The sequence below is a fragment of the Urocitellus parryii genome, chromosome 14 (genome assembly GCF_045843805.1).
Source record: "Urocitellus parryii isolate mUroPar1 chromosome 14, mUroPar1.hap1, whole genome shotgun sequence".
Taxonomy (NCBI): Eukaryota; Metazoa; Chordata; class Mammalia; order Rodentia; family Sciuridae; genus Urocitellus; species Urocitellus parryii.
Window position 1 is genome coordinate 21,662,439 of NC_135544.1, and position 72,089 is coordinate 21,734,527.

Here is a 72,089-nt window from a genome sequence, read left to right on the forward strand (position 1 = left end):
AATTTCACTTTCACATTAATTGCTTCCTTGTACACCTGTTGATTATTTAGCCTTCATTTATTTTAGGTGGGAGTCAAATATACAACCATTTGAGCTGTTTTGATCTTACAGTTGCTGGTTTGTCCATACCTTGGTTTTCATTCCCTCTTATCTTCCCTTCATTATTTTTCCCCCACTAACAATCAAATTTTCTTGTCCCCAAGTCCTCTATTTTACTGTTTTCTTTTATTCTATTTTCTTTACAGCCAACATCTGCTACCTTCCAACTGCCTCTCCTTTGATTACTTTTTAAAAATATTTCCAACTTTCTCTCACCTTTCTACCCTATTTTCTTCTTGCTTAAGAAGCTGTAATCTCATTAAATAATAGAATTATATAGCTTATGTAATTTATACTCCACTCATATATTGTTGTGACAATTAATACAATGGATGACATAGTAGGCATCGGATGTTGAATGTACAATCTAGTCCACAGTTTTGAATTGCTGGTACTGATGTTAAATTCTGAAGTTACCTGCCTCAGTCTGGCTGGGCACAAATCACGAGCCACTGAAGCAGGAACAAACGTTATTTCTGAACTCCACCAGCACACTCCACACAGGCTCCCCGGGAACTCTCCCTAACGCCATGTGGCTCCTCCAGGAACCACCAACCGGAAATCCCTCCTCTGGCACTTCCCCAACCAATGCGAACTCTTCAGGAATCCCTGCTAGAGCTCAACTGGAACTCAACGGGAACTCCGAGAGAACTCAAAAGTCATCATCTTAATGGCTAGCTGGCCTCACCTCTCAACCACTACTTCTGGCAAAAATGCCATGCATCATTCCGACTCGGCTGTGACCCTCAACAGTTACCATTCTTATATAGATGTAAATTAGTGTTATAGATGTCAATGTAGACACTGGACATTAATCTCAAAACTAAATATCTATGGCTGATATTAATGATAATTTTGCCTCCCCCACCTCCAAGAGGGACTGGAAAGTGGTTGGGAAACCTCAAGTTCATAAAGTGGATCTCTATCCAGCTGCCTCAAGAAACACTCACAACTCAGCCAAGCAACAGTGAATCTCACCCCACACATGATCCAGTGCCATTGAGCCTAAATATTATTTTTATTCATAGAATTGGGGATACAAAAATACCAAACAAAAATCAGGACCCAAGGAAAAACAACCAGAGGGAAATTTCAGGTCCCCCCACCTCAACATATACTTAGGAAAAATATTCCATGCAAATGGAGTTCATAAACAGCCCAGACTAGCTATTTACATATCTGAGAAAGTTGATTTTAAGTAAAAATTAATCATCAGAGATAAAAGAGGACATTGCATTCTGGTAATGGGGATAATCGAACAAGAAGATATAATTATAGTAAAAATATATGCCCCAAATGTCAGTGCACCAAATTACATTTAAAAATTACTCCTGCCAATAATAATACGAGGTGACTTGAACACACCCCTGTCACCCATAGACAGGCCATCAAAAAAACCTATACAGACACAAAATCAATAAAATATATATCTAAACTAAATAATACTATAAACAAATGTACCTAATAGACATCTACAGAACATTTGACCCCCAAATAGTTGAATTTACTTTCTTTTCAGCTGCTATGAAACCTGTTCCAGGATAGACTATATTTTAGGCAACAATGTAAGTCTTAGCAAACAAAATAAATTGAGAAAGTCTCATGCATTCTATCAAACCATAATGAAATGAAACTAGAAATCAATAGCAAGAAAATTAATAGAAGCCACATAAACAAATTGAGATTAAACAATACTCTTTTTAAATGAAGAATGGATCAAAGAAGAAATGTGAGAAGAGATCAAAAAAAATCTTAGAAACAAATGATAACAAAGATACAGCATATCAAAAATCTCTGGGACAGTATGAAAGTATTAGGAGGAGAATTTATTACTTTGAGTGTCCACATCAAAAGAAAATAGAGAGATTCCAAATAAATAAGCTTACGTTCCACCTCAAGTTCTTAGACAAAGAAGAATTAACTCCAAAATCAATAGAAGACAGGAAAATAATAATAAAGATCAGAGTCAAAACTTATAAAATTGAGTATAAAACAACAATGCACAGGATCAATGCAACAAAGAGTTGGTTCTTCAAAAGGATAAATAAGGTTGATGAATACCTATTTAAACTAACCAAAAGAAAGAGAGAGAAGATCCAAATAAACATAACTAGAGATGAAAAGGAGATATCACCACAGACACTTCTGAAATACAGAGGATCATTAGAAACCATTTCAAAAATTTATACTCTAATAAACTGCAAAATCTGGAAGATACTGACAAATTTCTAGACACATGAACTGCCCAAATTGAACCAGGAAGGTGTAGAAAACCTATACAGACCAAAATCATGTAATAAAACTGAAACAACAAGTAAAATACTACTAACAAAGAATAGCACAGAATCAGATGAATTCTGAGCTGAGTTCTACCAGAACTTTAAATGAGAACTAACACTAAAGAATCTTTCTCAAATTATTCCATGAAATTGAAAAGCAAGGAACACTCCAAAGTACATTATATGAAGTTATTATAACCTTGATACCAAAACCAGACAAAACACAACTAGGAAAGAAAACTACAGACCAATCTCCCTGATTGGGATTAATGATTCAAAAATTATTAATAAAATATTAGTAGATCATAAACAAACACATATTAAAAATATAATATACCACAAACAAGTAGCCTTCATACCAGGTATACAAAGGTGGTTCAACATATCCAAATCCATAAATGTAATTCACTACATCAGTAGAATTAAGAACAAGAACCATATGATCATCTCAATAGATGCAGAAAAGGCCTTTAATAAAACAAAGCAATGATTCAAGTAAAAAAAAAAAACAATGGAGAAACTAGGTATAGAAGAAACTTATCTTGACATTATAGAGGTCATATGCAATGAATCCAAAGCCAAAATCATACTAAATGAAGAAAAATTGAAAGCTTTTTCTCTAAAATCAGGAACAAGATAAGGATATCCACTCTCACCACTTTCTTTCGATATAGTTCTCAAAACTCTAGCCAAAGTGATTAGACAAAAAGGAAATTAAAGGGATACAAATAGGAAAAGTCAAACTGTCACTGTTTATTGATGATATGATATTACATCTGGAAGACCCCAAAAAATTCTACCAGAAGATGCCTATAGCTGACAAATTAATTTAGCAAACTATCAGGATACAAGGTCAATACTCATACATCTATAGCTTTTCTATATTTCAACAACAACTCAGCCAAGAAAGAAATAAGGAAATCCATCCCTTCCCCAATATCTTCAATCAATCAAAAAATACATGGGAATTAATCTAACCAAGGAAATAAAAGATCTCTACAATGAACACTATAAAACACTAAAGAAAGAATTTGAAGAAGACCTAGAAGATGGAAAGTCCTCCCATGTTATTGGATAGACAGAATTAATATTATCCAAATGGCCATAGTATGAAAAACAGATTTCATGCAATCCCTACCCAAATACCAATGACATTCTTCAAAGAAGTGAAAAAAAAAAACAGTCCTTAAATTCACCTGGAAGAATAAAAGACCCAGAATAGTCAAAGCAATTTTGAGTAAGAAGAGTGAAGCAGGAGACATCACAATACCCAATCTCAAATTATACTATAGGGCTGTAATAGCAAAAACAGCATGGGATTGACATCAAAGTAGATATGAAAACCAATGGAATAGAACAGAAGAAAAGAAGAAACAGAAACAAATCTACGTACTGATAGTATATGTCATATGTCACTTGACAAAGGTACTCAAAATATATGTTAGACAAATGACAATCTTTTTAACAAATGGTGTTGGGAAAATTGGATATTTTTATGTAGAAAAATAAAACTACATCCCTATCTTTTACCCTGCAAAACAATCAAATTGAAATTTATCAAAGACTTAGGAATTAGACCAGAAACCTGCTGGAATAAACCAGGGTCAACACTCCATCATATAGCTTAAAGGCAAAAATTTCCTTAACAAGACTCCTAAAGCTTGAGAAATAAAATCAAGAATCCAATAAGTGGGGTGTCATTAAATTAAAATACTTCTGCACAGTAAAGAAAATAAATCAGTGAAGACAGAGACTACAGAATGAAAGAAAAATTTTCCCAGCTACTCCTTTATCAGGTGATTAATACCTAGAATATATAAAGAACACAAAATCAGCTGGACATGGTAGCATATGCCTGTAATACCAGCATCTTGGGAGTCTGCAGCAGGAGGACTGCAAATTCAGCCAGCCTCAGAAATTTAGCAAGGCCCTAAGCAACACAGGAAGACTCTTTTTCAAAATAAAAAATGAAATAAAAATATAAAGGGCTGGGGATATGACTCAGTGGTTAAGCATGCCAGGAATCCCTGGTTTAAAAAAAAAAACACTCAAAAAACAAATAACCCAATCAATAAATGGGCAAAAGCACTAAACAGACATTGCCCAAAAGAAGAAATACCAATGGTAAATAAATAAATAAATAAATAAATAAATAAATAAATAAATAAATAAATAAAATTGTCCAACATCTCTAGCAATCACGGAAATACAAATAAAAAATACTCTAAATTTCATCTCACTCCAGTCAGATTGACAGTGCACAAGAATACAAAAAATAAGTGCTGGCAAGAATGTAGGGGAAAAACTACAGTCATACCTTATTGGTAGAAGTGCAAATTATTACAATCACTTTGGAAAGCAGTATGGAGATTCCTCAAGGGGGGAAAAAAAAAGACAGGAATAGAACCACCATATGACCCAGCTATCTCACTCCTTAGTATGGGGTGGGGGAGGACTAAAATCAGCATATTTTAGTGATACAGTCATTACAACAACTGTATTAACAGCAGCACAATTCACACTAGCTAAACCGTGGAATCAATCAGATGCTCATCAATAGATACATGGATTTTTTTTAAATGTGGTATAGCTACACAATAGTGTTTTTTAACCAGCCACAAATAAGAATGAAACATGGAATTTTCCAGCAAATGGATGGAAATGAATGAAAACATGAAGTAAAATAATAAAAATCAGAAAATCAAGGGTCAAGTGTTTTCTCTCATCTGTGTAAGCTAGAGCCAAATAAGGGAAAGATGGTGGTAGGATAGGGGATTGTATACCATAAAAATATGGGCAAGATCATTGGAGTAGAGAGGAACGGAGGATTGAAGGGAAAGGGAAAGAAATATGGAATGAACCTAACAGAATCATGTTATATACATATATGAAAATGCCATAAGGAATTTTACCTTTATGTGTATGTAGAAAATACCAATCAAAACTGAATAAATAAAGGAATAAAACATAAAGGAATCAACATATCTAGCAATCAGGAAAATACAAAGGAAGATCAGTAGAGAAGGGAGAAAAGAGTGAAGGAGGAAGACAGGAAAAGGGAGGGAAAATGGGAGTTGAAATAATTTCCTTGCATGTATAATTTCTTCAAAAGGAATCAAAATACTATGTCTTAATTTTTTTTTTTTTTGACTGGGCTGGGTGGTGGTGCACACTGGTATTCCCAGTGGCTCAGGAGGCTGAGGCGGATGACCATGAATTCAAAGCCAGACACAGCAAAAAGTAAGGCACTAAGCAATTCAGTGAGACTCTGTCTCTAAATAAAATACAAAATAGGGCTGGGAATGTGGCTCAGTGGTTGAGTGCCCCTGAGTTCAATCCCTGGTACACCCACCACAAAGAAAAATTTTTGATTGGCTTTGGTGTCCATAAAACATAGGCTCTAAATTAATTTCAGAATTTGCTAAAATATACCAATTAACAACATTTCGTAGATTTAATAATGGGGTTAAATTTATAGTTATACTATAATATATAAATTTTAACAGTGTTCTTCCATAACCTTGGGAAAGGAACTAAATATAAATTAGAGAATAATAGGTATATTTCACTTTAACTATAGCCTTGCTAAATTTCCCATAGTCTTAGTACACATTTTCTTAAAATATTCTGTATTAGGCATAAATGCTCTAACATAAGATAAAATAAATTAAAATTAAATTAAGTTTTTGGCATTTACAAATTAACTTGATAATGGAATCCCATGGACCTCACAAAAAATAGTTAATGTGGCTCAGAGTCAACTAAATGAGGACTTTCAAAGATTAAAACTCAATATATAAATCCTAAAAATAAAAGTGAATTTATCCCCATTTCTTCTCCAATTTTGCCTGTTTTAAAATCTGAAATAAATAAAGGATACCTAATTATGGATTACTAGGATCTTAATGTTATGGTTCCATCCATCAATATCCTTATACCCCAAATTAATTATTATTATGACTAAAGTTTCTATTCATCACAAACCGGTAAATATTTTGCTCTCATGGGTTGCCTAACATATCATTTCTGGTGATTATTTCAATCTCACAGTTTTACAGACAAGATCAAAACTACACCTACCTTCCTCTAGGAGCACAGTTATGACATGTATTGATAACATCCTCCTCCAAGGAGATTCATTTGACATATTTATTAATGACACATGTCACTGCAACATCTTTAGTCCTTTTGGGGTTCCAGTGGCAACATATGACTCATTTTCAAATTTTACTTGAAACTTAAAATTAACAGCTGCTTTTGTCAGTGCCTTCAGAAAAACTATTGTAAAGGCTTCTCTTCTTTGCTTTCTCGAGTCTCTGGACCACTTTGAATGACCATTGGTTATCTCAGGGCTTCTGATGCATGGAATTTTCTCTGGGTCTCCTGCTATCCACCATTAAAATAACAAATTACTGAATACCTGCTGGGTTCTTCTGTAAATAGAGGTTCTCACAGATTCTGAGCCTGTACCCCTCAATAATCATCCGTCCATCATGCTTTGTGCTTTGGAAATAGAATACCACGACCTCAACATGACTAAGCTACGGAGGGTACTATGATTTACATGGAAACTTAATGGTATTAAGAGGTGGGATGTTTTAGGGAATGATTAAATAATGCAGAATCCACTCTTAAAAATAGAATTAACACTCTTATAAGAGAGGCTTCAGAGAGCAGCCTGGCCTTTACATCCATTCCACAATGTGGGGACCCAGTGTTGTTTCCCAATAGAGGATGCAGCAAAAAGGCATCATCTTTGAGGCACAGAGTGAGCCCTTCCCAGACACTGAATCTGTCAACAGCTTAATCTTGGACTTCTCAGCTTCCAAAGCTGTGAGAAATAAATTTCTATTATTTATAAATGACCTTGTCCAAGATATTGTGTTACAGCAACAGAAGTAGACTAGGATATAAGACCTCCCTAAATCAGCATGGAAGCAAATCTGGGCCCTCTGGAATGTTTCATCTGCAAAAGAGAATGGCTTCCCCTGTTCAGTACAAGATACCAGGATGCTGAATGAGGTCACCCTTGCCATAGGTACCTTGACTATCTAAAAATCTTCTTGCAATTAAGTGAATAGCACTGGAGTAAATGACTTTATGAATGGAGCTGCTAACCACTATATGTAAGGAATTCAGTAGAATGTTGCTTCTGCCCATTCCTTAGCCCAAATAGACCCTAATAATTAATGGAACCCATGAAACAACATACTTGGCCAGATTTCAGGCAGTTTTCTTAACACTGGATGTCCTGGACAACAAGAGATACCATCTTCACGTTTATTTCAACTATTAAGCTATTGTTCAAAAGTTATGCCCATTGGGGAAAAATAAATAAAAATAAAAAGCTAGAACAAAAACCAAATGCATAGTAACAAACTCTGGGAATTTCTTGCCTCAAAGGTACCCAAATTAGTAAATCAAAATCACACATGTGTCTAAATATACTGAGACTGCAATAGCATTATCAGAGTACTTCCTACTCCCTTCAGATTTGTGATATTACTAATTGTAACCCATGACCCAAATCTTACTTCTTAGAAGACACAATGCCAAGCTCTTGGTAAAAGGATTCAATAGCATTTTCAGTTCCCAAATATGCTTTTCAATTAAAAGATACATTCCTGTCTTCAAACAACTACTTTTCAAAGTTCAGGCCAAAAGTAAACCCCTGCAAATCTCTGTCTTGTGTCTATGTCATAAATCCATACCTATTACTTGATCATCTCAGATTCTTTAATAAATTATTTGACTCTCAATTTTATCCTTTTCACTCAAGTGACTTTTCTGTTTACTTACTTCCCCCTGAAACCTAGATTTAATAGCCCATCTCTCAACTGGCAAAATTTATACTTACATTTTTTTCTAGTACCACTTTGATGCTTACATCAGAAAAATCAAAAGAGGTAAGAACTTCATAAGAATATAACAAATCTTCAGATTAGTGGAACCACACATTAATAAACATTACTATAAACTACAGGGCTTGGGGTGCAGTTCAGTGGTAGAGAGCTTGCCTTGCATGCACAAGGTCTTGGGTTCCATCCTCACCACATATATATTTTATTTATATCAACTAGACCTAACCTTTTTCATAGTATATATTTTTTGTTTCTTTGAACATCTGACATACTGCTTATGTTATCATTCACAGTATATGTACGACCTTTTATTTCACACAGAAAAAGTGTCTTTCAATAAAAGGAGAATTTTTGACCTTATTGATACCCAGAATAAAAATCAACCTGCACTGCCAGATCTGAGAATCTCAACAAACCCCTATCAAAAGAAATCTGAAGATAACTACCGCAAGGTACATCATAATCAAACTACTGGAAACTAAGAAATTTCAAAAACATCCAGAAGAAAAGAGAAGTGATGTACAGAGACATAAAGCTAATGATGATCAAAGACTTCTCATTGGAAACAATGCCAGCAAGGAAACAGTAGAGCAACATCTTTAAAGTCCTGAAAGAAAAAAAAAAAAAAAAATATATATATATATATATATATATATATATATATATATATATATATATATAGTCAACCTAGAATTTTCAGCCTAGTCAAATCAAAATACATTCCTAAAATAAAGTTGTAAGAAAGATATTTTCAGACATACAAAAACTGAAAGGATTCACCACCTGCAGACAGTACTATAAGAAAGGTTCAAGGAAGACCTTCAGGCACAAGAGAAATGCTACCAGGGAGAATATGAATCTAGAAAAGGGAATCAAGAGCACTAGGCACAATCCTATTGAAATGGTGGTGGTAGTTTTTTGGTTTTTATTTTGTTTCATTTTGTTTTTTGTACCAGGGATTGAACTCAAGGGCACTTAAACACTGAGCCACATTTCCAGCATTTTTTTTTTTTTTTGGTATTTTATTTAGAGATAAGTTCTCACTGAATTGCTTAGGACCTTGCTAAGATTCTGAGGCTGACTTTGAACTCATAATCTTCTGCCTCAGCCTCCCGAGTCACTGGGGATGTGCATTTAAACAAAACAAAACAAAGCTAAAACACACCAGAAAAACAAAATAAAAATTATATTATTTGAAAAAGGACACATTTCTGAAAATTGGAAGACTGTGGAATTAGGCTAATGGTAAAAACCAACAGTGATTCACAGCCTTCTACCCAATATGGTAAATGAAAGAACTTCTCAGGAACACTCCAGTTTATTCTAGATCACAGGGAACTAAGGTTGAAGCAGCAATGGACCAAGTTAGATGGTAAATTGATTATAAGTTTATGAGCTTCTATGATTAATCAGAGATGTTGGATCCAGCATTTATCCTAGAGCTACACTGCTGATTAGAGAAATGTCATGGTAACCTCAGGGATTATACTGATATGCAAAGAGGGGTCATGTAAAATTTTTTTTTCTCTAAGTATATCATCTGCAAGGTAATTACAAAAGGTATGCTCCTCCTTTCTCCAGAAAAAAATATTTCCCAGACAGCACATTCCTGTACTCCCTGACCACCCCCCACCTAATTCTGACATAACTTACTATTACCATGAATTTCAATGACAAAACACAAGAAAACAGGACTAAGAATGTGGCTCAGTGGGAGAATACTTGCCTGTCAAGTTCAAGGCCTTAATCTTTGCTGTCTAAGAGTCTTTGATGTTTTAAAATGATCATTTCTTTTCCTTCTGCTTTAACTCTCACTGTAGTCAATAAAACCTCTTATAGTAACAAGCAAAAAAGCAATAGGAAGATTCTGGTAAAAAGACAGTAGCAAAAAACTGTCATTTTCTACCTTTCTCCTTGTAAATCTTTCAGGCTATCATGATAATAATAATAAACTATTATTATACATAATAGTAGTAATCCTTATAATAACAATAATGCTTTTTAAAAACCTGGATCTGTACCATTCCTTGCTCCTTCTGTGATGTTCAAAGAAGAAATGGATCATCTTTCAGGAGCAGCTACATCCCTTCTGTGGAAAGTTCCTGCCCCTACCCTGTATAAATATTGACTTTATTCTCCAGAGATTTTTTCTTCAATCCATTCAAACATCTTCAAATTTCTCATTTATTAAAAAAGTAATTGACCCAAATTCATGTCACTTATGGCTAGTTACCTTATTTTTCTTTGTACAACAAAATCTCCAAAAAGAGAGTTTAAATTTGCAAACTTTATTTTTCTAATCTCTCTTAAATACTCTCTGATCTAGGTTTTTTTCCCAACTATCACAATCAAACTATTATGGAGGACATCCAAGACAACATCTCTGTTACCAAATCTTCTGGTCATTTTTTCCGCTTGAACTCTGAGCATTTAATGAAATGTTGAGTATCCCTTCCTTCAGGAGACTCTCTCTGCATTTAAGTACCTGACACCTCAAACTCCTAGTTCTCTTTTCTCCTTGTTCCACGTAATTTCAAATTACAGAGTAGCAATATCCTTTTTTAGTAATTCGCTAAAAAACTTGATTCTTTGGATAGTCTCATCAAAATGAAATTGTTACAAACTCCAGGTAGAAAGTGGGAAATATTTTTAACAGACTGATAAATCATCAGTATAGAAAGTCAATGAAGGGTGACTTGCTCTTCTGTGAAGTGATATTTTGTTAATTGGGTTTAGATGAGTTTAATAGATTATTGTTTAGAAAAAAGCTATTGGTGAACACTGCTTCCATTTTCTCTAACTATCCTTAACTGTTGACTTTCCTTGGGGTCCCAGGCTGCCCTGAGCTCTCCTCTCTCCTCTGCTTCCCTCTTGAAGAGGTGCTTTGGGGCCAAATCTGGCTTCATACAGCTTTACTTAATTAGCAAATTGATTAAAATTTTCTGTGTCCAACATTAAATTCATTTCTATCCCTTTTATCTAATTTTATCTAACAAACACATTTACTTTTGGACATAAAAGGTCTCTCATGTTTTTCCACCTCTTTATCTGTGTTTATTTCATGAAATTTTCTCATCATCACCAATGGTGTTTAGAAATGGATAGTCTTGTTAGGCTGCTGTCCCCCCAGGTCCATTCTGTTTTTTTTAATAGAATTATAGTTTAGCTGAACACAGAGCCACTCTGCAGGAGACTGTACATTCCAGCCTCCCCTGCAACCAATGTAGCCATATGACCAATCTAGTACCAATAGAAGAAAAGGAGAAATTATGTTTAAAAGTTCTTCTGCCTCATTTTTCACAAAGAAAATTTTTATTTATTTATTTTACATACATGACAATAGTGGAATGTATTATGCTCATTATTACTCATTTATAGCACAAGTTTTCCTAACTGTATATAAAGTATGTTCACACCAAATTATGCCATTATATATGTACTCTTTTTTTGCATGACAATTCTTAATACACATGTATACCACAATTTTTCATATCTCTGTTTGTAATAAGGTATGTTGACACCAACTTCAAATCTTCTTACATATATTTTGTATAATGATAACCATCATATTCCCCCATCCTTGCTATTCCCCTTCCCCCTCCCTACAAAGAAATTTTTTTATTAATTTTTTTGCAGAAGTTTTTAGAACCACTTTAAAAAAATGAAAAGTAGTCCATCTTTTTTTCCTTTGCAGAATTATTTATCTTTTTTAAAATTTATTTATTTATTTATTTGTTATAATTTGTTATACATGACAGCAGATTGCTATAATCTGCTTCATCTCCTTTTTTCCCATAGACTAGAATGTAGACAAGGAGCTAAGTCAGTGTTAAATGGGCCAATGAGGACAATACCCTGGACACAAATAAGGAAGAAGAAGAACATCGATCACGAAATTACTTTCTGGGATCACAGCTATTTTCTTGCCTTAGCCATTACCAAATACCAGATGATTACATATCAGATAAATGCAATTTTATCTCCTTGAGCCATTGTACTTTGAAATTTTTTTGTAACGCATGCTTAGCCTACAACTTAACCAATACAATAGCTAAAGAGGAAAGGCTTATGCTTTTCCAATGAGCAAAGTATACTAAAAAGAAATTTCAAATGCAATTTCAAAAAATAGGAAAAAATGAATGAATATTTCTATGTCTCGAGTACTTGGATTTTTGAGCAAATCTGTACAAATTCATTAAAAGTTAAAAGACTAATGCAGGCTTTCATATCTGGGCCCAGGAACATGGTATTTTCTCTATTGGAAAACAGATCCAGTCTTCTATTCTGCCAGTTCTTCAAGTTTTATCAAAAAATGACATATCTTACACAGCATTTTTGCTAAATTCTTTGCTATGTCCAAATTTGAGGGCTCTTGTTATATTTTGTCATGTTTATTGATCTCACTGTCTTATAATTTTCTATTTAGTTGTCTATACTCACTAATTGATTATGTTGATAAGGACACTGTCATATGTGATATTATATATCCAAAGTCTAGTTTAATCTGTGGTAGGCTCTCAAATAATATATGTTAAATTATAATGATATAGCTTAGTTAATTATACTGTCAAGAACTGAATAAGTTCCAAATAAGAATTATACAAGAATGCATCATAGTCCAAAAACCTGTGCTCATGCCCACCTCCCAACATTACTTCTCCTCCCCCAAGATAACAATGTCTTGAATTCTGAGTCCACAGATTATCTTTGATTGTTTGTGAATGTTAGTAAATGGAATCATTCATTATGAAAATATAAATGAAAGAAGGAAGGAAGGAAAGATGGAAGGAAGACAGAAAGAAAGAAAGACAACAGGCAGCTAAATGTTGCAAAAATATGAATAATCACAGCTAGGAATTTACTTAGATGAAAATAATTAACTTACTTTTTAAAAGATAAGAGTATTAACAAATCTTAAAAATTAAGTCTTGCTAATGTTCTTTTATAAAACCATTTTAGTTAAATGAGTTTCCCCCAAAAGATCATTTGATGCCACTTTAATATCAGATGTTCATAAATGTAATAACTCATAATCTATATTCGCCTTATATGTAGCATATGTTAGCTTTTCATTGCTGTAACAAAATACCTGAGAAACAATTTAAAAGAGGGAAGTTTTCATTGGATCATGGTCTCAAACGTTTCAGCCTATAATTGCAAGATCCATTGCTCTAGGCCTAAGTCAAGGCAGACAATCATGGTGGAAAGGTGTGACACAGGAAGGCAGCTCAGAGCATGACAGCCAGGAAGCAGAGACAGCTTTAGGCAACTAAATAGAATTCCCAATGGTACACCCCAATTAACTGACTTCCTCCAGTCACACTCACCATTAATCCATTCAAATTATTAATCAATCAAATAGATTAATTCACCAATTAGTCCACAGCTCGAATAATCTAGTCATATGACTTCTGAACATTCCTGCATTGTCTCACACAGGAGTCTTTAGGTATGTTAAAGGAAAGCTGCATACTCCATGATCTACTAGAAACAGAGAAGTGGGGGAAGGGGGCGGAAGGCAATATATAACCTCAAGTGCACACCCCAAAGGAAACACCCCAAAGGACACACCCCCTTCAGGGAGGTCCCACCTTTTACATTTTCTGTCACCTCCCAGTAATCCATTCAGATATGAATCTTTCAACGAATAAATCCATTAATGAGGTCAAAGCCCTCATAATTTATACACTTCTCCAATAAAACCTCTGAACATTGTTGCACTGGGGACAAGCCTCCGTATGGTGCATACAGCCCTTTACTCTTAAGATAGTTACTCACCATTCCAATATCCTAAAGGATCATAATCAACATTATTTAAATGCTACTATCTTTCCCTCAATATAAAGATATCAATTTTCCTTCAAGTAATATGCAATTGTATTAAAGAAAAGCAGAGCATTTCTGAAAGTCTTTCATCTGCCTTTAGCAGACTCATTAAGTCAGCAAGCAATATTCCATCAGTTTTTATATATCTCAAAAATGGATTTTTACCCCTATTCTGAACTCCAATATCTAATTCCTCATGGTATTTGACTTAAAATATGTGAAGAGATTTGCAAATACTTACATATTTTATAAACAACTGATTGGAGAGATATATTTTATATTTTCCATTTTCTTCCTACCTTATCTTCTGGTCATTTTTCTTTAAGTTATTTGTCAATGGAAGAAAAATTCTCCCTTATTGAAAGTAGCTATTTTCATAAAAAATAATTTCTAGAACTTGTTCTCTGAACCTAATGACTTGTTCTGTCTTGGGACAATCTTCAACTTTTAAAATGTAATGAGAACGATAATTCTGAAATTTGAAAATTAATATACTAATACTTGCAAGGTGATAGAATTTAACCCCAGTGTTGATAAACTTAATTTTAGAGTAATGAGCAAGAAACCAACTTCATCCAACAGAATAAGTCTTGAAACACCAAACAGATTCAATATTACATTAAAGATTTCAGAAATGTGACACTGTGTCACAGGAAAGAAGGTATATTGAGACATCATTAAATAATTCCTTGACTTTTAATAAACCCCACCCCACATAACATTTGAAAATATATGAGGCATGTAACTCACTTTTAAAAATTTTTATAGAGAAAAGTTATAGACTTTCACTTGTGATTCTACAATATGAGAAAATAGAAATCGTCTAGCTGCCATTATCTACTTAAGAGCAATCAAATTGTTCCCTAGCCTTCTCTTCTCCAGACCAAATCACCCCAATTTCCTACTACTTTTTTCATTAGTTGAATTTTAATCACCTTTTTGGAACTCAACTGCAAAGCTATAAAATGTAGCCTCTGAGAAAATTAGAATGGAAAGATAAGAAGTTAATCTAAACGGTATGTGGATGAAATCCAAACCTTAGCAAGCTTTTCATGGTCCTTATTCACTGTAAAATTCAAGACATAATAAAAAAGGTCACCACATCATATTTAAATTCAATATTACCATTTTACTCTACATACATCTTAAGTTAGTTTTCTTAACTGTGATTAATTCACTGTAGTTTTTGCTCCCCATTTTGATTGCAAGGTGTTATATATTTGTGCATTGTTAGGTATGCTGAGAATTGTATTTGTTTAGTATCTTTTCCCACCTAAATTGCTCCATGTTTATTCAAATTTCCCATCTGACCACTCACCATTTGCCATGATTAGTTAAGTTAGATCGTGCTTTAAACTACATTTGTACGAGCTTATTCTGTCCTCTGTATTCTACTTACCTGTTGGTTCACTCATCTTTCCAAAAATGATCAATTTTAACCACATACACTAATGGATCAAAGACAGAAGCCATCTCCCAGATCAAGTCTGAACAAACAACCCAAGAAACCATAGTAAGAGCTAATAAAGTTGGGAAGCAATGTAAGATGAACCTATCAGATGTCAAGTCTTGTTGTAAAGTCAGGATCTTTGCTGCCTACCTTTTGGGGATTTGACTCATTAATATAGTTTTCTTTTAAAATTCAATAGGATATAAAGTATATAACTTCAAATGTGGCTATGTTTAAAAGCAGAAATTTTATCGTCTAATAGTTCTATGAATTCTCCTGATATCTGGGTATATATTCAAAAGGAAATGAAAATGCTGAATTAGGGGCCACTAGCATCACAGTGACGACCAAGTATAAGTGCCATCCACTGATGCTCCAGTGGTCCACAAATGTATGGGCTGCTTGGATGAGCAACAAAAGTGGTATCATGCATGCCCTAGTTCAAGGCTGCTTTACAACTTACGAGCAACATTCCTAATCAGAACTTCCACACTGGATTCAGTTATGCCTCAGAATTCACCTCAATGTAAAGATGGAGTGAGCCAACACTAATCAGTGAGTGGAATCAACTTGCTTCCCTGAAGAAGGATGCATAAATTCAAACATCAAGCACCCAGAAATACTTCAAGATAAAGACAGAACAAAAAATAAATAAATATTTATTGAATGAATATTATCTGAAAAACACAAAATAATCTTATAAACAGAAAACAGGTTTTTTTTTCCAGAGCAAGGATTTTTTTTATGAAGGATTCTTGACCATGTATCTAAAATGTCATAAATGAACTTCAGGAGAGCCATTAACATCCCAAATTTCATGTTTCTTTTTTTTTGTATGAAAGGACATATGTGTATTATACTAGGAAGGAACCTATGGTTTTTCCCATGTCCTGAAAATCTTCTGCTCTGGACACACAATTCAAGGGCATGAGTTAGGATAAATGTTCCACAGTAGGAATGTAACCATCTTAGGAACTATGTGTATAAAACTACCAATTTTCAATGTAATATAAACTATTAAAGAAACATAACTAAGCATTAACTATAATTATAATCTATAGACCTTTTCAGAAATTCTATTCAGTCCATATGGATAAGGAGTCCTTAGATAACTTGACATTTGCCACAGTGAAATACACAGTGGGTGAGGTGCTATCTCTTTCTGGGTTGATTTTCTCCTCTTAGTGACTAAACACAGTGACAGGAGCATAGTATAGTTCATTTTCAAGTTGGTGAAATTTTAATGTAACAGGGATAAAGAAGGAATGACTCCTTTAGTTCAAGGTTAAAAGTGAGGACATAGCCAAATTTTGAATTGAATTTCTTAAAAACCTGAAAAAGTGCAATATTTTAAACATGAGTAAAAATGCAAATATGACTAGTGGTCAACTAAAAAACCAAAACTGGATTAACCTATGATAAAGCCCTGTGATACATGCATAAATATTTTAATGTTGAGTAGAAAAACTAATGTTAAAAAGTCAATTCCACATTCCCTTTCTGAAGAAAATATAAATTATATTATTTATTTAAAGAAAATCTTAAAGGTAAAATAACTAGAAAGCAAAATATGTAACACCAAAATTTCAATAGTGATTTGGGATTATTTCATTTATACCACTTTGAAATTCTGGGTATTTCTACTTCTGTAATTTTTACTGTGTTATCCTTCAACAGGTCTCTCTGCTTGTATACTTGCCTTCTAGAATTGCTCCTCAAGACAGCAGCCTGAAAAATTCCTTCAAGATATAACTCAGAACTAGTCATGGCATTGCTCAACTCAGAACTAGTCATGACTCACAAGGCCTTCAGGTTGACTATAAGCCTCAACTGCATTTCTTACTCTTGTGCCCCTCTCCACACACACACATACACGTGCATGCACATATAGGCTGCTGTAGACATATTGAGCTGCTTGCCCTTCTTTTGGAACATGTCCAGAACATTCTAACTCAGAGTCTTTGATCTACTATCTTCCTCTACCTGGCACACTCTACCCTGAGTAGATACGTTAATGCCCTGTCCTCCTTCAATTCTTTGCTCCAATCTCATCTACTCAATGAGACTTACTCTGATCTCACTACTCAGTACCACCTGTCTCTCCAACCAACCACAAATTTCTACCCACATTGTTGGTCGCTCTTATCCTGTCAACTTTTTCTTATATTCAAAGCACTTGTCATCTTCTAATGTACCCAGTAATTCATCTATTGTGTGTATGACCTTCTTCTCACCCTTAAATATAAAAGTTCCACAAGATCTTAGTCTGTTCCATTCATTATCATATCCTAAACTTCTAGTAGATTTCAGGCCCACAATAAGTGTTCAATAAATATTTGTTGAATGAGACAAACTTTCCTTAAAACATTAAGGCATGAAAGGGTAAATAACAAAAGAGAGAAAAGACTCAGTCCTTCTATTCTACTGGATTCTGGGAAATAGGGAGAAAAAGAAGGTAAAAATCTGTAGTGGCTTTCAATAAGACAGGGGTTATAACTGAGTTGCAATAAGGAAAAGACAGGAAAGGATGAGATTAAAGGGGATTTGCATCCTTTGTAAAATGACCTAATTACAACTGACTCTCTCGACAGTGTCATCCTTCTAAACAATATATGCATGCCTGTCCTCATTCCCTCTGCCTCTGTGACTTAGGTCTTGACTTTTTGTTCCAATTGTCAATGTTAGAGAGCCATAATAAATTACAGTAGCATGCCTACATTGTGATAACCTTATTAACTTATTAATGTGGATATGGATAAAGAAAATTCTGTCTTCCATTGACCTTAATATTCCTTTTCATTAATAGCATACATACCAGATAATCTATAAGTCTTAAACTTCACAGAAGCAGATTCTCAGAGTTCGAATAAATGTTAGAGAACATCTAATCCAATTCCCAGTCTGATATTAAATCCCTTCAATTCACTATCTCTGGAAGCAGCATATTATATTTTCAGATGTTTCAACTCTCTTACATGTTGTGACCATCTATCAAGCCACTTTGGTGGCTTCACACGCAGCCCCTAGTTCTGCCCTTGAGGCTTTATAGCGAGAAGTCTCTTCTGTTTTTCCGGAAGAACAGTTCTTCTCATACTTAAGACAGGTCTCATTTGGACTTTGTCTCCTACTTTTTAGTCGAAGGTTTTAAAGAATATTTGCTATAATTCAGAGCTTTCTCAACTTTGTGAAAAACCTCATCTACAAGCTTTAAAATGTCAAAGTCCTTTCTAAAGTCAGTATACAGTACTTGTCACTACATCCCAAGTATTGCTGATTCATGTACAACTGAGCCTGCAAGACTATCACTCTTATTCTCAATATTTTTCTTCTTTTAATCTATACAACAATTACATTGGCAGGTATGACAACTGCAACATTTAGTCAAGTTACTTTTCAGCAAAAATTTTAGAAATTGTAACCACAAAAATAATTCAGATTATGGGTTCAGACTATAGCTTAGTGGCAGAGCACTTGCAGAGCATGTGAGGCACTGGGTTCAATCTGTAGCACCACATTAAAAATAAAAAATAAACAAGTAAAATAAAGGCATGCTGTCCATCTATAGCTACAAAAAATTTTAAAAATAGTAATTCAAAGCACTATCATATATCATATTAAACTCCATAGCAATACTGTGATTTTAAAAGGATGCAATAGTAATAAAACTAATAAACTAAGAGTTTATTAGTTTATTTAGGATTAGAGGGAGGGATGACTTTTACATATCTTAACATAAAGAGAAATACAAAACCAGTAACTGCCTAGTTTAGGAGCTGCCATATTGGTAAGTAAAGGAAAATCAGGGATTTGTATCAATGGAATCTTAGGGTCCTGGACTACATTGACTTCAAAACATTATGGAATCATTGACATAAACACATGCAAGAGGTCTTTGGATGCATTACATTATAGTCATCAGCAAGGACTCAGCCAGTGTCCTGGACAAAATTCAGGGTCTTTCTACACTGCCCAGCATGTTGAAAAGGTAAAGATTGAAATGATGATTATTTAATGTATATACAGTTAAAAGGCTCTGGGTATCTCCAGCTCTAGAGCTCACACCCAGGAGACATACCTAGTCAAAGCTAATAGAAATCAAAATATAATTTCTAATAACTTAAACATAGAAAACTGTATATTTGGTATTTTATTTATACGAGAAAATTGACCCAGTTTAGTGGTAACCCTGTAATTTTAATTTCAAATGTATAATTAAAAAATTAATTTAGACTTATGATTTTGTGAAGAAATATTATAAGCTTATATCTAGAATTAGTTTAATTAAAGTAATTTTCATTCCACTCTGTTTAAATTTTCATTGGTTAGCTTTACAACAATTACTTAATTACTCGGAAAAGCATCAGTCAAATAATTAAGAAATAATATTATAAATCCAGTTATAAACGAAGACTCAATATTATTCCAAAGTCACTAAAGTGATCATTAAAAATTGGACAACTTATAATAATAAATATTTTAAGAAAACATAAATATAAAATATTTTAATAGTAAAAGCTCAATGGAAAATTGAGTTACTGAAACTTTATTTTTTTTTTTAAAGAGAGAGTTAGAGAGGAGGGAGAGGGAGAGAGAGAGAGAGAGAGAGAGAGAGAGAGAGAGAGAGAGAGAGAGAGAGAGAATTTTTAATATTTATTTTTTAGTTCTCGGCGGACACAACATCTTTGTTGGTATGTGGTGCTGAGGATCGAACCCGGGCTGCACGCATGCCAGGTGAGCGTGCTACCGCTTAAGCCACATCCCCAGCCCTGAAACTTTATTTTATTAAATTGGATATTATTTTCAAATGCTAGAATAAATTTTTGAATAGTCTCATGGGCAGAAAAATTCTACTTTAAAAGTAGACCAAATCAACAGTTCTAAGTATTTGTTGAGTGTCCAATATATTCCAGGCAATATGTACTTATTCATTCCATTTATGTGTGTATTCAAAATAGTTGGAAGCCCTTTGTAGGCAATTTAGTTGCTCTCCACAAATAAATGGGATAAAGCCTTTTTCCCATCTCTTAGACATTCACAATTAATGATTTGTACCCAAATGTAAGTGTATGCCTATTGCATCTCCTATAAATAGAATCCAATTTAACTTTAACACACATACACACACTCATACACACACGCTGAGATGCAGTCAGTTTTATGGATGAGTTTTAACAAAACTTCAATGAACATTTAATGACTCTTCTATGCACATTATTCCAGAAAGCAGAATAAAGGTGATTCTTTCCCAATCCCTTTTATGAGACTAAGGTTGTGATGCAGCCCTGAGCAAGTAAGAATGTTAACTCTGCACATTGCCAGACTAAATAGAATTAAGATTCTGTGAAAAAGAAGGGTAATGGAAACCAGGTAGCAAGCAACTATGTTTTTTTTTTAAAGCTTTTTGTTGTTGTTGTCGTCGTTTTTAAAGCAGATGGAGGAGTGACAAGGGAATGTTTTCAAAGTTATTTAAAGTGTGTTAATTTTTAATTGCTATGAGATGTCCAAGAGTCATGTCAAATGGTAATTGGATATATGAGTCTGAAGTTGAGGGTAAAGTCTGCTGGGACTCTTTGATGTGTCCATGGTTTGTAAAGCCTTGGGAATGGATGAAATCACCTGAAGAATAGTTGAAGATAAGAAAACCCATGGTGGGAAAATGGAAGCTGGAGCAAGCCAATATTTAGAAGTCCGAAGAGAGAAGAGCTAGCAACAAGTCTGAGAAGAAGCATCTAGTGGGACTGGGAAGCCCCAGGTGGGAAGATCCCATAAATAGTGACAAAAGTGTTTTAGGATGAAGGGAATGATCAGATGCCATCAAGAAAATCAGGTCAAAAGAGGACTCAACACATCCTTCTGTGTGGTAGCATGGAAGTCATTGGTAAAATTTAACCCAGTGGGTTCAAGGAAAAAGCTATTGACAAGACAAGATATGGAGATAAATAATATTGATAAATTTTCAAGAGGTTTTCCTAGAAAGAGAAGTTAAGAAATGAGATGGTAGCTGTAGTAGGGATATAATTAAAAGAAGTGACATTTTTCTGAGATTAAAAATATCTCATAATTTTCATGTGTTAGTAGAAATTATCCCTAAGAAAAGAAATTGATGGTGTGAGAGAAAAACTAATTGTAGGAACAAAGGCCTTTAATCGCAAGGCATGAAATCCAATGTTCAAGTGAACACAGGCCATAATGAGGCAAAGACAATTAATCCATTTTGATGGCTAGGGGCACAATACTTGGTTATAACTACTACTAGGGTAGATATTCGTGGCAAAGAAAAAGAGGTTCTCTTCTGATTGTTTCTAAAGAGAAATAAGAAAAATATTTGGAAAGGAGTAGGGGAGGGGAATTGGAAATACAATACAATTAATCAGACATAATTTTCCTATCCTTTATTTTTAGGGTGGGTGTACTGGGGATTGAACTCAGGGGCACTTGATCTCTGAGCCACATCCCCAGCCCTACTTTGTATTTATTTAGAGACAGGGTCTCACAGAGTCGCTTAGTGCCTCTCTCTTGCTGAGGCTGGCTTTGAACTCATGATCCTCCTGCCTCCACTTCAGAGCTGGTGGGATTATAGGCATGTACCTATCTTTGTATATGAATACACAACCAGGATAACTCCATATCCTGTACATCCACAAGAATTGGATCCTAATTAGAATAAGTTATATTCTATGTATGTATAATATGCCAAAATACACTCTACTTTCATGTATATCTTAAATGAACAAATAATGATAATAATTAAGAGATTTGTTTGGAAATGAGAGAGGAAAAGTGCGAAATGGTTGATTTAACAAAGCAGGAGACTAAATTAACTCAGTCATGCTGCCAAGGCAATTCTGAGTGCCCTTTGAGGTTTGCAGCCACACATTAAAAATCAGCCCAGTCTACATAGTTGTGTGTTCTCCAAACACATTCTACACCTACAGAGCATGTGGTTTTTCATCATACCAAGTTTAGGATTAATATGTTGGAGGGGAAGAATAGAATTTCAGTTACATTTAAAATAGTAATGCATGTCTATGTAATTTAAAATGGAAATGTATGTGTTACATTACAGTGGTGTAAAGCTATTTGGCAAACAGTGTGTATAGTTTGAACCACTGTTTCTGTTTGTAAATGGATAGGTGAGAGAGAGAGAGAGAGAGAGAGAGAGAGAGAGAGAGAGAGAGAATATATATATAAAGAGAGAATAAAAGTATATATATATAAATAGAGAGAATAAAAGTAAAAGAATATATACCAAGTAATTACTAATTATTTTCTTTTTTTTTTCCTTTGTTCATTTTAGAATGCCTCTTTACAGCTGGTCTCATAGTTTGCTATATGACTACCTAATGTGTTAGAAGGAAGTATTCTCCGTTCTAATTTCTCAGCTCAATGCTGAGCTGAGAAATGGACTGAGCTGAGAAATGGACTCCGATAAGGCTGAATTGTCCTAGATCACAACTCTGATTATGGCTAAAATATTATATATTGCAATAAATTTATTTTGCATACTGAAATCACATGGTACATTGAGAAAGTTCTAAAATGCATCAGGTGCTCCTAACCTTGGTGAAGTGTTGCATCACCTCATCACAGAAGTCCACGTATAGTCATGTACCCACTTAATGAATTGAAGATGTGTATACTAAAGACTGAAATCAAGTAGAAAGTGATGCTTCTGGAAGATTTGATTTGGTTCTTATTGACTCATTCAGAGTTACTATCTGTAAATCTGTATTCCCTAATGAGTTCTATTTTAATACAGGAACATTGTACCTTTTTCAATCCTAGATAATTATGCTTATTTCTTAGCTATGTGCCCTCACTAATACAATCTAATTTTGTATATGTTAGATGGAATAAAACTTGATTGAATTACAATAATATTGTCTATGTATAGTTTTCCAGTTGACCAATATCAATTACTGTGCATTAATATAGTGTTCATGCATAGATGATATAAACATATAATTTCTATTTCTCCATTCCACAAACACATAGCTTCACCACAGCTCCTTTCTCTCATGACCTTAATTTTATAAGCAGAAAAGAAACAAAACCAATTCCACTTTAAAAAATAAAAACATGAACATTATTGTTGTTTTTAATTCACTCTGAGTTGTCAGCTTTCTAAGTGCTTCACTGATTATCCAAATTCTAACATTTGAAATCCTGATCAAAGACTGTCCCATCCATCAACCCCTCCCTGGTAAATACCATCTCTACTGATCTTTGGATATTTAACTTCCTACTACATTATCATCATCATCATCATCATGAATATCATCATCACCTAATCAAAGTTAACATGCAAAATATTACCCCAAAGTACTTTACTTCTGGTTGTATAGTAACAAATAATAATAACAACAATAATAATGTAAAAGATCTATAATGCTAGCATTTGTGGTGTTTTTTTAATCTTTCTGTATTTGCTCTTGATTTCAAGCAAAATTTAAGTTTGTATATGAGAAATATTTAATATTGCATTTATTCCTATAAACAGATTTTTGACAAGGCATTATTTCACTACTATTTTACTAAATCTAACATGGACTCTCTGTCGAAGTCAACTCATGCAGTAATCTTATTTTTGTAGAAATTAATGATTAATTTATACATATATTCTATAAATAGAATTATGTATTGTGTAATATAATGTATTATGGTATGAAAATCGATGTATATAATAGTTTTGCATATACATGTACTTAATTGTATATATCAAGAGAAATATAGAGATTGTATAAAATAGAGATCCTAGAATCAAACTTGACTAAAGGTGTAATTATTTTCATTTTATTTCTTGACAGTTATACTGGAAACTTAGCAATAAATTCATAAAACTGATGGTCTAAATTTAGTCTGCTGTGAATAAAGCAAGTCTAGGATTTACTTCATCTTTTATTTTCTGAGCAATGCCTTATATGTTCATATGCACTTGGTTAACTTCAAATGACATTGCTCAGGCAATTAAGGCAATTGCGTTGCCCTAGTATTATTAAAATGAATTTCTCTACACCAGAAAAAGGAGTTACCCAGCTCCTTGTTAACTCCCCTTTACAAGTTTGCATAATTTTTGCTGGGTTCACAAAGGTCCTGACAGGATGGCTAATTGGATCCTACCAAACAGTAAAATACAGGGACAATTTCTTAAATTGCAGAATTTAGAATTGGAAAGGTTTAGAAAGGTCATCTGGTTTAACCTCCCACACAATGATAAATCATTCCTTCAGCATTCAAACATTTAAACAGGATTTCATTTTTTAATTCATAAAGAATGTTTAATTCCTCAAATTTTCCCTTGCATATATAGAGCTAGAAAAAATAAGCAACTGGAGGCATATACAAAACAGCTCTTTTATATCTTCCATAGTGTTATTTTTTCAAAGATTTCTTGGGGTTATTTCTTCAAAGATTCACAAATCCATTGAAGATAAAATGTTAAAAGGGCTACTCTCTTTATTTTTTTCTTATTTAGGCAAAAAATATTTATTTTAAAAACAAAAAGTATGGTGTTTAACTTCTTTCATTTTTGTCTTAGATTATAAAGGTTGTCATTGTAAAATCCCATAGCTTGGGTAGTTTAAACAATAAAAACTCATTTCTTATTAATTGACTACATTAATCCCTTCTAAGGGCATTCACCCAACATCCTAATGACCTACATATAAGAATGAAAACTTCAAAACTTTTAGGATAAAACATAAAGGGAAATCTTCATGACATTGGATTGAGCAATGATTTCTTGGATATAACACTAAAAGCATAGGCAAGATAAAAATATATAATGAAACTCATCAAAATTAAATACTTCATGCATCAAATGACACTATCAAGAGAGTAAAAAGACAAATCATGGGATGAGTTTTTAAATTAGATATCTGATATGGGTTCCTTATATACTCAGAACTAATTACCTCATTCTCCAAATATTGGCCTTAGAGAAGTGGTCATAAATATTTATAAGCTATGGTTCCAAAATATAAATTATTGCAACAATCAGCTCCATTGTTAATGCTACATATTCCATATCCACCTTACACTTGGTTACCAATAGTTTACTATTTGATCATATCCTGGGGTATCATGCCCTCTGACTTTATTCCAAAATATCACAGTTATATTGAATAGCTTGAAAATGGACTTTAGGATGATATTATAAAGGATTTTTCCCCCTTGGACACAGCAGAAATTCTTTAGGTAAATTTACTATGAGTTAAGCCCAAGATTTCATTATTTGTGAGTCAGAACCTTCATAATAGTCTGTAGTTAATCTTGATCAAATATTAGAGTTATATATAGGAGAACTACATATGAATCTTATGAATGAAATAGGTTGCTTACTAATAATTATGTCAAGACAACTGGCATAAACCAGACCTGTTTTGGGCAAAACAAAAGGTGTCACACAGTCATTTATCACATCTGAAACAGGTCCTTTTTCTTTGAAGAGCAATATCTCTTTGAGTTAAGTTATAGAGTTTTCTAGCATACTTGTCTTCTTAGAAAAATGATAAGAACAAATGAAAATTTTAATATAGAAATCGGCTTACCTTTATTTTATATTATATTACTTAAATGCAAATATTTTACTGACCAGCATAATAGATGCAGATGTGCTTGTAAAACTTTACTAAGAAAATATTTACTGAGGAGTTCTAAGGGCAGAATTTGCAATTAAAATCATAGAGCTAATACATTATTACTTACTAGAAAGGCTTGCAAATGAGTGGAAATTTACTGTATGCCATTAATGTTTTAGCATATAGGAGCAAATCCTGCAAGTTAAGCAAGAGAGAGGCCGGCCAAATGGACTATGAGGGCATTTTGGTAACACATATTTTTGAGGACAGGTTGTTTTTTTAAAAATAATTGTTTTCAATGAAGGACTGTTTTTAAAAATTACATAGTAGTTGGGCCATTTGCTAGGTAATTACTCCAGAAAAAAAATGAAATTTTGAAATTACACATGTGCATTTACTTGGTCACTGCACAAGCACTATGAGAGTGGGGAGTTAATAGAACGATATAAACAAGCAAAGGGAGAAAGAACTCACAACACTCTGTGTCCATATAATCCTCCACAGGCGTGGGACTGGAATTCTGGAGCAGGACTGAGGTGGATATTGAAAAGGGATACTTCTTTAACACCTCCTGGAACTTCCTCCCATGTGCAGAGAAATCTTTGAGTGTCATTCTTGACCTCTCTTTCCGGGTTGTGCTCACCACAGCCATGCCAGGACAACCTCCGTAACTCAGGGATCACTGCTAGATAAGTAACACTGAGGACTAGTGAATTATGTAACTCTGGAATTGAGAGTTTGGAAGTCTCTGGTTCCACACCAAATTCAAATCTCCCACAAAACTAAACCAGTAATTGTGTTTCTAATATCCTTCGTACTTTTTAAATTTATCAAGTGGTTCAAAATAAATGCAATAACCAGGACTATTCATTGAAAGTTTCCAAGACCCCAATTCTTGAGTGAGGACAATTTCTTATTCTACAGCTAAGATTGGTGATAGCAAGTGGGAAGGGAAGCAGGGCTAGAGAGGAACTGGTCTCGTTTAGATTTTTCTCTCTCTCCAAATGTACATGGATATTATCCTTCTAATCAAAATTCTTCCTATTTCTGCCAACATCTTAGGCTTTGGGGTTTAGGGGATAAGGGAAATGAATTATTGAAAGAATGAAAAGAATAAGAATCAAGTACATATACCAATGTTACATTGAAGCAGGAGAAAGAGTTGGGACAGAGAAATAGGAAACTTAGGGCCCTCCAAAGTCAGGTTTTCTGTGTAAGCAGGGCAGAAGCACCACAGATACAATCAGATCTCATCCAGCTTAGCAGAAAAACTAACTGATAGTGAGACATCTGTTGTCTAGTGCCCAGATGCCCTCCAAAAAAGGCACGGTAACCTGATTGGACCAAAGGGTGTGTCAAGAAGTCAAGGACATGGGGTGCCTTAGCCAGGATTGGGTCAGTGGCTAATTTCCTTGAAGATTCATATAAACCTCTAGACATCAAACATTGTTATGGTTTGGGTGTGGTGTCCCCTGGAAGCTCATATGTGAGATAATACAAGAAGGTTGGAGGAGAAATGATTGGGTTAGGAGAGTCTTAAATTAATCAGTGAATTGATCCCTTATGGAATTACCTGAGCGGTGACTGGAGGCAAGTGGGGCATGGCTGGAGGATGTGGTTAATTGGGGGCATGGGTAGGGGTATATATTTTGTATATGGAGAGTGGAGTCTCTTTCTCTGCTTCTTGATTACCATGTGAACTGCTTCCCTCAGCCACACTCTTCTGCTATGATATTCAGCCATACCTCAAGCCCGGTAGAATGAAGCTGGCCTTCTGTGAACTAAGACCTCTGACTCCATGATCCCTCAAATAATTTTTTTCTTCCTTATAGTTGTTCTGGTCATATCCTTTAGTCACAGCAGTGAAAAAGCTGAGTAAAACAGACATCCATTGGCAACTTTCTCTTGGGACCCCTTTCCCCTTTGAGAGTTCTGCTTTCCTTCTATTACTCTAATAAATCCTGTAACTTTGCTCTCCCTTTGTGTCTATGGATTTCATTCTTTGAATTTCCAAGACAAAGAACCCACCAAATCTCTCATTTTATACTATCATATCGTGTCTAAAATTTTGAATTGTTATAACAAACTAGCAACTAGTTGTCCTTATCTCAAGTTTATAAACAAAGACTGTTTCCTTTATCTATTGTTGTATAATAAACCATCCCAAACATTGGGATTTTTTAAACAGTAATGATTTACTACTTCTTACCATTATGAGTATTGTCTGGACTCAGACCAGTGGTTCTCCTGCTCCATTTGGTGAGGACTGGACTCATTCATATGCTTGCACCCTACCCAGCTTCATTTATATGTCTAGTTCTTCCAAAAGGAAGCTGCTAGTAATGGGGTAGGGTGGATCTACCTCTCCCTGGACAATTGAACTTCTTAAATGGAAACTTAGAGCTCCCAGAGAATGAAAAGGTACAGTAATCAAACCTTTAAGACCTAATCTCCAAATTAGTGTTGCATATACTCTGCCATATTTTATTAATTACAGCAAGTCACAAAGCTGGCTCAGATTTAAAGGGAAGAGAAACGGGCTCAGCCTCTAGATAGAATTAGCAGCATGTCTGCATAAAGGTAGGAGATATTGTTGACAATATCTTCCCTTTTGGAAGACAATCTCTAACAAAGAAATTAAAGGTCAGAGAAGATAAACAATTTGTCCAAAGTCACTCTGCTAGAAAGTGACAAATCTAATGTTAAACTAGCCTGTCTCCATGATCCTAAAGCAGCCTGTGATCTATACCACTGTTTTTCAGGCCATACTTCAACTTACATCCCCTCAGGGTCCTGCCATAGCAATTCTACCATTAGCTGTATATTCTTCACGTAGAGTTTCCTTTGGAGAAAAAAATTCAGAGACTAAACAAATTTGAAAAACAGCACCCAAATTTATTTTCCTGTTTGAAGAAATGAAGGCATTATCTATATTCTCAACTACTTGTCATTCGAGATTGGACTGTAGAATACTGGTCATGAAAGGAAGAGGCAGAAGATTTCTCCCTCAAAACCTAAAAAAATTTTGTCATTATCTCTTTAGTTAAAATGCAAACATCCCTCAATGTTTTGCCAGGTAAGACCTTAAACAACATTTCAGATAACTTTTTCGGCAAATATTATCACCTAAAAAGTTCACTCTTGTACCACAGTATAAAATAATTTCCTATGGAATTAAAAAGAAATTTCTATACCAGTTTCCTTTAGCACTTTATATGCTTCCAGATTATTTTTATCTTCTATCAGTTGGTGGGTGTCTAAAAAAATTAGTCATGAAAATTACATGGTCCATAAAGAACAGAAAGTGATTGGGCTGAAAAAAAAGAACAATAATTTATATGAATATATGATTGCTTGAATAACTCCCTACCTTATATAATCCATGCTATTGTTCTAGTTTCCATATGGTGATACTCAAGACATGACTGTAATTACCTCAAATATTATTTTTAGGGGAATAGATAAGAATATCTAAAAACACTGTGTATGAATTTGTTTTTATTACTAACCCAAGTTAAATGCACATGGACAAGATGCTTTTAGAGAAAAATTCTCATCTTATTTATTTATTTTCATTATAAAGGTAGTAAAAGGAGATCAACAAATGAGGTGTTTCCTCTGTTTTTAAGATTTGAAGAATATGCATCATTATAGATCTTACAGAAAAAGAAACATTTTTGAAATTTTGTGTAGGTGGCATGTCTTGGAGAAAAGATTTTACTGTGGATAATGAAATTAGATATTAGAATAGTAAACCTAGGAAAGATATCGAAATCATCAAGTTTATCTCTACTTAAAGTTGGGGTAGCTAATACCCAAAGACATTCTTTTCTGAGTTAGAAGTAATTCTGGACAAAAGCCTGGGTCATCTCTCCTTCACTCCTGCTGTTCCATGCATTGGTTTCTCTCCTCTTGCATTTCTCTTGTCACTTAAGAAACTTCAACTTGAATATCACAGGAGAAAGGAAGCTGAAACACAATATAAGATAATTTGGGTGTGTGGGGAGGCATACTTATCATAAATCAAACTTTAATAACTGACTTAACATATCTCAGCCTCAGCTTAAGTGGGGTACTATGTCATTTACAAGCTGTCATGTTTTAGAATTTTCTTCTGTTCTCTAAGAAATGATAGAACACCATAATTTTACCCCTAAGCCTGTCAACGCATCCAAATTTTGATTTGAAGACTTTAAAATAACAAATGAATTGAATTGTGAGTAGGTTTGAAATAATTTCCTTTTATTTGATTGCATTACAGTGTGCCTAGCAACCTATATGTAAGACATTAATAAAGTAAATTCCACTCAGACTAATGACTTAAATTTATTGTTAAATTTATATTATTCTCATTAGCTTAGAAGATATTATATTTTCTTATTTATTACTGAAATACAAACAACAGGATTATATCCAACAAAGTTCATATGACCTATCTATAAGTATATAGATAAATTATATATTAACCTATTCAAAGCTTTGAGAAAATGTCTTTTCCTTCTGTAACAGTCTGCCTTAAGCAATCAGGATGTAGAAATAAATAAATACCTAATAGTTTGAAAATAAGTGTTGCTTTTTTATTGAGTCTAAGAAGAAAAAATAACTTCCCTATGAATGATATGACATGATAAACTGAGCACATGTCAGATATCATAATTTCTAATGATCAAATTATCTAATCTCTTCATGATTTTTTAATTCACTAGTAAAAGGAAGCACTTGCTTTTCATCAGTAGCATTTCAAAGACAATCAAGTAAAGTCCATCTCCTTGTGCTCTGGAATTCCTTAATACTATTTAAATGGTGTTCTCAGCATGTAGCATGGGCTCTGTCTTTATTTCATTTATTCATTCCTTCAGCAACTGCTTATTTTACATACCTAATATGTAAAAAGAAACATTATTACACAATCCTTACCATGGATATGCTTATCATTAACCTAGCTGGAGGAAGAAATAAATTGTTACTCTGTTAGCAATAAAAACAAAAAAAAAAGTGGCAGTTCTGCTTCCTAAGTGGGTAGAATAATTTATATGAATGGAAAAGATAAAACTCTATACTTCTTCTTTCCATTTAGATGGACTTAGATGGACAGGATGAGATAAAGAAAACCCTCAAATATCAGAACTTTAGTGCTGCTCAAGGTGAAAGTCTCAATGATTGCTTTTCTTTTTAGTAGAATACATTAATTTCTGACAATGCAAAAACAAAACACTTAGCCATGTAAATCAAGGCAACTATTGCTTTGTGTGAAAATGAAAGGGAAATGGTTCATTTCAGGTATTTGCAGATGAGGTTGTTCAGATCAGCCTTCCTATGCAGAGAAACTTAAACAAGAAAAAAATATTACAAGCACATTGGGTAGGAAGAAAGATAAGCCAGAGAAGAGAAGCCACCATTGTAGGCTGCTTTTTCTCCAAATGCTTCTGCTGAATTTGGAGCAGGTACTGAGAAGAAATTGACCATAGGTTTCAAAAGGCTCATATAGAAGGAGAATATAATGTATTTGTGAACTACAAATAATGACTGATTTGGATAAAGTCAACAAGGTAGATATTTGAAGAAATTCAGTCAACAAAAACAAAATCTCAGTTTTGAATCACTTCCATATTGTTTAGATTAAGATTCACTAGCAGTTCAAAAACCCCTATTGTAACAATCAACCAGAAGTAAACATTATTCCTTTTTTGGAGAAAAAATAGCATCATCCAAAGCTGCAAATTATCCCTAATTTCAGTGTCTATACCATGTCCCATGGTCAACAAAAAATATAAGGACAAGGAGAAAACAAGATCAGGTTAATGAAAATCAAAGGAAACAACAGAATACATATCCATACCTACAGGGAATTCAGTAAAAGGATACTACCAAGATTGCAAAATAATTTTGCTCTACATGATCAAGGAACTAAAAGATGTGATTATGAATTTTTCAGAGTACTGAAAGCTATAAAGAAAGAGCCAGTGTAAACTCAAAACTAAAAAACGTAAAATCTAAGATTAACACTCATGAATAGGTTTAACACAATATTGGACATAACTGAAGAGAAATTTGGTAAGCTGAAAGATCAATGAGATTAAAATAACCAGAAAGATACACACAGAGTAGAAACCATACAGGATACAGGAAGTGTTTCAGAGTCATGTGTGGATATGGTGAAAATGTAAATTTATATATATTTGGATTCTTAGACTGAGAACAATCATATTGGACCAGAAATATTAGTTAAAAAGAAGGACCAAAGATGTTCTACATCTGACATCTTATTAAAACTGTAGTGTCAAGAAGTCCTATAAGTTTCATCTAGGAAGACACATATAAAAACTACACAGTTAAGCACTATATTATTTTCATAAGCCAGTCATAAAAATCACCACAAGTTAAGAGAATAAAATAATGGAAATTTATACTTGGACAGTTCTGAAGGCCATAAGGTGCTGGTGATCGAGATGTTGGCACAGCCATGTTCCCTCTGCAGGCTCTTGGGAGGGAACATTTTTTGCTTTTGTACCCTCTGGTGTCTCCTTTTGTACTTGATGTTTCTTGGCTTGCAGCTGTACTACTACAGTATCTTCCACTGTCGACATCTGCACATAGGTCCTCTCTCTGTCTCGATGTGTCCTTTTCTTTTATAAGTATAATCCACTGGCCTCAGGGATGACTCAATTTCAATATGATCTCATTTTAATCCTTATGCTAATTTGTTTTGCAAATATCCTTGGTAGACATAATTTTTAAGGAGAAGCTGTTCAGAAAAAGATGCAGAATATCATCAAAATAGGAAAATGAAAGACTGACAGCAGACTAGAAGATGGATGACACATAATTATATTTTAATTGTGCTAAAAGAAAACAATTGTCAATTAAAAATTCTATGTCCAGCAAAATATCATTTAAAAATTAGTTTGAAACAGAATATGTCAGACAATTTTAACAATTATTTCTCCATTAAAAGAGTGTAATAAGAGATGGAAAGATATCCCATGCTCCTGGATAGGCAGAATTAATATTGTCAAAATGGCCATACTACCAAAAGCATTATACAGATTTAATGCAATTCCTATTAAATTCCCAATGACATTCTTCATAGAAATAGAAAAAGCAATCAACGAAACTTATTTGGAAAAATAAGAGATCCAGAATAGCTAAAGCAATCCTTAGCAAGAAAAGTGAAGCAAGAGGCATCATAATACCAGAACTTAAACTATACTACAGAGCTATAGTAATAAAAAACTGTATGGTACTGGCACAAAAATAGACTTGTAGACCAATGGTAAAGAATAGAGGACACAGAGACAAACCCACATAAATATGGTTATGTCATACTAGACACAGGTGCCCAAAACATTCACTGGAGTAAAGATAGCCTATTCAACAAATGGTGTAGGCAAAACTGGAAATCTATATGTAGCAAAATGAAATTGAACCTCAATCTCTCACCCTGCATAAAAGTCAACTCAAAGTGGGATCAAAGACTTAGGCACTAGAAAAGACCCTGTGCCTAACAGAAGAATAAATAGGCCTAAATCTTCACCACGTTGGCCTAGGATCTGACTTCCCTCACAAGACTCCTAAAGCTCAAGAAGTAAAAATCAAGAATTAATAAATGAGATGAGTTCAAATTAAAAAGCTTTTTCTCAGCAAAGGAAACAATTAATAAGGTGAGGAGAGAGCCTACAGATTGGGAGAAAATATTCACCACATGCACCTCTGAAAAAGCATTAATCTCTAGGATATATAAAGAACTCAGAAAACTTAATCCCCAAAAAACAAATAACCCAATCAATAAATGGGCTAAGGAACTGAACAGACACTTCACAGAAGAAGAAGAAATACAATTGATCAACAAATATATGAAAAAGTGTTCAACATCTCTAGCAGTTAGAGAAATGCAAATCAAAACTACTCTAAGATTTCTTCTCACTCCTGTCAGATGGCAATTATCAAGAATACAGGCAACAATAAATGTTGTCAAGGATGTAGTGAAAAAGGTACACTCATAGATTGTTGGTGGGACTGCAAATTGGTGCAACCACTATGGAAGCAGTATGGAGATTCCTCAGAAAATTGGGAATGGAACCACCATTTGACCCAGTTATTCCACTCCGTGGTTTATACCCAAAGGACTTAAAATCAGCATACTATAGGGATGCAGCCACATCAATGTTTATAGCAGCTCTATTCACAATAGCTAGAATATGGAACCAACCTAGGTGCCCCTCAATAAATTAATGAATAAAGAAAATGTGGTACATATATTCAATGGAATATTACTCAGCTTTAAAGAGTAAAATTATGGCATTTGCCAGTAAATTGTTGGAGTTGGAAAATATCATGCAAAGCAAAATAAGCCAATCCCACAAAACCAAAGGCTGAATGTTTTCTCTAATATGAGGATACTAATTCACAATAAGGCAGGAGGCACTAGAGAAGAATACCCTTACCTTAGATTAGGTAAAGGGAAGTGATGGGAGGGAAGGAGAGGGGATATGGGGATAGGGAAAATAGTAGAATGAAACAGACATTATTACTGTATGTATATATGTGACTGCATGACCAATATGATTCTGTAACATGTATACTTGGAAAAAATAAGAAATTATATTCCAACTCTATATGATATATCAAAGTGCATAAATGCATTCTACTATCATGTATAATTAATTAAAACAAATTTAAAAAAAATTTTTTAAAAAGTGTAATAAGTATTTTTGAGTGAAGAAAATTTATTCTGTCAGGAAGGTCAAAGATGCAGGAAAAGATAAACAGCAAAAAAAGGAAAGATGAAAGAGACAAAAATAGGAAGAGAAAGAAAAAAGAAAGGAAGGAAGGAAGGAAGGAAGGAAGGAAGGAAAAAAAATGGGTAAATTTAAAATAGTACTCACTATATAACACAATTCAATTACTTATCATGAGTTTTAAATATCACACACACACACAGACGAAAAGAAGATGAATATGGTATCCAAAAGTAGTGGAGTTGTCCAAATATAATAGTAGATATTAAGGTAAAAATCATTAATGGATTTTAAAAAAATAAAAGAATTATTTTACCTGGAAAATAAATAATTATAAATTATTACATATATAAAAACTAATATTATTCAACCACATAAAGCAAAAATTGACAAAACTAATGCTTAGATAGACAAATTATCCCAGTGAACATTTCTAATAAAATGTTAGCATATGACAAACAGAAATAAAATAGTAAATTTGAAAAAAATGAACGAAATCAATATTGAAATATAATAAATTGCTTCAATATGTATATCTACACACACACACACACACACACACACATATATATACATACATACATACATCGAGTATATGTGGACTGTTTTCAATTACTAATCATTATCTGTTTTATCATGTCTCAATAATTTCAAGGACAATTTCAAAATGTAAACATGCAGAGCATACTCTTTTGTCACTACGTAATTAAATTAGAAATCAATACAAACAATATTAAGTCTTCAACCATTTAAAAATTAAACAGTTTACAAACAACTTATCAAAGCAGGAATTCTGATTAAATCAGAAAATATTTGAACCGAATGAGCTAAGTTTCCAGCTTATTTCATGTAGCTAGAGTAATAATGATACCAATACTTTATTACAGAGAAAGAAAATTGTAGACTAGTTTTCCTCTAGAACATTAATTTTACAACTTCTCAACAAAATGCTAGTGAAACAAGCCAATAATACTATATACAAAAGAAAGAATGATTCATCATGTTCAAGTTGGGTTTATTTTCATAATACAAGTTTGGGGATTCATTTTAAAGCAATGCTTTTTATTTACCAGTTAACACAATAAAAGAGTTTTTAAAATCCTATTACATCTGATTCAAATGTATGATATGTCAAGATCATTGTATGTCATGTGTAACTAAGTAAAACAAATAAAAAAAAGAAAAAGAAAAAAAAGAAAAGCATAAGAAGGCTAGGACAACCTCAGGGACCATTTATAAACAAGACAAACCAGAAACAAAAGAGACTTTCTTATTTTGATTTAAAAAATATGCACATGAAACATCAACAGCAAATACTATATTTAAAGATGAATGTTGAAAGATTTCCCTTCCTTCTGAACAATGAATGAAACAAGATTATCCATTTTCCCCATTTCTATTTGACAGATTCTGAATATCCTATGGATTTCAACAAGTCAAGGAAGAGTGACATTTTATCATGATTAAAAAGAAAGAAAGAAAACTGTCAATATTCTCAGACACAATGATTTGGACACAGGAATTCCCAAGGTATATTTGCTAAAAAATTTAACAATGACACTTGACACCAAGTCAATATGCAAAATTAATATTACTTTCTTATACCTGCAATAAACAAAATGAATGTGTTTAAGATACCCAGTCTATAATATTTTGTCATGGTAGCTCATGAAGATTAATACACATGTTGGTGCCAAGAAGTAGGATGCTTCTAAACAAATATCTGAAAATAGAGAAGGGACTTTGAAATTGGGTGATGGTTAGGGGCCAGAATAAAATGACCCTAGGAAAAACACATTGGCAACAATACTTCCTAGGGTTATTGAAAGAATGCTAGGTTTCCATCTGCACGTGATGAAGAATCCAGATATTTTCACTTAAATATGAAAGAAAAAGTGATCCAAATAAAACCACAGGCTCTGAGGACAAACAGGTGCCTGAAATCTAGGTTACATTTAGTCATAGTCATACACACACTGAGAAATTTAATTTAAAGTCATATATTTTGAAGGGACAAGTGGGTGGTGAGGATAAGAATGCTTGGTTAAAGCATTAAATATTCAGACTTGTAGTAGTATGTCAGTTTGAATAAGTACAGATAATGAATAAAGGAAAACAATCTCAATGAAGAATACCTACCGTAGGGAAAAAAGCCAAACACCAGTGGCCACAAAGAAGTATCCAGTGACTGAAAACAGTTATCAATGTGAAATAGAGTAAGAAATTTGAAAATATGGGTATATTATATAACTCCAAATCCATGTAAAATAGATTGTAATGATTATTAAAGCTGTTCCTGTATTTTAGATTCTCTGTTAACAAGCTATTTACAAGATAGATAAACAATGTAGCAGTTTTTCTCATCTACTTTTAATTTAATTTGGAGTATGAATATGTACATGTTTTATAAAGTATGGTAAAATATGTAGAACAAAATTTACTGTTAATCATTTTTAGCCATTTACCGTCAACATTGTTTCCCAGATAGTCTCCAGAGCTCTTTCAACCCTATGGATTCTTGAAAGTTCTCCACAAGTTACAAAATGATCTATGACTCCCAATTCCAGATCCATGCAAAGAGATAATTTTCATTGCATTTTAGATATGGGGCTTATATATAATTGCAACTTTGAACAAAATATTTTAAAAATCAAACATATATATTCATTATTTGGAGAAAAAATTGTACTTTTTGTAATTTTAAAAATTATAAAGGAACTTGGGGCTGGGGATGTGGCTCAAGCAGTAGTGCGCTTGCCTGGCATGCGAGCGGCCCGGGTTCGATCCTCAGCACCACATACCAACAAAGATGTTGTGTCCGCCGATAACTAAAAAATAAATATTAAAAATTCTCTCTCTCTCTCTCTCTCTCTGTCTCTCTCTCTCTCTCTCTCTCCCTCTCCCTCCCTCTCTCCCTCTCTCTTTAAAAAAATTATAAAGGAACTAATGATTAATTTTTTTAAATTATTGACATTTTCATGTGGGTAGCCATAAGATTGTTAAAGACCTGAATTTACTGAACTCAGAAGAAATCCTAGTTAAAAAAAAAAACATCAAATTTATGAAAGCATAATCATAATGAATAATTATTGTATGTCCTTAACTATACATTAGTAAATGACACAAACTTTTAATTACATATATGATTTTTCAAAGTGTAATTGTGTGTGATTGGTCCTGATTGAGCTATTCACAGGATACTATGGAAATAAACAGGGAGAACACTGGTTTTTAAGAAGATCAAGATTTTCCTGCAGAGAATGAGATTTTTAAAGATTTAGTAGGTTTTTTACCTAAGTCCCAGAAATATGACAAGACAGGGTGTCACATGCCTTGACCCACAAGGATTAAGGCAAACAGTTAGGACAGTCATCGTCGAGAAATTGTTAAAAGCCAGCAAGTCTTTGTAGACACTGTTTAAGGACTTGAGCTTGATAATACTGGGTTATGTGGGACGGAACAGTATTTTCCACTTTGTATTTTAACTAAAATGTTTTATCAACATTTTTATTGGGTGGTTTGAAAATGAAGAGCAGCCAGAGGTACCAGATAGGACACTATGGTATTATTCCAGATAAAATAATGTAAAACCTAAAAGGAGATACAGATAAGAAGGAAAATAGGGATTAAAAACATCTGGAGGAGATAAAAATAGGTGAAATTTAATAACTTGATGGGAAGCGTCTGGGGTGATTCCTAGATAGATTGGCCTGTTTAGCCTCTTTGAAAGGCTAGCTGCTTTCTCAGTCTATAAAATCATATAACATGGGCATACCAAAGTGTAAAATGAGAATGCGTATGCAAATTTCTTGGGGAAATCATGGAATATACTAGGTACAGGTAAAATTCAGTTATCTTTGCTTTTACTTTCTGCAAAAATATATACAGAAACATTGAGGAATTTACTCTTCAACTTTATTAGAGTTTTTCTTCTTGGTCTGTCTTAAGTAAGGAAAGTGAAGTAGGCACAGCGCTACTGCTGTTAAATACAAACCACTCAATTTAGTGAATTTAATGAAGATATCTCATTAGCAAGTTGATACATGTGGTCATGGTTATCATTTAAATTGTTTTGTGCAAAAAAAGTTATTCATTGAGCATTCTTATTAAATGCTAAAATATGGAGTTTTATGCTTGTATGAAAAAAAAAGGGATTGCAATAAATGACTTTCCAGTGAGCTTACATAAGAATTCTCAAATGGACTTATAATGCCTTTTTGTTATATCTGCACTTTATTACCACCATGGTAAAGATGTTAGGCTTTAATTGCCAATCAGTTCATGGAATTTTGTACAGCTTTGTTCTGAAGCTCTTGTGATTTTATAGAAAAATAAATTTTGAGCATGCAACTTAGAGTGCAAATATATCTTTAAAATAAAATAGAGTATTGAGAGCTTTGCAAGAAACTGAATCCTCTAAAGTGAGAACATTAGTTTTGCAATAATAATTCCAATTGTCCATACAAAAAATTAGGAACATTTTAAAAGTTGACATTTCAATTCAGATTATTCCTGAATAGTATTTAATACTTATAACACAAAATCATGTTGATTTTATGATTTTATGATTGTAACCTCCTATAACAACCTCTTGTTGTTTATAAATAAATGTTCTTTTGGATATGTCAACTGTGAATTTACTATTGTGTTAGAAACACATGAAAACACATGGTACTGTTAATAAATCAAAGACTAAATCCCATGCTTTTATAATAAGTGCTATCCTAAAACTTCTAGTTTTTTATTCCATGTAAAATTATCTGAATTATGCTTCTATTACTTTGAGATCTAAAGTCTTCAAATACTTACTATTATTACTTAATGTTAGATTTTTAATTTAAAATAAGTTTATAAATTTTATATAATTACATATTTTAGGGATTTGCATCTGGCCTACAAGGATACAGGGAATATATTATGAATACTTACTTACTTGTTTTACAAATACATAGTCTGTGTCACCTTATGTGATAAATAATTGATAATTATTGAACTTAGTCCAATCTTCACAGGCATGTCTTACTGAAAACCAATCAGAAGTCTGCTCTTTAATTAAAAGAGAAAAAGAAATATACTAAGAAAAATATGTAAAAAAAACATTTTTAAAAATAAGAACAGCATACTACAGGGACACAGCCACATCAATGTTTAAAGCAGCACAATTCACAATAGCTAAATTGTGGAACTAACCTAGGTGCCCTTCAATAGATGAATGGATAAAAAAAATGTGGCATGTATACACAATGGAATATTACTCAGTAATAAAAGAGAATAAAATCATGACATTTGCAGGTAAATGAATGGACTTAGAGAAGATAATGCTAAGTGAAGTTAGCCAATCCCCCAAAAACAAATGTTTTCTTTGACATAAGGAGGTTGATTCATAGTGGGATAGGGAAAGGGAGCATGGGAGGAACAGACGAACTCTAGATAGGGCAAAGGGGTGAAAGGGGAAGGGAGGAGGCATGGAGTTAGAAATGATGGTGGAATGTGATGGACATTATTATCCAAAGTACATGTATGAAGACATGAATTGGTGTGAATATACTATGTATACAACCAGAGATATGAAAAAATTGTGCTCTATATATGTAATAAGAATTCTAATGAATTCCATAGTTATATGTAAATAAAAAATAAAATTAATCATTTAATCCATTTTCTATTAAATAGAAACAACTTTTGCAACAAGTAAAAGAATTCTTATGACAATGAGCTGAGCACAAACCTATCAACTTCTTTCATTCTTGGCCTGAATCCCAGCGAATGATTAAAAAGGGGAAGCATTGGAATTGGAACTTTTACATTTAAAGTACATGGGACTGTGGATGTAGCTCATTGGTACAGAGCATTTGCCTAGCACCTGGTAAGTCTGGAGTTCAATCCTCAGCACCACCAAAAAAATAAAAGAAAAAGAAAAAAATCTGCTACAAATATGCAAATAAAAACAAGAGTAGGTAGTACATGAGTCAAAGGTGGATGCCTAACTCCATTTTATGCAAAACAGTGCACCCCTGAAAGATGATAATATGAGGTTCTTGTTTGATTCAGTTCCAAGGACAAAGGCTGGAGGTGAATGGAGATCATGAAATGGACATATTTACAGATGCCTTTAGCCATGACATGTCAATGTAATTCACAAACAACTCTTCTTGAGGCTTAAGGCTTTACACATATATAAGCAGCAGAAAATCAGGAGGGTGGCAAGGGCTTCTCCAGGAACTGACAAAACAAGACCTGATGGGACAGGTATCAGTGCCAAGACAGAGTCCAGTACCACTTCATGCTCTTGGGACATAGACCTGGCTCCTACTGGGGGATGATTCTTAAATTTCTCCTACATTGTCAGGGACTTCTAAACAAAAGGTAGATTAAAATAGCAAACAGCCTAGGAAGCTAGAAATAGTTTCCTTCTGGATAAATCTACAATGTACTTTTCTGAGATTTCTCAAAGCAGTAAAGAGAAAACTCTCTTTCCCTCTCAAAGAACACTTGCTTATATTCCAAGGGATTAAAGCTAGAGTTGCGTTCTCTCCTTGCTTAGGGACTTGTTTTCTGAGTAATATTTCCCTTCAGAGAAAAAGGTGGGCTGATGCTCCAGCAGCCCCATAAAGACTCAATTTCCTAAACATAGGCTTCCTTACCTGCAATGTAGCCAATACCCATCACATCACCCTGTGGGTACTGGAACATGGAATTAATGCAAATGATGCTCTAATTGCAATATATTTGTGATTATATCAAATCATTTATTTTTATTTTCATAGTTATATGTGTAAGTATTTGCATGTACATGTATGCATGAATGTATGAGTGTATATGTATGGTTTCATTTCACTTAATTTCGGAGAACTCTATCATTAGAAGATTTTCTCAGGGCTGGGGATGTGGCTCAAGCAGTAGCGCACTCGCCTGACATGCACGCTGCCTGGGTTCCATCCTCAGCACCACATACAAAAAAAAAAAAAAAACCCAAAGATGTTGTGTCCGCCAAAAACTAAAAAATAAATATTAAAATTCTCTCTCTCTCTCTTTAAAAAAAAAAAGATTTTCTTGTACGATCATTATAAAGCATACTAACACAAACCTAGATGGTATAGTCTAATACACACTAATTATATGGCATACATTTCTGGTATATCCTATTTGCCTCTAGGGCCATGATGGAAAAAAAAAAACAACATAAGATTAAAACAATCACAAGATAAAATGATGCAATCAAGAGACATAGTAAACAGGACATGTAAGGCTGCTGCTGGCTAACATGATACTATTTTACAGTGAATTTTTTTCTAACAAATAGGAGTATACTCTAATGATTTAAAAGCATTGTGCAATAAATACATAAACTGATAATATAGTGATTTATTATCTTTTCCAGGTATTATGTACTGTATACAATTGTATGTGCTATACTTTTATATCAAGGCAGTAGATTTGTATATACCAACACTATCACAAACACGTGGACAATGCCTTGTGCTACAACATTATGATGGATATGACATCACTATGTGGTGGAGATTTGTCAGCATCATTATTATTTTATGAGTGTGCAGATGTATGTATGTATCAAGCTAACCTGTTAGCTTACAAGGAGGGTAAAATCTCAGTCCATTCACACAGTTTTATGATTTAAATTCAAAATAAGATTGTACCTGGAGGAACAAATTGTTAAACACAGAAGACAATTTAGACAAATTTGAAATTCCTACTGAGATCACTCAATTCTAGCATGAACCATTTTTCTCTTGTGACTCTCAATCTCTAAACTAATAATATAAACCTTGGGAAGGAAAATTCTAAGACTACTCATATTTACCTTTTGAAAATCCCTGATGAACCTGTACACTGCTTTTCAGAAAATAACAACCTAACTGAACCCCTAGAAAATAGACATGGGGCCCATGAAGTTTCTCAAAAATAAAAGGACACCTTGGTATGGTGACACATGCCTGTAATCCCAAGCTAAAACAGGAGGATTGCAGGTTCAGAGCCAACCTCAGCGATTTAGGGAGACCTTCAGTAACTTACCAAGACCCTGTCTTAAAATAAAAAATAAAAAGGACAGGGGATATAGCTTAGTGGTAAAGTATCAGTTCAATCACCAGTAGTCCAAAAAAGTAAAACAAAATAAAATAGGAGATAGGCATACTTTAATAAGAAAAGTATGAGTATATGCATTATTATAAAATTCTGTAAAAATGAGATTTATGAGGAACACATGGTAAAAATGAGTAAAAACAAATATTAAATTAAAAATCTGACCAAAAATTAGGCACAAATTAAATGGAAGGTTATGACATAAAGAACAAATAAAAGAAATGCACTAGGAGAATTTACACTGCAGATAGTTTGGAAGAAAAGTGGGTTATTATACACAAAAAAAGAAAATTGGATTATTATATATTATTCCCCAGAATGGAAAGGGATAAAATTTTTTAAATAAAAAAGTAAGAAAGAGGATGTGAGTCATGAAAAGAAAATAGTTTTTTTGACAACATGTATCAGAAGTATTCCTGAGAAAGGAATAATGAAAATTGGAAGAGAAAAATCATATAATAGATAAAAAAATTTTGAGCTGAAGTAGTGCCCATTCTTATGAATCAAGAAAAATTACTTGCTAGGTTAACTGTGTGTGAGTTTGTCCAGAAGGTGCTGGTTTGGTTCTGTGGTTGTGTAGCCAGTGCTGGAAGCAGGGAGGGACCTACCTCTGGTGGCCTTCTCATGTCAATCATTTTCAAATAAAGACTTCACTAATGTTTCTCTGATTGGTTGATTTTCTTTTGCAATCTTTAAAAGTGAAATTTATTCTTTTATAATTGTTCATGTTTATCATGAGACAAAAAAATCAGGAAAATAAATTGTTGCATTGCTATATAATTTATTAATTGACTGATCTGTCTCTTCTACAACAGACATTTTGGTTTCAATAAAATTCAAATTATGTAAGATTGCTACCAATTGATGAAAATCTAAACCATTTTGAATAAAAACTATTATGAATGAATAATTGTGCTTTTGTGTCATGTAGGAATGTGGGGTTGGCACCATCCTTGTAAAATTGAACTGGCTCATACTTATTCTGACAAATTTCTTGGAGAAATTTGAATTTGAGAAATTTGAATTTGAATTTGTATGCCAACATGAAACGACATTGACTAGAACCAGCATGAAACTCAACAAAGCAATATTTAAAAAAAAAAACATTAAAGAATGTAGTTGAAGCAATATTTGAGTGTGGTTGGAGCCACTTCATCACTTATGATATCTTTAATAACACATGGAGTTAAGAAACATTGCGAAGAAATGCAAACTAGCATACCCAAAGAGCATAGACTACAAGTAAGATTCCAATGATGCAGTGATGAAAAAATTACAAGGAATCACTGTTTCAGCCAACTTTTTCTCTACTGTGACCAAAAACCTGACAAGAACAATTAGAGGAGGCAAACTTTATTCGAGGTTCACAGTTTCAGAGGTGTCAGTTCACAGAAGGCTGACTCCACTCCTTGGGGCATAAGGTGAGGCAGAACATCATGGAGGAAGTGTGTGGCAGAGAAAAACATCTGGAGATGTGGCAACAGGAAGTATAGACATAGACAGTTCTCCTTGCCACAGACAAACTATATACCTCAAAGGCACGCCCCAAATGATGATCTCCTCAAGTCATATCCTACCAGCCAACAGTTACCACCCAGTTAATCCCTAACAGCGACTTAATGCACTAATTAGGATAAGGCTCTTAAACCCAATCATTTCTCCTCTAAGCTTTCTTGCATTGTCTCACATTTATCTAACCATAACACTTATCTAACCATACCAATCACCTTCTTTTTATAACCACTGAACATGATTCAGAAATCTAAGCATGATTCAATGTCAACAGGGTTAAGGAAGTAATAATAAAGGAGAAGAAAAAGAGAGTAGGTATTGTTTTTCTTAACCATTTTTATCTATGCTATATTGTATTAAACAATTTTGAAATCAGTTTCAAAATTAAGACTAGTAAGAATTTTTAAAAAACAAAGCTAATTGAAAAATATGTCTATAGAATGCATTGAACATAGATATGCAATGAAGGTAATTTTTAACAAAATTATTGGCATGCCTAGAAGTCTCAAAAACAGAAATCACAATGTGACATTCTTTTAACAAAGAAGTATTAATCCTTTTTATTACTTTTTTTGTGCTGTAGTATTTATTTCATTTTTCAAAAATTTAAGCTAACATGATTATTTGTACAAATTCAGAATGAGAAAATATTTCACTGCCTACGTTCCTGTTCTGGTAAATATATTTTTCATTTCCTTTCATCACTATAATTAAAAATAGCATCATGGGCCGGGGTTGTGGCTCAGCGGTAGAGCGCTTGTCTCACACGTGTGAGACCATGGGTTCAATCCTCAGTACAAAATAAAAACACATAAACAAAATAAAGACATTGTGTCCAAAAAATATTTTTTAAAAAATATCATCAAACTATAGGAAGAATATATAAATGTATATAACGTATATGCATATCCCCAAAGTTAACAATTTATAAACAAAAATAATGTTTTATTTCACAAAGTTTCAATGGTGTCTCATGGGATTGCAGTGAAGCTATTGAACTGGGCTGTAGATTCTGATAAATGATTGATTCTAAGAATCTGATCTCCAATCTCCTTCATGTGATGTTTGGCAGAAGACTCCACCTTCTTGCCCTAACGGCCAATTTTTAATTTAACAAGAGAAAGTGATCAGTGACAGTGGATGGACCAAAAAAAAAAAGCCAGTTTTTAGTTGAATAATCTAATCTTTATTATATGTAGCAGCATTTCTGCCATACTCTAGTGGTCACAAATCTGGAACTTGGTACATGGTAGGACACTATATAAGAGTGAAAACATCAAGAAGTAGAGGTTATTGGGGACCACTTTAATGCCAATAATATGGTAGATATTGACTAAATATCTGGGTTTCAAATATCCTAGTTTCATCAAAAATTCCTATTATCTGAAATGATATCTGATATCAATTATTGTATTTGTCAGCTTTTCATTGCTGTAACCAAAATACCTGAGAAGGACAACTTAGAGGAGGAAAGTCTCTTTGGGGCTCAGTCCATGGTCAGCTGACTCCATTGCTCTGGGCCTAAGCTGATGGTGGAAGGGCATGGTGGAGGACGGCTTCTCTTCTGAAGAATTCAGGAAGCAGCCAGAGCAACAGAGGAGCCAGGGACAAGATATAATCCAAAGGTAGTTCCCCAGTGATCTACTTCTTCTAATCATGCTCCACGTACCTACAGATACTTCCCAGTGATCCTTTCCAATTGTTAGTTGATCAAATGGATTAATCCCCTGATGAGGCTACAACTCTCCTAATCTAATCCCTTCACCTCTGAACATACCTGCATTGCCTGCCACATGAATTTTTTAGGGGATATTAAAGTTCCAAACCTTAACTATTAATTATATTCCCCACCTCCTGTTTCTCCACGTTACTTTAAGCAGTATCTCAACCAGTGTGCTTTTTTGGAAATTCCCAAATGTTTATTTCTAAAAAAGAACTGAGCTTTTGGTGGACTTGCTTATGATTACTAAAGTCTTTTATTTCCTAGGAATGGCAAAGTTAGAAAATGCCCCTAGCAGATCCACTGGAATTAGATAGGCTTGTTTCTATTGAAAAATCTAATTCTTCCTGCTAATAAGGATTATATTATAATTCATTTTCTTACTTACTCAGTTAATATATGAGAAAAAATAAATGGTGTGAGCCCAATTATCTGGACCACTGTATAGCTTTGTGAAAATATTCCTTCGTTGGGAATAAAGACATTCAGACCAGAAGAGTTCAGGGTTGCAGCAAAATGAAACAAACAACGGAAAAAACAATTCTAATTAGATTATGTCTTATAAAGTGAGACATGCCATTTGCATTTATATTCCTTGTAAATTGGTTTAGTTAACATTGTTGCCCTTCCACCCACTGTACTTTCAAAAAGTCAATTGAAAATTTTAGTGTGAGCCACTGAGTGGTAAGAAAAAAAAAAGCAACCAAAAACAAAACAGAAAAATGAATCTTTAGGACCTTCTAAAGGATAGTCACAGATGCACTCTGTGGCTCAAAAGAAAACTTATTGCCTAGGTTAGCATTAATTATTCAATTTAGATACACAGACAAAATTGAGTATATTTTCTGTAAGACCATTTTTGCCTTGGGTCAAGAATAAGTCAAGAATTTTTGATCCTTTCTTCCATTATCAGTTTTCTTCCGTATGGAGGGAAAAAATAAAGGACTGTTATGTATCTCTTTCTTAATTCTCATGTTTTGTTCTTCAGTATAGGATAGGATAGAAACAAATTCCTTCTGTTCCTTCTGTGTATAGATATAATTCTAGACATAGGATGACAGTGTAACTACTTTATTACCAGAATCCATAGTGTTGGTTTTGTTATGCCTTTTCCTTAACAGTTCAGTAATTATATGTTCAAAAGGATTTCATGTATTCTTCTTTCTTTTCTTTTGTTACATGATTGCTTCTTTAATGAACACATAGCATACTGTATAATGAAACAATAGCTACAGGTTGATCCAGGGAAAGATCATGCTAGCTATATAGATACAATCAAATTTTTATTTGATTTCCTGTTCTCTTCTAAGGACTGCCTAAACTTTGAAGTTTAAAAAGCAATTCAACCTAAGCTACAAAAGTTGAAATCACTGGTTTATTTCTCTTAGTGAAATAAGGCAGATTGAGGATAAGACCTGTCTTACCATAAACCAACATTTATATTCCAGGGCAGACATGAATCTCCAGAAAATAGAGAACACCTCGGAGAATTTCTCAAAAGTACTTACACAAATCATTTATTTAATTATTTAAGTCACCTGGTACTTGGTTAAAAAAAAGGAAGAAGAAAAAGAAACATAAACTTTTGACAAATAACTAGCAATACATGATAATAGTGCTTATTTATCTTACTCAACATCTATTCCCAATATTCCTCACTTTCCAGGAGAAGAGCCAAGTTTGGGATCAGTGCAACCCAACTAGTAAAACAGTCCATGTCACAGGAAAAAAATACTTAAAAAGAAAATAATTAACCTGACTAATAATAAGAATCAGCAGAATCCTTGAGAATATGTGGGAGATGACTTTGGACTAAGATGAATGTGCAATACAGATTGGTTAAGGGAGAATTTATTGAAATGACTTAATGTCTGATAATGTCAAGAAAGCTCACAATGCAGGCTAATATGTTACTGGTTGTATTTTTGAAGCTTAGACATGGCAATGGGTCAGTAAAAAATATATAAACTAGAGAATTGCTTTGGCATAGCATTAAGAAAGAGATCAAAAGTCTCAGAAATGTGAGATTTGGGGAATACACACACATAAACACATGTAAAACTGGAAGATTATTCCCTTACTCCTATTATCCATGGAATGGTCTAATGGAATTTAGACAATAAAAGTTGTACTGATGAAATGAACACTTAAACAAGCTTGGTAAGGGTGATGTTCTGTAGTTGCCAATAGAACATACTTTCATGACACTGGGATTCCTAATATCTTTGGAGAGAGAGCATCCCATAATGCCAACATCCATTTTCATTTTTCACTTTAAGTTTTTAGAGAAATGCAACCAAACTCACATATCACTTCACATTCACTAGAATGGCTAAAATTTGAAAAGCAGAATAAAAAGTGTTCAGGAGGATATGTAGAAATTGGAACCCTCATAATACTGATGATTATGTAAAATGGTATACCTACTTAGCAAATAAATAAATAATGGCAGTTCATCAGTGTTAAATATAGAGTTATCATGATGTAGGACAGAAGAGGCTGGACAAACTAGGAATTTTCAGGAATTTGGTTTATTGACTTCAGGGTCCACAGGGGCTATCACCTAAAATTCTCTGAACCTCAAGTCTAGAAATTCTTGGAACTTTATACCCAAGGGTTGGGGGAACTTAGAGGTTTACACTTTTGTAGGAGACTATAAAAAAGTTTTTGTTTTTATTTTTGTTTTTGGGTTCACAGAAAGTACCTTTTGTCCCATTTTTTTAGATTAGTCAGAGGTTTTACAACAAAGGCAGAAGTGACATCATCAAGTCTGTAGCCAAACTTGGTTTTTGCAAGACAGTGTAACTTAGTCCTCACAGGAATTAGGAAGTCCTATGCCCACATTGAGTTTTTGTAGAAATTTTTGCTGATATTCCATTATAAAGCTTTCTAATAATAAGAAGAACTTATATTTTGCAAATATGGTAGGAGTTTCTGCTTAATTATATATAGCAAGAGTCTTCTGGGTGGGAATCTCTGGCCTGCTTCATTCAGATGCACTTTCAATTCCACTAGCAGGTATATGCATAATCAAGTGGAAAATATATCTACACAAGAACAATGTTCATAGCATGGTTTACAATAGCCAAAATCTGAAAAAAATTCCCATCAAATGATGACTATAAAAACATATGCAGAACATCCATGCACTGGAATATTATTCAGCCACTAAAGAACCAAGTATTGACATATGTTACAACTTGAGGAATCTTGAAAACATTATGGTAAGTGAAAGAAAACAGTCACAAAAGCCATGTACTTGGTGTTTTTAATCATATGAAATGAACAGAACAGGTAAATCCATACTGACAGAATGTGGACTACTGTGGCTGGGGCTGCAGGTGATGGGGAAGGATGAGGAGAATGAGGAATGATTTCTGCAGATATGGCATTTTTGGGGTGGAATGAGAGTGTTCTGATATTAGTGGTGATGTTTGTACAACTCTGAATTTTACATATTATGAGAGTTTTATGATGTGTAAATTATATCTCAATATTAAAAAAACGAAACATCAAATAGAAAGTCTGAAAAGTTCTGTATCTACCAAAGTAATTTTAAAGAGGATTATCAAATTATGTATGCATATATAAATGTCACAATGAATCCCATTGTTATGTATGATCATACTATACCAATAAACATTGTTATAATCCTAAAAAAGGCAGATTATATCCTTTATTCATCTTTCTCTAACTTTAGTAGTTTGCATGACTTTAATACAATTGTCAAAACTAGGACATTCATCTTGGTATAGCAGTATGAATTAAACTAAAGACTTAATCATATGTTATCAGCTTTGTCACTAGTGTCTCTTTCCTAATCAAGAATCCAATGCAATCATATAGAACCAAGAAACTCCTATGGGATATTTTCTAAATTTTTAAAAAATATTTCACAACTCACAGATTAAGGATTATAAAATTCTTTGAGATAAAGAAGGAAGGAAGGAAGGAAGAAGGATGAAAGGGAAGAAGGAAAGAAAAGGAAATTTTTTCAAGAGAGAGGAGCAGAAAAGAGCCCCACAATCACTAAAAGTACACCAGAGGACAAAGGAGTCATGAACTTGAATCTCAGTCCACAGCATCATCATTCAAGATATACAGCATTTCTTAATTTCTCTTAAAGTCAATTTAAACGTGCTTCATAGTCCTCACATTGTCAGCCTGCCAAGAAGCTCAATATCAGTTATAACTCTCATCCTACTATTGCATTTCCAAAGATATCCCTCTTGTCTTTACCTGGATGCATGTTTTTTGGAGACACATCTGTATTTATCATCCTGGGGACCCTAGGATTCTAAATGAAGCTTGGGGATCCTGTGTCTAGCTTACAGCTTCCTGGATATATCACTGCAAACTTCTAACATGTTAATACTTTTCTTGAATTCTTTCAGAGAATGGAAACAAATTTCTACTCCTTGCAGCACTGTACAGGGAAATCTCCTCATTTCCAAACCAATCCTAAAGTCATTGCTATCTTAATCTCTCAGTGAATTTTGGTTTCCGAAAATGATAAGCTCTTTAAACCCTGCATAAATGCCCAAGGCAAAGAACTTGCAAGGGAAACAGGTTCTTACTAGGAGAAGGGAAATGAAGAAGAGGTAACACAAATCATACTAATAAATACAAATAGGCAATTCAGAAGTAGATGTTGATTGTGGATTTCTGAAACATTATGGAACATGTTCTTAACCCAGAGGTCAGGAATTTATTAGAGAGACTAATGTCTAAATTGTAAACTGGGAGTTGAATAGGAATTACCCAGGGAAAGAAGAGTAGTTTGGAATACAGGTGTGAGACAGTCTGAGGAGGAATATAAGCAACTTTGAAACACTGGAAAGATTCAGTGCATTTATATATCATAAAGTATGATAAAGAGAGTGTGGAGTGAGACAGAGCTAGATACTTGATTATAAGACAGAATAAAGATTCTGGTTTTTATTTTGTGGAAACAGAAAGTCATTAAACTCTAAAAGTCGTGGTTAAGACAAACCATGATTTCACTTGAGACAGGACATTTTAGTTTCAACAGTCATAGGAGTAGAGGCCAGCCCAGGTGGCAAGTGAACACTACTATAATCAGAAGGACCCATCATGAAACCCTTAAGATAATCCAAGTGTAAATGACAGTAGTGAGACCTTGAAAAGCTGCAGAGAAAATGGAGAAAAGTGGGCATATTTCACAGATAGGAGGATGTACGATCTATTATACATGACATTGTTGTATTTCATAGAATTTAAAACTCCACCAACTCATAACTGTTATTGTATATAATACTGGGAAAGAAAAGCCTGCCACTTAATAAACCATGACACACCATTGTTTGAAGCATCACAATTTTTTTCAATATTTAGGTTTTAGTTATAGGTGAACACAATGCCTTTATTTTATTCTATGTGATGCTGAGGATCGAACCCAGTGCCTTACACATGTTAGAAACATGCTCTACCTCTGAGCCACAACCCCAGCCCTGAAGCATCACAATTTACAAATGTCTAGTGGTTTGTTATGTAGCTTTGGAATTTAGGTAGGGGTCTCAACTGTAGATAAAAATACATAAAGTTTTCCCGATACATTTGAGAAATGAAACTGCCAAAAGGAATAAAAAGTGATTGACAATGTCAAGTAAGTACCAAACAGTTAAATTAAATAAAAACTTACTTGTTTCAAATAAATTTTTAAAAAAAGATGGGCAGATCTTATAATCTAGGGAACAGTTAAGTCCTCAAGAGGGAAGGCAAAATAATTGAGCCACTGAGAAACTGAGCAATCAACAGAACATGCTTATCAGAGAGAGACTGATACTGAAAGGAGGTAAAAATGAATGAAGGGAGGAAGAGTAGTAGAAAGAAACTTAACCCAACTTACAAGGTACTGAGACTGGACCTAAGGAACAGGCAAATTATATAATTTAGGACCATAATTCTTTTTCCATAAGAATTCTGTCACACTTAATTTTATAATTTTATAAATTGCTTAATTATATTGTGTAGTCATAGGAAATAGAAAATCTTATCAATGAAATCCTGTGTGTGTATATATACATGAATGAGAGACTCAGTTGTGGGCCTGTCCCTCCTCACTGCAAATTCATATGTTGAGTCCTTAAATCCTGATAGTTCAGAATACAACTGTAATTAAAGTCAGGCCTTTAAAGGGGTAATTAATGTTAAAAGAGGTCTTCAGGGTGGGCCCTTATCTAATATGGCTGGCATCCTTTTAAGAAGAGAGTCAAGAGGGGTGAACTTGCACAGAGAAGATGTCTTTTGAGGACACAGTGGGAAGGAAGCCATCTGCAATATAAGAAAAGAGACCTCAGGAAAAACCAAACCTGTCAACACATTGAGCTTGAGTTTCCAGCCTCTACAATTATGAAAAAAAAATAAATTTCTGCTATTTAGTTCACTCTGTCTGTTAAGGCCGATTGTTTTAGTCATTGTTTTCTGCTGCAACTAAAAGTCCTGACAAAAACAATTTTAAAGAGAAAAAGTTTATTTGAGGGCTCATAGTTTTGAGGGCTCATAGTTTCAGAGGTTTCAGTCCACAAACAGCCAGTTCCATTGCTCTGGACCCTGGGAGAGGCAAAACATCAGGGCAGAAAAGTGTGATGGAGGAAAGCAGCTCAGGACATGGCACCAGGAACAGGGAGAGTGCCCCCTACCACAAACAAAATATAAACCCCAAAGGCATGTCCCCAGTGACCTATCTCCTCCAGTCATACCCAACATGCCTACAGTTACCACCCAGTGAATCCCTATCAGAGGATTAATGCACTGATTAGGTTAAGACTCTCATCAACCAATCATTTCACCACTTATCTTTCTTGCCTTGTCTCACACAGGAGCTTTTGGGGAACACTTCATATCTAAACCATAACACAGTCCTAGCAAACTAAAAGCATCATACAGGAGCAGTTTCACAGAACAGGGAAAAAATGAGAAGGGAAAGAGAGGATTGCAGGAAGAGAGGGCGAAAAGGAAAGAAGGAATGAGGAAAATTAATTCTGCTAAACTTTTGTCTCATAAATCACAGTAATGGTCAAATCTTTCCCCTTAAGTTAGAATTTAATATTTAATTAGAACTCGAGTTTCAAATGTTCTGAGTTTCTTTAAATGGGTTTTATTAATATTTTAAAGTCTGGTATTTAAGCCAAGGAAATTCCAACCTGAATTATTCTAATTAGAGCATCCAAAAATATGTTGCTTATTACCTAGAATATTTAGCTTAGATATTACCAAATACAAGTTTGGCATGAAACTAGGGTTGCTTTCCAAAGAATCAAAAGATGCACATATTTTTATGATTTTATTGATATGAACTTTTCTTGCCTTTACCTCTAAAACTTTGCTATCATGTACTTTGTGAACATTAAGTACTTATAAATTTTACGGTTTTTCTCTGACTCCACATTTCTAGTTGATATACCTTTGTAACTCAGTCATAGTTTCTGTCTGCTTTATTTAAGCTTCAACTCAATAAATTACTTCAAATTTAAAGAGCAATTTGATTAAGATGATTTGTGATTAACTCTACGTTTAGAGGCATTCATTTTGTATATAGCATACTTATAATAATTGGGCTATAAGTATCTCATTCTAAATGTATGCATTGTGGATCAGCTATTCAGATGCAAGAATTCATGAATGAATATTTTTCGTGGAGAATAAATATGAGGCATTTACACTTAGGTATCTCTCAAGTCTAAAATTTATGCCATCTTAACTCCAAATTTCCATATAATGCAGTTACATAATGGAATTCCATTTTGACTGTTTGCTCTGAGTGTTGATGTTAATCTTCATCTTGCGATTATCGACCATATTGGAAAGAAATTTGTACATACTAAAGTAGACATTATTTATGTTTGATATTTAGATGCCTAACGAAAAAAAACTAATCAAAGACCTTTTCTTCCTAAACTACACTGTTGAAAATTTTAACAAAAATAAGTATTTTACAGATTTTTCAGCTTAACCTTCCATTTCTGCCTTAACGTGTGTACCAGAATACATTGAAAAAGAACATTATCAAAGATTTTTCCCTGTTGCAAAGTAGTTCTCCAAGTGACCTAGGACCCACCCAGTTCTCATCCCTTTCTCATTTTTAGTTCTCAAAAATAAATGTAGGGAGAAGGAACAAGATGGCAACTGAGTAAGATCCTCCAATGATTCTCTCCCTAGACATATGAAATTAAATAGTTCTTCATACACTTTTACAAGAACTAAGGACAGGTGAGAGACTATGGTGTCTGTTGTTGTTATAACAACATTTTATATATATGAAGGTAGGAAGGAAAAAGTAGCCTGTGCCACCCTTCCTCCAACAGGAAGAAAGATGACTCTTGCTTCAAGGAAAGAAAGAGAATTAAATCCAGGCTCTAGCCCTGAAACCCAGCACTAGTCCTGCCATGGAGAAATCCAGTGCTCGGCAAAGCCCCATGACTCCTATCCCCAGGTCCATATCCATAGATCAGGATTCTATAACCACATTAAGCCAGACTAACTGCTTCTACCAGACCTACTCCACTTCCCACACAGAGCAAGAAGAATGATTCTACTTGCTGGGGAGGAGGAAATTAAAGTTAGCCCAAGGCTGCTTCCCAGAGTCCAGTGTCAGACCCATGGTGAGGCACAGCACCAGGTAGAAGCTAAAGACCCTGTATGAAGACCAAAGCTCACTGAAAAAGCTCATCCCCAACATGGTGGGGACCTGTGCACAGGCAGGATAAATTTGAGTTTCAACAACATCATTACCAGTCTTGGAGGGGGCCTGGGTACACCAGTTCCTCCCTAGACTATATACAGGCTCCTGAGCCTCTGAGTCATAGGAGTAACTCACCATAGCATTAGCTTTGGTGACCAAGGGACTGTTTCCAGTACCAGTCCCACAACCTCAGGCAGAACAACTGTCATCAGGTTAGAACTCACAGACAGAGATACAGAATTGCCCAACCACAACACAGACACCTGAACCCCAGTAGTACAGACTTGTCTTTCTGGCCAGCACCACAACCAGTAAGCGGGTGGAACTTTGTGCACCCCTGAGATTGTGCAGGTCCTTGCCAAACCGAAATCAAACACAATTCCACTTATATCAGTGTAGGTAGCCAAGTACAGCCTTTACCAACACTATATCAAACTTGGGCAGCATAGCATTGTGCAAGAACCCATTAACTGGGGTAATAACAATGTAACAAATATCAAATTTACCCTGGAACTCAGTGCTGGGCTGGTGAAATTGACAGTGGAAAGGTCCTAACCACACCCATTACATGCTGCAGATAGAAACTTTGGAATAGCTCCAATGCCAGGGAAAGTACATATAGTCCTAGTCTATCAGACTTCTATTACAGCTAGCATTACCTAGCTGTAGGTAATGCTAGCTGTAATTGTGGCTGGTTGTGGAGCTCTGGGGACACAAGTCTCTTTCAGCAATAGGCATTCCACAGAACTGTGGGCATTAGTCCCACCACAGTATGGTACTGGTCTTTGTAGTTTATGGGCTCAGGGTGTTAACACAGTTTGGTAGAGTTGATGGTCAAAATTATGAAATAGGAGCTTGAGGTGACTCTGCCCAGAGATATGCTTTACCCTGAAGTGCTTGACTACAGCCCTGTGCACAGGAAGCATAAATTTGGGTTTCAATAGCACTGACACTAGGCCTATCCTAGCCACAGGCAGAGGCTTGTTGGGAGAGACTGTTCTTACTAAGTACTCCACTATTTCTTTTCTTTTTTTAAAAACTTATTTGTTGAGGGCACAAGTTGGACAGCACAGATTAATACACTATTTCATCTGATTCTATTCATTTTTAAAAAATAATTTTACCTTTATCTTATTTATGTACTTTTTCATGTGGTGCTGAGGATTGACCCAGTGCATCACATGTGCTAGGCAAACACTCTACCACTGAGCCACAACCCCAGTCCTTCCCCTATTTCTTTTTTTTTTAATCTTTTGTTTTTTACTTTTTAATTGATTTTTTTAAAATAAATGACAGTGTAATGCATTACAATTCATATTACACATATAGAGCACAAATTTTTCATATCTCTGGTTGTTTACAAAGTATGTTCTCACCAATTCATGTCTTCATACATGTACTTTGGATAATGATGTCCATCACATTCCACTATCATTTCTAACCCCATGTTTCCTCCCTTCCCCTCTCACCCCTCTGCCCTATCTATAGAGTTTTTCTATTCCTCCCATGCTCCCCCTCCCTACCCCACTATGAATCAGCCTCCTTATAACAGAGAAAACATTCGGCATTTGGTTTTTTGGAATTGGCTAACTTCACTCAGCATTATCTTCTCTAACTCCATCCATTTACTGCAAATGCCATGATTTTATTCTCTTTTATTGCTGAGTAATATTTCATTGTGCATATATGCCACATTTTTTTAATCTACTGAAGGACATCTACGTTGGTTCCACAATCGAGTTATTGTGAATTGTGCTGCTATAAACATTGATGTGGCTGTGGCCCTATAGTATGCTGTTTTTAAGTCCTTTGGGTGTAGGCTAAGGAGAGGGTTCCTTGGAAAACTGGGAATGGAACCACCATTTGACCCTATTTCTTTATGAACAACAAACCTGGGAGAGCAGACTTCTGGCAAATCTAGACCTGAGTGCCATCCAGTGCTAAAATAGTGGAAGTGAGTACAAGCTCAGAGAAAATAAATTGGCTGCTTAGAATTTGTATAAAGATGGGTATAAACAAAGCATGACTAAAAAGACCAAAATAAATACCTAATCTCTCAACACCCAGATGATATCACATATCAATAAGAATCAAGAGCTTTCAAGAAACCATGACCTAAACTAATGCTCACAATAAGGTGCCAGAAACTGACCTAGTAGTAATCAATATGGAAGAACTCTCAGAATTTAAAACAGATATTTTAATGAGGAGCTTCAAGGAAACACGGAGAAATGTTTCAATACTCTAACAGAAACTTAATAAAGAAATTAAAGCATTTTTTTTAATTGAACATAAATTCTTGCATTGAAAAATAGACTCAGCAAAATTTAAACACAATAGAAAGCATCAATAGTAGGACAGGTCAAACAGAAGAAATAATTGGTGAACTTGAAGACAGACTGGTTGGAAATAAACAATTGTAGAAGAAAAAAAGAGAAAAGAATGAAGAGGAATGGTGAAAGCTTACAGGATTTTTGGTACAGTATAAAAGAACAAATACTCAAGTTTTTGGTATTCAAGTTTTGAGAATGTCAAAGGAGGATAAACTCTACTCAAAAAAAAAAAAAATAGCAGAAGATGGGTGCTGTGGTGCTTGCCTGTAATCGTAGCAACTTGGGAGGCTGAAGCAGGAGGAGCACAAGTTCAAAGCCAGCCTCAGCAACTTAATGAAGCCCTAAGCAACTTAGTGAGACCATGTCTCCAAATAAGACATATAAAGGGCAGGGAATGTGGCTCAGTGGTTAAACACCCCTGGGTTCAATTTCCTGTATGAAAGAAAGAAGGAAGGAAGGAAGGAAGGAAGGAAGGAAGGAAGGGAGGGAGGGAGGGAGGGAGGGAGGGGGAGGGGGAGGGGAGGGGAGGGGAGGAGGGGAGGAAGGAAGTAAGGAAAGCAGAAAACTTCCCAAACACAGAGGAACATGAAACTACCTGGATACAGGAAGTTCAAAGATCACCAGTCAAATTTAACTCAACCAAGTCTACCTTTATAATCAAACTCACAAAGGTGTAAAATAGGGAACATTCTCAAGGTTTCAAGAGAAAAAAAAAGCAAATAATACATATAGTTCACCTGACTACAGACTTTTCAGAGAAAACCTTAGAGTCTAGGAGAGAATGACATGAGATTTTTATAGTACTGAAGGGAAAAATTTAAAAAAACTGTCAACTGAGAACATAATACACATCAAAGTTATTCTTAAGAAATTAAGGAGTAATAAAAACATTCCCAGTCAAAAGCTGAGAAAATACATTTCCACCTAACTTGTTCTACAGAAATGCTAAAGTCAGTTCTTCAAATTAAAAGAAATATTAATGAGTAAGAAGAAAACATGGGGTGGTATGAAATTCACTGGTAATTATACAAATAAATTCAGAATGTTGTAATTTTGTAAACGTGGTGCATAAACCATTAACATATTTAGTATGAAGATTAAAATACAAAAGAACTAAAATTATAACAACTAAGTTACTATGTTAAGGAATAGGTGATATAGAAAGATATAAAATGGCATAACAAAATTCAGAATGTGAGAAGAAATGAAGTGCAAGTAGAAAGTTATCTTATTATATTTTCCTTTGTTCTTTCTATTTATGTTTTTTGTCTTTGTGATGATGTTAAGTTGTTATTTCAAACTAGTATACTACAATCAAAAGATTTTTTTGGAAGCTTCTTGGTAGCCACATAGCGAAAAAAATCAATAATAGACAAACCAATAATAACAAAATAACAAGCAAGGAATCAAAACATATTACTAGAGTAAATTGCTTAAACACAAAGGAAGACTATTAGGGAGAAAGAAAACAAGGAACTACAACAAAACCAGAATACACATTACATAATGGCTGTAGACATTACCTAGCTGTCTGTAATTGCTTATAATTCAATAATGTCAATTGAATTTAAATGGATTAAATTCTCCAATTGGAAGATACAGAGTAACTGAAGGGATAAGTAAACGAGATCCAACTATATGTTGCTTACAAGAAATTCATTAGGGCTGGGGATGTGGCTCAAGCGGTAGCTCGCTCGCCTGGCATGCGTGAGGCCTGGGTTCGATCCTCAGTACCACATACAAACAAAGATGTTGTGTCCGCTGAAAACTAAAACAAATAAATAAATAAATATTAAGAAATTCTCTCTCTCTCTCCCTCTCTCACTCTCTCTTTAAAAAAAAAAGAAATTCATTTCACCTCTTAATACATCTGTAGACTGAGAGTGAAGGGATAGAATAAGATATTTAATGTGAATGGAATCCCAAAGAAAGCAAGAATAGCTATATTTAGATAAAATAGACTTCAAAAGAGAAAAAAAGATATATAATGATAATGGTGTCGATTTTGCAAGAAGAAATAACATTTCTAAATATATATGAACCCAATATAGGAATACTCAAATATTTTTAAAAAATATATAAAGGGAAAGACAGACTTCAATACAATAATACTCAGGGACTTTAACATCCCACTTTCAATAAAGTACAGATAGGCCACAAAGAAAATCAACAAAGAAATAGCAGAGTTAAACTGCACCCTCACTCAAACACAACTAACAGACATATACAGAATATTTCATCCAACAGTTGAAGAATGCATAATTTTCTCATTAGTACATGGAATGTTCCCCAGTGTAAATTATTACATGACAGGCCACAAAACATATCAACACAGTTTTTAAAAACTGAAATCATATCAAGTACCTTTTTGACCACAATGCAATAAAGCTAGAAATAAATAACAATAAAAACTTTAGACACTATGCAAATACATGGAAATTAAACAACTTATTTTTGAGCAACCAATGGATTCAAGAAGAAATCAAGAACATTTGAAAATATCTTGAAACAAATGAATATGGAGATACAGTCTATTAAAAAACTAAATGACACAGCAAAAGCAGTAGTAAGATGGAAGTTTATAGCAACCCATGCCTACATCAAGAACACAGATCTGAAATAAATAAACAACCTATCACTATATCTCAAACACACACACACACACACACACACACACACACAAGAAACAACCAAAACTCAAAATTAGTTTAGAAGGAAAGAAATGATAACAGAGCAGAAATAAATAAAATGTAGAATAAAAACACAAATCAAAAGATTAAGAAAACAAAAAGCTGGTTCTTTGAAAACATGGTACAAAATACACAAACCAAACAAAATACACAAATCCTAAGCTAGCACTTAGAAAAAGAGAACAATATCAAATAAATATGTGGAATATTAAAAAAAAATGATTTCATAGAAGCCAAGAGTAGAATTGTGGTTCCCAGAGGCTGGGGGAGTAGGGTGTGGGGAGGGGTGGGGAAGGGTTGGTCATCATGCACTAAGTTACGGTTAGGCAGGAACAAGTGATTCTGTGGTACTATTGTGCCCGCAGTCTGGCTGGGCACAATTCAGGAGCCACTTGTCAAAAGAAACTAACTTTATTTTTAGAACTACAAACGCCAAGCAAAACAGCTCCTCAGGAAAAAACCCTCAGAGCCCAAGTGCCACCACCGGCTTCCACAAGCCTCTCCCCACACAAACCACTCCACCTCCCCCAATCCTCCTGCTCTTGAGGCCGATTGGCTGGGTCGCGTGGGCGGAGCCAAAGAAGTCCCCCAATGAGCAGTTCCGTAGTCTGAAGGGCAGGGAAACAGCCCAATGAACATCACCACAGAGGAGCCAATCAGCTAGATGTTGCTGGGGCTGCTGTGAGCCAATCATCAGCTGGCAGTCTGAAGGGCAGGGAAACAGCCCAATGAACATCACCGCAGAGGAGCCAATCAGCTAGATGTTGCTGGGGCCACTGTAAGTTTGCTGGCAGCTGGAAGTTTGCTGGGGCCCCTTTGGCTGTGGCTCTCAACATACAGCAAGGTGACTATAAATCATAATAATGTACTGTTTATTTCAAAAAGCTAGAAGGAAGGACTTGAACATTTTCATCCTAAAGAAATGGCAAATATTTGAGGAGTTAAATGCATTTTACTTGGTTTAAGTAGCAACATTCATGTATATCATTATATGGTACCCCACTTAATAAGTACTAATGTTAGGAATCCATTTTAAAACATGGATTTAAAAAAAAAAGAGAACCATAGAATGAAATGATAATGCAACATCCTGAGATGAAGACATGCTGGCCAAACAACCTGAGCTCTGTTCCTGTCTCTTCAAGAAAAAGACACCCTTCAATGCTTTAGCCAAGCAAACCATGCTGCCCCAAGGTATAAAAGCTATGGCAGGCTTCATTCTCCAGGCTACCTCAGCAACAATGTAAGTGGAACACCTACAGATGACACTCTACCAGTCTGGGGCAGGTTTCCTGAGCCTTGCGAGATCTTATCATAATTCCTAGTCTTCTGTTCATTCCTTCGTTTTTATCTATTAGTAATAAATCCACTTCATGCAACTTGTGTGTGGGTATTCTGTTAACTTAGTGAAGGTGTGAACCAGTACACAGGGAATCTGCTTAACACCTATATTTCTTATTTCTGGAGTTTGGAAATAATGCCAGGGCATCTGGTTAATAGAAAGCTTGAAATAACAAATCCATCAGATCAAACATGATTAGGGGACAATTTTTTTAAAGAGATCAGCTTAGAAATTTTAGTCTCTCTGAAGATGAAGTATTGTATTTCTGTAATACCTGCCACAGATGATTCTAAGCTGGTGGAAAGGTCATTTGTAAAGAGACGTGCAAAGGTAAATGGATTTTATTTCAATGTAATCCATTTTGCATTGTATTTACTTTGGCATGGGTTCTACTTTTATTTTCAGACAACTGAAGAACATTTGTAAATGGTGGAACACTTGAAGCAAACATATTCAGAAAACCATAAGGAAATAAGTTTGGTTTTTAAGGGACTTATGAGAATTAAGGCAGTGTTCACCTTGGTTCTCTGAAAGCAGAGACTGAGACAAAGGTGTGATTAGCAAATCTGTTTGCAAAGTGATTTCCAGGAGCAGTAATAAGGGTCATCAAGTTAACCACAACTATTCGGGAATGACGCTCCATCCTGAGGGAACTTCAAAGGAACCTTAGGAAGTGTATTTCAGAGAGGATAATGAAAATGATTTATCTGTCAGTTTCTCCCCACCATGGGTCAAGGGTAATCCCAAGGGCATTAATTCATTTCTAGTTTATGCAGATATGAGGTGTGTAGATTGCTATAGGAATCCTAATCTGTTCCACTGAGGAAGTCCAAACAAGTGCCATGTTGTACCTGTGTGAACACATGTAACACTGATCTCCACCATGATGATGGTGTCACAGCTGGGGCCAAGAGAATTTGATTTGCTACAAGAGAATTTACTTCTCTCACCTCAAAGCTCATCTGTGTCTGAAATCAAGTCCCCTACTTCAGGTGATGGCAAGCCACAACACCTGAAAGGACTTCAGATTACTAATGATAGACACTCATAACTTGTTGGTCCCAAAGCCATACTGATGTTCATCTCCCTCACTATCATGCAATCTGTCTCCCTTTATCCAAGGCCGACTCAGCTGGTCTGGGACTTTTAACTGTTGCATTGCTCCAGACTCATCTCCTCATGGTTTGTATCTGGGACGGTTAATTTTATGTGACAACTTGCCTAGGCCATGGGGTGCATCAATATTTGGACAGACATTATTTGAATGTTTCTAGGATGGTGTCTTTGAATAAGACTAACATTTAAATTGATGGACTGAGTAAAGCAGATAATCCTCCCTGTGGTGGACTGACCTCATCCAATCAGTCGAAGACCTGAACAAAAGGCTGACCTTCTTCAGAATAAGCTTTTAAGCCTCTCTAGCTGTGACTGACTTTTTACTGCCTTTGGATTTAAGCCGCAACCAATCTTTTCTGTTTCTCAGGGTTTCAAATTCAAACTGGAACTATACCAAAGCACTTGTGGGTCTCCCTAATTACTTGAGATAATTCTTGATTGGCTCAAATGAAAATATATACATATATATGTGCATATACATATATACATACATATGCACATATATACACATACAAACACACACACGCACTTACAAAATCAGTTTTGTGTCTTGGAAAATCCTGTCTAAAATGTACTTAGTTGCCTTGCCCTTGTTAAGTAATGGGTTTTCCAATTCCCCCATTCACAGTAACCACAGGACTCAGATGCATGCCTTCCAGTTCCCTGCCCTTTTCATCTTGGACTTATTCTCTTCCTTCATGTAAATGCCTAGATGTACATTGAATGATTTCCCTCTTCAGAATTCCCCACAGTTTGTTTCACCCCTACCTAGGAAGTTGCAGTGACAAGGACCTCACTACCTTATAAGATAGCCTCACATCTTCCAAAAGCTCTATTAGAAATAGCCTACTTAGGGCTGGGGATGTGGCTCAAGTGGTAGTGTGGTCACCTAGCATGCGTGAGGCACTGGGTTCGATTCTCAATACCACATAATAAATAAATAAATATATTGTGTCTACCTAAAACTAAAAAATAAATATTTAAAAAAAGGATGAAGAAATAGCCTACTTAACAATATTCCAAAATATGTTGCCCTGGAACTTTTACCTGTTGCTACTTTGATCTATCTGGGGCAACATAAATTAGCACTATTCCTTCTTCCTGATGAAAACTCATGCCTTCCCTTCAGACTAAACATCTCACCCTTTCTCATATGGAATTATTGTTCCAGTTATCTACCTCATATGCTTTCATTTAACAGGTGCATGTGCCCGTGGCCATTTCCAGTAATGTTGCCCTGAAGCGAGCACTGAATTCAGATGTAGTCTGACCAGTGCAGAATTAAGAACTACTGTTGTATCTAAAGAACTTTGTATCACTTTGGACAACTCAATGTGAGACTCCCCTATTTGTGTATATACCCTCTGACAATCCCCTTTCTGCATATAGGAAGCCTCAATGCCAATATATGTCCTCCACAGATACCAAGGATCTAGGAATATTTTGGTTCTCAAAGTTGCATCTAATCATGGTAAACTCTGGCCACCTGGATGAGACATCGCCTTCCAAACTCCTAGCAGTGACTTGAGGAGACAAAATATCAATTAATGTGCATTTGAAAATATTCAGCATAATTCAGCTGACCTTCACGTGGTTGCATGAAATTCCATCTTCATGTAGGAAACACTGGCTTTGGTTCTGCTGACTGGATACTTTATTCATAGGCTTTGAGTCTATAGAAATATATTGCTTCTACCCAATATTGCTAATCTAATGAAGAGACACTAAAACAACTCAATTTCTCTCACCTGCAGAATCACAGACAATCCAACATGGCCAGTCAACTCTACTCTCAGAATGAATAGGGCTTAATAAGTGCTAGGTTATCAAATCCCTTTGACTATCACATAACCAAATGGAACTGTTTAATTTTTCTTTCAACAAACATTGTGTTATGATGAAATATTTACTGGACTTCACTATGGCAAATAAGAAAGCTAATACTTTGCAAGTTACAAATAAGATAAGAATACCTACCCCTTTGAAAAATACATTCAGGTATGGGCAATATTCTGTGTATCACCACTAAAAGTGAGAAGCTAATAATTTGTTCATATACTTGGGGGAAAAACATAAAGTGACTATTTTTTAAAATACGCCAAATTTAAAACAGTTTTAGATCTACAGAAAAATTGCAAAGATAATGCAAAGAGTTCCAATAACCCCAACATCCAAACACCCCCCATTATCCTCTATGTCATTAAGGGACAATCATCACAGACAAAAAAAGACAATACTGATATTATACCACTATTTCTGTCCATTGTTTATTCAGGTTTCATTAGTTTTTAACAGAAGTTCCAGGAACTTATTCAGAGTACCATATTACATTTAGTAATCCTCTCTTACACTCTTTTTAGCTGTGAAAATTTCTCAGACTTTTCATGGTTGACAGTTTTGAGTAGGATGGTGAGAAGTTTGGGGATTTGTGTGATATTTTTTTCTCATGGCTAAACAGGACTTGTGAGTTTTAGGAAGGAAGGTCACAGATGTAAAGAGCCATCCTTCTCATGACAAAGCCAATATATACTATCCACGTGAATTAACCATTGTTGATGCTACCTTGGTCACATGGCTGAGGGAGTATTTATGCAACATATAATGAATGGAGAGTTATTTTCTACCATCTCAACAGTTACATTGTCTGCATAAATTATTTTTAATCCTTATGCATGAGATATTTGTCTAGTCTTCCCCATTTACTTATTTATTTTTGGTCATTAATAAATTAATGTAAGCATAGGTCATGGGTCTTAATTTTATATTGTAGGCTACTATTAGATACTACTATTTACTATTTATTCTAACCAGTTGTCCATGGCAGTAGAAAGCTCTTCAATTCATTGTACACAAATGGAGCAGAATTTTTCTCCTCTCTGGTTATATATGAAATAGAGTCACACCATCTTGCAATCATACATGTACTTATGGCAATGATGTCCATCTCATTATGTCATCTTTCCTACTCTTTACCCCCACCCTCCTTCTCCCCTTTGCCCCATCTAAAGTTTCTCCACTTTTCCCATTTCTCCACTTATCCCATTTCTCCACCCCATTGTGGATTAGCATCCACTTAACAGAGAAAACATTTGTCCCCTGGTGTTCTGGAATTGGCTTATTTTGCCTAGCATGATATTCTCCAACTCCATCCATTTACCTGTAAATGCCAAAATTTTATTCTCTTTTAATGCTGAGTAATATTCCATTGTGTACATATATCACAGTTTTTTTATCCATTCATCTATTGAAGGGCATCTAGGTTGCTTCCACAGTTTAACTATTGTGAATTGAGCTGCTAAAACTTTGATGTAGCTGCATTACTATAGTATACTGATTTTAAGTCCTTTGAGTATAAACCAAGGAGTGGGATATCTAGGTCAAATGGTGGTTCCATTCCAGTTTTCTAAGGAATCTCCATACTGCTTTCCAGATTGGTTGCACCAATTTGCAGTTTCACCAGCAATGTATGAGTGTGCCTTTTCCCTCACATTCTTGCCAATGCTTATTGTTGCTTATATTCTTGAAAACTGTCATTCTGACTGGAGTGAAATGAAATCTCAGAATAGTTTTGATTTGCTTTTTTCTAATTACTAGAGATGTTGAATATTTTTTTCATATATTTGTATATCTTCTTCTGAGAAGTGTCTGTTCAGTTCCTTGGCCCATTTACTGATTGGGTTGTTTTTTCGGGGGTTTTTGAGTTCTTTATATATCCTGGAGGTTATTGCTCTATCTGATGTGCATGTGGCAAAAATTTGCTTCCAAAATGTAGGCTCTCTCTTTACCTCATTGATTGTTTCTTTTGCTGAGAAGATACTACATTTTTTGTTGGTGATGGTGCTGCTCAAATTGTTTCAACTTGACTATCAGGAGCTTTTACTTTTTTCCTTCTAATTGATGCATTATAATTATACATAAAGTGAGACTGATTGTTACATATTTGCACATGCAAACAATATATCAGTATAATCTGGTCAATTACATTATCCAGTACTTCCCCTTTCCTCCTCTCTTCTCTATAACTGGTCAGCTTCCTATACTAGTCTCATTTGAAGGTTTTCAATTGACTCCTACATCCCTTAGACTTATTCCATCGTTTTTGTCTCTGTGTATATATGTTTTTGTGGTTATGTTTTTGGTTTTGATCATTTCCTTACTTGGTGGCACTACAGAATACTTCAGTCTTATCTTGCATATTTACTGTTTCAGTCCCAGAATCAGCCATTTTTTTTTTCCAAAGAGCCCCAGTTCCTTTTTATTTGAGAATACTATTAGAGACCACGGTCATTAGGTTGGGTGGGCTCTTTGCTACTGAGTCATTGCTTCAAGGCCCCCTCAGCTGACAGAGCAAGGAAATAAATGGCAGGTACTAAACTCATGGATGTGTATGTACATATTAGTATTTATTTTCATGATCATCTTACAGATATAAATACTATGTTTTGTGTACTTTTAATTGATAAGAATATAGTTTTAAGTAGAACAAACAATATGAAATTAGTATTTTGTATATATCAAAAGTCTTATAGATCAGCAATTTCACATGGATCAACTTAATTCATTTATAAAACAGAAATTTGCAGTTTAACAGATAACCATGTAACCCACATCCAGTTAACAAATAAAAATATTTCCAACACACACACACACACACACAAACACATCCACCATGTACTCCCTCTCCTTGGAGGTAATTATTCTCCTAATGTTTTTGATGATTATCTTTTAATTCACTTTCTCTCTAACTGTAATCTTTAGGAACTAGATGTGCATTACAAAAGCACATTTTTTTCTATTTTTACTTTTAAGAATATAGACTCATATTACATGTAGTATTTTGTATTTTGAGTTTTATGCCATTTATCATTTGTTAGATATATAGAGCATTAGTTCATTTGTTTTGATATATACTATGTATAATAATTCACAATATAAATATGCTAACAATTTGTCTATTTTACTATTGATTGATATTTGGTAATACTTTTTAAAATTGAGAATGAAATAGCAACATCATTACATTTCAACTGATCTTTAGGTTTCTTGGTCTCATGAAATTTCAAATTCATTGCCATTCTGAAAGGACCAAGATTAGAACTACCACTGATTTAAACAATGTCTTAAAATACATAATCACCAGGAAACCTTCTGATTATAATTTGGCCTCTCAAATAATTCTGCCTACAGGGAGAAAATTACATGATCTAGCACAAGAATTTCAGTTCCTGTAACAATTGGACTTCTCATTGTGAATGAAACAAATTGGCATTATGTTTTCATACCTCTGTCTCCAGGGTTTGGTTAATGAGTCCATCTCAAAGATGTAGCTCTCCTTTTGGTGTGTTGATAAAATCAGGTAATGAATTCCAACTCATGAAGCCTCTTGAGAAGCAGGCAGGCAGCCTTCTACAGACAGGCAGAGATTGCCTCTCTCCCACTGTGAATGTGATCAAACAAGAGCCTAATTGTCCTATTTTCCAATCTATAACTCCTGTGTCCCCAAATGTGGGCAGATGGACACTTCAGTGAAAATCTTCCCAGAGGTTCATTTATGTTTCTTATTTATAAAGATTTTTACAATATTATACTTTCAAGTAATCTGTATTTTCTATAATACACTCATTCTCCTTTTCCTGTCCTAACAATATATTATTGTCTGGGATAGCATTTTTTAAGAGCAAAATTTCAAAATGTAGCATTTTAAGAAAACTGCACTAAAGATTTTAAGGGGAAAAAATAGATAATTGTATTTCTAAAAGTGCTGTATGTGCTCAAAATACCTTCAGGGGGTTGTATTTAATTCATAGAAAAGTAGGTCAAACCTTCTAAGATCAATTTCTAATCAAATAGTTACTCTGTACTTTTATAATATTTATTTTATAGCTCTTTCATTAATGTCATTCTGTATTTTTCTCCCAAACAAAATTACATGACTTTTATGTTAACCACCACAGTGTTTTTCATCTCTTATATGGATTTGTGCTGTCAGAACAAAAGCAAAAACAATGCACCTTTAAAATAAATTGTACAGGAAGCTCTCATTTTAATCTTTACCAAATGTTCTTGATAATTTTTATAACAAATTCTGGGAAATTGAAAAATAGAAATCTATTTCTTTATTTCCCCCTTCTCATATTAGACTCATCAAATGTATGCATCTACAGATATAAACAGGCTTTATAAATCCTACCAAATATGTTCAATATACTTCAAGTGCTCCATCAGTTTCTGGCATAATTTTATAGACTTGTTTGAAAGCATACAAATTGGAAGGAAGGCTGAGAAATGGGAACACTTGGTTTGAGTACAGTTGTCATTCACTGTATATCGCCATCTTCTGGGAAGTTTGAGCACTACAATTATTTATATACAAGACCACAAACAGTTTAGCTTTCCAGGGGCAGTGGCAAGAGGCAGGGATTCATTTAAATATTAAAACTTATTAAGTCAATTCCATATTTTAGTACTTTAGTTAAATTATTAAACATTATATTTAATAATTCTTTTTTATTGGTCATATTAGGAGGAAAAAAGAGATAATTTTACCTTCCATAAAAGCAGATACACTTTGCCATTTTTCTGTCACCAGAAGGGGGCATCTTGCAGAGATGAATAGTGAATAGTAAGAATACAAAAAATATTTGTTGAATGAGGATACAAATGAATGGCAGTTACTGAACCTAGAAGTCATATTTTTGACATATTTTTCTTTATCAGAGAATGATTTCTGGGAAGTAAAAACTAGAAAGATACTGATACTATTAGTATTCTCATTTTTGTGATTTACGTGTCTTTATTAAATAATCTGAGGCACTTTGACTAGTTAAAAATGTTAATTTCTTCTATAATGATTCATAGATCTATTTTGAAGCAAATCCATAAAATGAATATTATCAGAAATACAGTATGATTTCATAAATATGGTAACAGTATAAAATAAAATGCTGCCCATTTCTGAATTTATATGATTGATTGCAATGTCAATTTGAATTATGTCTATGTCCAAAGACAGAATATTATTGACTCTTATAAATTTGTGACTACTATAAACTATGGTATAAATAAAGACATCTGTCTGACATATGTGAATTTAGATGAGAGGGTATTATTGCTAGTTTTGTTTTGTTTTGGAAGCACTGGGGTTTGAACCCAGGGCCTCATGCATGGTAGACAAGCGCTCTACCACTGAACTACATCCTTAATCCTAAACTTTTTCTCATGTAAAAGTCTAGTAATTTGAATAAGAACAAGGTAAATAATTCTGTTTAAAGCCATTTTTTAAAGGGAAGTAGAGCAAGCAGCAAGCTTTTCTGCTGCTACTAGAGGGAAATTAGCCAATTGGAACTCAGAACCCAGTTTTATTGCGTTCATTGTTGTTTGTTGTATTCCTAGACTAAATTACAAAAGACAAGCTCCAGTGCCTTATTAATAGAATGACAGATCCAGACACCATTTAAATAGTGCTGCTCTGGCTTGAAGCACATCTCCTGTTGTGACACATTTTTAACTATGTGTTTTTGTGGAAGTTACGTATTATCAGATGAAACATTGCCTGCACTAGTTTCTCCAACTTGTCTTCGAGTACTTCCCTTCACCAGTTAACAGCTGGCTTTTAATAGCATCCCATTGAGAGTTCTATACTGCTGTTGCTTTTATACTAACCACCCTACTAAGAAACAGTTCCATGTTCAGAAATGCCCCTGGTCAAGTTCTGTATTGGCATTTCATCACAGCCAGGGTCCCCCCACCCTGGGGACAGAATGGAGTTGTCATGCTTCAGAAGCAAACCTCAATGATGTGTTTCAGTCTTTTGAAGTAGTCCTCTCCCTGAGATCTCTCTGATATATGTCTATGAAGCCAGAGTCCACTTCCCTTTTGATCTGCTAACACTAGCAAGAGCTACAGCAAGTCTTTCTCCAAGCTGCCCTTTATTATATCAGAGATTTATGTTAAGTCTGTTAACTTGGCTCATGTCAAATCAGTCAGATGTTCAACCAGTATTTGATAGCTTACTATCTGTCAAACTCCCCAGTGAGACATGTATAAAGATTATGTATGGTGAATTCAGGCTTTAGAATTTATGATTCAGAATTTGGAGATAACATAAACAAGTAGAGGAAGAAGTGGTTAAATCTGCCCCAGAGACCCAAGTAACGCTTTAAGAAGTGCTTGACTTTGGGTCTTAAAGGATGAAAGAGATTTTTTTTAAAGCTAATTCTGGCATTTAAGCTAATGAGGAGGATAAATCGGGGTGAGCAATTGGCTTGTAGTAATATCAATTAGAATTCAGGTCAGAAGTGAGTAACAGACATCAATAAACAGCAGCTGAAACAAGTATGTGGTCTAAGGTCAGAAAAGTGATTCTGTCCCTCAAACTCCTAGAACGAGGCTCCGTTTGGTTGCTTTGCTGGATGCCATTACAAAGGGCACCTCAAGGTCCAACCAAGGTAAATCTTGCAGTCCAGGAATTTTTGTATTCCAAGAAGAAGGAGCAAATTTAATATATGCATTTTATTTTCTTGAACTCCTCTCTTTCAATGATCACATCCTTCATTCTTCCCCAAGCAACACGTTCATCACAGTCAAGATGTTGCATTTAAATAGCTGCCACATTTCCATAGTCTCAGTGGCACCCACTCACTGGCCTCCGCTGCCTAACTTTCCCATGTACTCCTAACACATTACCAGTACTTCCAGTCCTCTGGAATCACCCCTCATTCCTTCAAATCCCCAGTAGCCTCTTTACTCAGCTCAAAATTCACTATCAACCCTTATAATTAACCTTTATCTCCAACTAGCTTACCTTTTCTCAGAGTGTTATATATCCTTCTAAAACCACATCTTGATGTTGTGGTTTGGAGGTAGTGGGATTTCCCTCAGGAGTTCATGCCTTGGAAGCTTGGTTCCCAGGATCTTGGTATTAAGAGGAAGTGAAACCTCTAAGAGGTGGGGCTTAATGAAAGGTTCACAGGTCACTGAGGGTGTTGCCCTTGGAAGGGATTAGGGTAATTCTCCAATCAAGAGCCAGTTATAAAAGGCTGTTCCTAACAACCACCCAGCTCTCTGACTTCCTATTTGGCAATGTGATGGTTCACCCACATATATCCCACCGAAATGTGATACCATCTGTTGTTAGGCTTTTACCAGAAGCTAAATCAGTGAGCAGCCAGATCATGACTTTGAACTTCCCAAACGATGAACTAAATAAACCTCTTTTTTTAAAAAAATAAATTTCTTGTTGCAAGTACCTCAAGATGACAGAAAAACTAATACACTTAAATTCAACTTTCTGCCTTCTTTCACATCTGCACCTATATAGCTGAATATTCTTGGAAAAAAACAAATGCATCAACTATTCTCACTTTTACAAAATAAAAAGCTATAAGCAGGCCCTTATGGAGCCCCTCAGTTGCTATGGTAATTTCTTATTCCACTTTTTCTCTCAAACTCCTGGAGACATATTTTGTGCTTTGTCCTGTGTCTAAAAATCTGTATTGCTTCCTCTCTAGCCTCTCATTTGATGAATTGTGCTTCCCATCTACCTACATCTATACCCAAGTGCTCTATATTCCTGACTGTTCCATCTCCTGTCAAAGGTTGGTCTTTCCTCTAATGGACTAGACCCCCTATGTTATTGGTATTTCCTTCTACCTTGGTTTATTCCTAAAAGTATTTCCTCAATCCCCATTTCCCATGAGCTTCTGACCCTGCCTCCCTGATATTCTATATAAAAACT